This window comes from Myotis nattereri (assembly GCF_964212035.1).
Source record: "Myotis nattereri genome assembly, chromosome: 16".
NCBI classification, from domain to species: domain Eukaryota; kingdom Metazoa; phylum Chordata; class Mammalia; order Chiroptera; family Vespertilionidae; genus Myotis; species Myotis nattereri.
The window spans coordinates 49,256,752-49,324,728 of record NC_138091.1 but is presented as its reverse complement, the minus strand read 5'-3'; the positions used below and the strand labels follow the sequence as shown (position 1 = coordinate 49,324,728).

The window sequence follows — 67,977 nt, the reverse complement described above, 5'->3', positions numbered from 1 at the left end:
CATGCCCTTGACCAGAATCGAACCTGGGACCCTTGAGTCCGCAGGCCGACGCTCTATCCACTGAGCCAAACCGGTTAGGGCAGCAGGACGTTTTGACCACTTTGTTCTAGAAGCTCAAAGTCTAGACATGAAACCAAGGGTCCTTCTGACTTTGATTCAATTTAGCTTTAAAATCATACTTCTAGAAAGCTCTCTCTCTCTCTCTCTCTCTCTCTCTCTCTCTCTCTCTCTCTCTCTCTCTCTCGTCAGCAACCTTGGAGGCAGCAGAAGACAGGAGCTGGGATCTGACGAATGGTCGCAAGATCGGGACTTCTGGCAGGCTAAAAAAAACATCTTGACCGAAGTTACATTTCAGCTCCTGAGCCCTAAGGTAGAATGACTCTTGGGCTACTGTGGGGGTTAAAAAAACATTAATACTTTTCCTCCCACCTATGTCTGTATCTCAGGTAGGAAAACCGGAGCGTCAGTCTTTTGTTTCTTAGTAAACAGCTGAACATCAATACAGTGGGGCCTTGACTTACGAGTTTAATTCGTTCCGTGACGGAGCTCGTAACTCAGATTACTCATATGTCAAATCAAAAGTGAACGAGTGAGACACGTGATGCTGGGCTGATGTTGTGGCGTTCACTGTGACGTTCGCTGCGCCCACTAGCGGTGGGGTATCTGAAGCTGGCTTGTAACCCGAATTTTAGCTCTCAACTCAAAGCAAAAAATCAGCCAAGAGACGGCTCATATCTCGAAAAACTCGTTAGTCGGGACACTCGTAAGTCAAGGCCCCACTGTATCCCCAAAATGCTGCTTCAGGATGGCAACACTTTCGGTCCCTTCAGTTCCGCCTTTGAAACTTTAAACAAGTTTCCCCTTTCAGGAGCTAAATTGGTAGGTGGCTCCATATTTCATCGATCCAATAACTCAGTCCTTAGAATAAGTCAGTTCAGTTCAGTTGCTGAGTGTGAATTCAGGAGGCAGTGATGCAGCTGGTCTTCGAAGTGAGGTCTGTGGTCTGTGTCCTGTCAGCAAGCAAGGAGGTATTGAATAAGGGGCGTGTCTATTCAAACAAAAGAAAGAAACACACACAGATCAATCACCTGAAAACCAGTTTCTGAGCCTGTCAGACTCAGTGGAGAAGCTTTCTAAACACCTGGCTCAGAGCTTCTTTTTCTGGAATGAAGGCAGCAGCGACAGTTGGATAGCTTGTCCTGCTCCGCAGTTGGAATGTCGCTGACGATCTCACGGGTTCGCAGGTAGATTATCTGTGTGGCTTCGCGGAGTTAGTCACTGAGATGGTTGAACCATGAGCTATTGTGGTGATGTCTCTGAAGTTAACGTCATGTCTTCTCAGAAAAACCCCAAACAGTTTTAGCTCTCACTAATTCCAAGTCAAAGACTGGGAGGAAAAAAACACATTCGTTCAGAGGGTGGTAGCTACATATTTAAGAAAACTAGAAAGATTCAGGATCCAGTTTATAGGTGAAAAAATAAAACCTTAATGACAGTCGACTGAACTAGAATCTAACATCCACGACTGTAAATTATATTGAAACACAATTTCTCTCCCTAAAATCATCCTCAGTTTTATCGAAGATAGACAAAGGAAGACTAATTTATTGCATAAGTCTAGTTTCAATAAATTTGGCCTGATTATTTGCATAAACACAACAAGAAAAAAAACAACCCACAATTGATCATATAGGCTCTTTTTAAATCTGCTTTTCTGGAATTTCATACAGAATCTCCAGATTGAACTTTGGCCTCTCAAGGCTAAGAAGCCAAGCACATATTGGCCACCGATCTTAGCCTGCGACACCTAGAGATTTGGGTAAATTCCCAGGTTCCCTGTCTCCCAAATGTTTTGAGGCCCTTTCTTTGCCATCTCCCAGGAAAGCAACCTCTGCTACTCACCTGGAAAGACTGCTGTCAACCATGCAAGCTAGGTAGCAGGCTGTTTTTCCAAGAGGCTTTTATTGGCTTCCAAAGTTAACCTTAATTCTTTAAAGTTTCTGGTGACGTCTGAGTCTACACATCTCTGTCAAGCATGACATTCCAGTCAAAGTCTTGGTTAATGAAACCAGTTATCAGTTGTGTCCCATTATAAAAGAACAGGTTCTTATTGAATTTATGCAAACAAACATAGTGTCATGAAAACAATAATATTCATTTCCACATTCAGGAGGGAGAAAATAAAACTGTCTCAATGCTGCTTACAACGGGATAATTTACCTAATCGCTCTAAGAAAAACAATCTCCCTTGTATCTGGAAAACAAAAGATTTTTATTTATTTATTTTAAAATATATTTTTATTTATTTCAGAGAGAAGAAGGGAGAGGGAGAGAGAAACATCAATGATGAATCATTGATCAGCTGTCTCCTGCACACCCCTTACTGGGGATGGAGCCCGCAACCTGGGCATGTGCCCTGACTGGGAATCTAACCGCGACCTCCTGGTTCATGGGTCGACACTCAACCACTGAGCCACACCAGCCGGGTGAGTTTGGGGTTTTGAGCATTAGTTTCCTGTTCTCCTGGGTGGTGCCATTCATAATAATATTTCTCAGCTGCAATTCTCAGTATTTAGTGTTTGATTCTATTAGTGCTGGGTGGACGAACTCTTTCTGTTTGATAATAGAAGGTGCCTGGTACATAGAGAGCAATTCATCATTATTGGTTGAATGATAAAAAGGGCTTCTCCCATTTCTTCCTCTTTTCCAGCGAATAATCAGTAAACATTTACTAGCTCGGGATCGACCTTGGGGCTACATGCAGCACTGAAGCTCCACGTCTAGCTGGGGAGACAGAGCTGTGCCATGTGATGGGGTGACCCAGGGGCCTGTGTATATATTGGGGTAAAGTGGACCCAGCCTGAGTGGACCTCCCGGAGGAGGTGGTGCCCAAAGAGGAACTGGAGTTACTGGCATCCTTAGCGGGAGGAGACGGGTGAGGAAGGAGGTTGCTCCGTGCCTGAGGACGAGCCTGGTCCCTCCTGGAGGGCAGGGATGTCACCTCCTGGCCATGTGCCAGCCTTCAGTGCATAGTAGGTGTTCAGTGAAACTGCTGAGAGAGCTGGGGCCCTAGAGCCACACCTGATCCTAAAAAAGACAATGTCAGGTCCCGGATAGGAACCTCGCTAGAGTGAGGCCAGGAAGTGCTCTGTAGAGCTCACTGGGGATTCATGGATCAGAAAGATGAGTTTTAAAACAGAAAAAGTGCCACGTCCTAGAGTCTTTGTTCCCGAGGGGGGCTGTTTCCCTGGAGGATCCTGGTGGGAGGGAAGTTAGCTGGATGAAAAGGGAGCAGAGAACCCGGAAATCAGGGCAGGCACCAGGACATTTTTCTTCCTCTCTGCCCTGGGTCTGGCCCTCCCCATGCCCAGTTGGCATGAGCTGAGGCTTGGCACAGGGCTCCAAATGCGGCCCAAATAGCCCAGGGTCTGGGCAGAGGCAGAAAGAGCTCTCTCTCCCCCACCAAGTAGCCCGCCAGGCCCCTCCCCCTGAGCCTGATCCAGTAAACACTCAGTCCCTGGACGGGTGGGCAGTCCTGGTTTTCCCATGTGTGTGTGGAATGTGACACTTGGGGGGTAGCTGACCCTCTCCCTTCCCCACGGGCCTGGACAAGGGGCTGGTCCCTAAGACTCAGCACTTTCTCCCCTCACCCACCACTGGCCCAGGTTCCAGTCAGGCTAGTTTTTCCTCCTCTGGGGAGCGCCATGGGCCGTCCTGACCCAGCCGCCCTGCCTCACCTTTCCTGGCTTTCCACTTGTGGGAAGTGATGGAGAGGAGTGGCGACAGACCTGGGATGCTGGCCCTGGGTCGTCCTGATATCACCCACCTGGCTTGAGCAAGGCCTGGAGCTGCCCATAGCGTGGCCAGCATCTCTGGTCTCTGTCCTCAACTCTCCATCCGCATTACTGGGAGGAGTTCAGGCCCTCCCCCTCTAACATGGCCTATCTCAGCAGACCCTTAACTGGCCTCCCTCCCCCTGGCCATGCCTCCCTCCCTTCCACCAACCCACTCTCCACTTGGAACTCTGGCAATTTCTGAAATACAAAGGATTGACATGAATTTCCATTTCTTCAGCATCAAGTCCAACAACTCCTTGGCTGAAGTACAGCCCCCAACCCCCCCCACTCCCACCCCCTGCCTCCACCTCTTCCTTGGCCCCTCCCCTCCTCACATGCCCCCAAACTGAGTCACTGGATGTTCCCCAAAACTGATATCAGCAATCTACTCACTCATCCAGGCCCTCCTCTGCCCCCCACACACTTATTTATCTTTCAGTCTCTTAGTCAAGTGTCCTGCCCTCTATAGAACACCTTTCAGTGCTCCTGGGCAGAAGCAAGCGCTCTCTCCATTTGCTCTGTCAACATAAGAACCATCCAAACCTGTAAGAATTTTTTGTTTGTTTGTTTTTTTGTTAATCCTCACCCGAGGATCTTTTCCCATTGATTTTTAGGGAGAATGGAAGGAGGGGGAAAGACAGAGAGAAACATCCATGTGAGAGAAACACACATGGGGAGAAGCCTGCAACCAAGGTACATGCCCTTGACTGGAATCAAACCCAGGACCCTTTGGTCCACAGGCCAACGCTCTATCCATTGAGCCAAACCGGCTAGGGCCAAACCTGTAAGATTATTTTTATGAGTTTATTTGAGCCAAACTGACAACAATTGCTGGGAAGCAAAATCTCAATGGATTGAGGAAATTCTCTGGAAAATGGCAGTTTTGTTACTGGGGAACTTGGGTATTCTTTTCCCCACTGAGTCCTGGGTGTGGAGTTCTGACGATATCGCAAAAGAAAGAGTTGTCTGGAGAATGAGTGATTTTTTTTTATTTGTGTGGAATTACATCCCTGGGTTTCCAAAGTCCCATGTCCCTTAGTCCAGTCATAGAAGTGCAGCTGGGGGTTCAGGAGAGCTAGAAGCAAAGCAATGCCCAGCATTTCCCTTCCTTGTTGCATCGGGTCCAGTTCAACATCAGCTAGTTGCAGCCCATTGTCCATTGTGTGTGGGATCCCCATGGCTGTGGGCCACGGGGGTAAAGGCAGGGGAACCAAGAGAGCCAGGAGCAGGAACTCCTTTGTTTACGTTAGGGCAGTGGTCGGCAAACTGCGGCTCGAGAGCCACATGCGGCTCTTTGGCCCCTTGAGTGTGGCTCTTCCACAAAATACCACGTGCGGGCACACATGTACAGTGCGATTGAAACTTCATGGCCCATGCACAGAAGTCGGTATTTTGTGGAAGAGCCACACTCAAGGGGCCAAAGAGCCGCATGTGGCTTGCCAGCTGCAGTTTGTGGACCACTGGGTTAGGGGATTAAATATCCCAAATCCCCCCCCCCTCCCTCCCTGCAGGTGCCACACCCATTCTACAAAGGCTGGAAGCCCGAATCTGACACTCCTGGCTGTGGACTTCTGGCAAATCACTACCCCCTTGGAGCCTCTGTTTCCTCATCTGTAAAATGGGGATAAGGATACCCTTTCCACTGGGCTGCTGTGAGGACCCAATGGGATTTGAAAAGCCTTGGTAAAAGGTCCTACACTACAGCCAGCTGTTCTGATGGTTATGGTCTTGGGGTGGGGAGCTGGGACTCTAAGCTCCTCTGAAGTTTAGGGAACTCACAATCCCTTAATCTTTGGTGGGGCGGGGGAACCACTGGTTTTAGTCTGTTTCCTAATACAAAGTTCCTTTCCAGACGCCCCTATGAGGCCGGAAAAACAGACATTCTGGCTGGGGCTTAGTGTACATAGCAACTATCTGGCCCATCTCCTCTTCCCCCACCAGGAGCAGGCCTCTTCCTCAAGGCCAAATAAAGAGAGTGACTCATGTCAGACCAGACCCGGTGGCTACAGGCTACAACCTTTGTGAAGGACCGGCCACACCCTGCTTTCATGACTCTGTTCGCCTTTTCCCCATTGGGGACCTACCCACTTGCAGGCCTGCTTCACTAGTTTAAACAGCCTGAGGCTGGTCTTCCTAGTGGCTAGGGCTGCTCCTGGGGGCAGAGGGTGGGGTGATAGGTGTGTGCGTGTGGGGTAACCTGTCCCTGTTCCTGGGTACATTGGTGGACAGAAGACAGTTTATTGGGGACATGGTCTCAGTGTCTGGGGACAAGTCTTCATTTAGCCACAGGTGACCCAGATGATAATGTGCAGAGTGGGGGGCTGATATTTCATGGGGGAAACTTAGGCGTAGAGATATAGGGCGTGACTGGCCCAACTCCCTAACACTCTGTCAGTAGGTCATAGGGCCTCTGTCCTGAGCCTGGGGGACTGCTCTGACCGAAGGACAGAAGGAACCATGGGGACAGTTCTGTGGAGGGTGAGGCCCCTGGGGACAATAAATGGCTGAGGCGCTGGCAGTGCCTGGCAGGGTCTGGCAGGGGGCCTGGCCCTCCATAGTGATGAGAAAGGAGATGGAATGGTTGGGCTGGATGTAGAGCTGGGTTCGGGCTGTGAGTGGAGAGGAGGGGCTCCTTCCTCTATTAGCAAAACGTCACTTTGTGGGCATCCTTGCAGGGCCCTCTCATCCACCCACCCACTAGGATGAGATTGTGAGGGGCAAGGATTCCGCCTCTGACCCCGCCTGCAGATGCTCACACGGAGAGAGGGATTCCATCCTATTTTTTTCTTCTGGGTGGCAGTTGCTAAATGTCTCATGGGCAAGTTACTTGCCTTCCTGGGGCTCGGATTCCCATCATGGATCATTCATGGGGGTTGGAGGGTGGGAGGTTGTCCTGGTGGGGGGTGGGGTGAGGTGGAGTGGGCTGGGGTGAGTCCCTGAGTGAGGGGCCAGCCCCAGGTGTAAAGGTGCCCTTCACCGTCCAGCTGCAGAGCTGCTCCCAGCAGCTGTTCCCAGGAGCCCATTGTCACTTCCTGGCTGTGTATGGACACAGCAGGGTGGGGCAGCTTTGTCTCGGGAGGCAAGCAGGCAAGCGTGCCCCTCCCAGCACTCTCATCTGGGGGGCTGCAAGGGGGAGTCATGGTGTGGGTGGTCCCCAAGAGGTGGGCTCCCAGAGGCTGTCATTCTGAGCAGGTGCAGGAATGTGGAACATGTACTTTGGGGGTTAATTATGATCACAAGGAAGGGGCTCAGTTCCGGATTCTTGAGGGGGACTCTGAGCGAGTGATCCCTGGGGGAGGAAGGGAGCAGCATACACTCTCCCAGGGACCTAATTCCTGGGGTGATCTGATGAAGGAGGGTCAGAGTGTGCTCTGGAAAGGGGTGTCTAAGCATGTGGCGATGGGGGTGCAGATGGGAACAAGCGGGCGCCAGAGGGAGAGCCTGGTCTGGGGGCCCAGTGGGCTGGGCGGGGCGGCTCCCTCAGGGCTGGAGCCTCCGGCCCCTGGGAGGAGAGAGAGTTGGAGGCAGAGCCGCCAGGAGCTGGCCAATGGGGAGAGTGCCCATGTGTGCACTCAGCAGCCAGCAAATTCCTCGGCCTCAGATATCCCGCCCGGTCCCCACCCCCCTCCCCTCGAGCATAAAAAGCTCCAGGTGAGAGCCTGGTCACTCCTCCCTCCGACCACAGCTCCTCCGACCAGGGTCGCCGCCAGTCCTCTCTCGCTATGGCTTCCTACAGCTATCGCCAGTCCTCGGCCGCCTCTTCCTTCGGGGGCCCGGGCGGCGGCCTGATGCGCTTCGGGGTGGGGGGCGCCTACCGCGCGCCCAGCATCCACGGCGGCTCGGGCGGCCGCGGCGTGTCGGTGTCCTCCGCCCGCTTCGTGTCCGCGTCCTCCGCTGGGGGCTACGGCGGCGGCTACCTGGGCGCCGGGGCCGGCTCCGACGGGCTCCTGATGGGCAACGAGAAGGTGACCATGCAGAACCTCAACGACCGCCTGGCCTCCTACCTGGACAAGGTGCGCGCCCTGGAGGCGGCCAACGGCGACCTGGAGGTGAAGATCCGGGACTGGTACCTGAAGCAGGGGCCCGGGCCGGCGCGGGACTACAGCCACCACTTCAAGGCCATCGAGGAGCTGCGGGACAAGGTGGGCGCGCCGGGCGCTGGGGGTGCACCTGCCTGCGCGCCTCCAGCCCTGCGGGCGGGGCGGGGAGAGAGGCGGTGGCTGGGGCGGCGGGGCGGCGGGGCCACTTCTGGGCGGGGCGGGGCGGGAATGAGCCCGTTAGGACGTGGGAGGGCCGCAGGGTGGGCAGGAGAGAAGGGGGCAGGTGAGGGGGCTGGGGGAGACAATGGAGCAGGAAGTGGAGGCCAGATAGAGGGACCAGGGTGTGGAACTGGGCGGGGGGGGGGGTGTAAGTGGGTGGGGCATGTTGCAGGAGAGGCGGGTGGGGTGGGGAGGCCAGAGAAAAGGGGTCTGGAGGAATGGGGGGACATAGGACACCGCTGTGGGCAGCCCTGAGGTCCAGACCTGGAGCCCCCTTCGCCCTTGCAGCAGAAAAATGGAGTTTGGCCTGGGAGGGATCTGGTCCATCCCGGGCCAGCCCTGCCTGGAGCTGCTCCCTGTCCCCCGCCCCCCTACCCCCTCCCTGCGGTGGGGCCTCTGGTTTCCATTACGCTCAGGCCCCTCCCTCCAGGCCTGGGGAACCAACCTGGGACTTGAGAGGAGATCTGGGAGAAATGGGAGAGGCCGGCGGTGGCCCCTGCACAGGGTGAAGGAGGGGCAGATGCAGAGGCCTTGGGGTTCTTTGCTGTGGAGACCGCTGTCCAGGACCCGGTGGGCAGCAGTTCTCTGTCCGGGCTCTTACAAGGGCCCTGGGAGCCTGCAGGGTGGGGCTTGGGCTCCGCCCACAGGGAAGAGCTTGGAGCTCTGTCCTGAACACATGTAGGAGAAGCCAGTGAGGGGGCCCCCATTCTGGTCTCCCCACAGCACTGCCCAGTGTCCACCATGGGCATGGCTCTGGGTGCTGGGACATAGATCAGGCCACAGACACGGAGGGAGGGCTAGAGGTACACAGTGCACTTTTTAAGTTGTGACCTATGATAGGAAATACATTTTTGTTGTTTGTTCATTTTTACCGGAGGATATTTTTCTATTTATTTTTTTCTATTGATTTTTTTTTTTGAGAGAGTGGAAGGGAGGGAGATAGACACAGAGAGAGAAAAACGTTGATGTGAGAGAGACACATTGATTGGTGATCAAGCCTGCAGCCCAGGTACATGCCCTTGACTGGAATCAAACCCCGGACCTGAATCGAACCTGGGCCCAATGCTCTATCCACTGAGCCAAACCAGCTAGGGCTAGGAAATACGTTTTAAGATGAGTCCTCACGTTCTCTCATACACATGCACAGTGGAGAGAAGTTTCTGGAAGCCATCCTTACCCTACTGTGAGCAATCACTTCTGTTCACCCTGTTCTGTTCCATTTAAAAACGATGCAAATCACCGCACAGCACAATGACTAACGCGTCCTGACCTGGATGCACGCAGCTTAATGGTGTGACCATGCCCCTCAGGTCACGGGACCTGAGATTGGGGGTGACAAGGACTCCTGAACTTCACTTCCCACCCCCATGAAATAGGTACCCACTGACCTGACATGAAAGAGGTGTCAGGTGCCCGGCTCCTAATAGATGCTCAACAGACTTCCCTTCCTTGGGACAGAATGCCATGAGTGGGGGATACAGACAGGGGTAACCCCCCTACCCCCCCCCCCCCCACACACACACTTCCCTGCATCTGGTTTGCATATCATAGAGGCTGTCTTCCTTGACACCATGTGGAGTTTCCCTGGGCACAGGTCTCAGAGACACTCTCCCCAGGCTCTCCTGCCTGCCCTCCCCTGCTCATCACCACCCCCGCCCCCCGCCCCCTGGCTCTGCCTCCTGGGCAGGACTGATGCCAAGGCCCCCCAGAGAGCAGGCCCATGGGCAGATGAGGGGCTTGTCTCCAGGCGGCAGGGGCACACTCATTTGTTCCCCTTTCTCTGAAAAGAAAGTGGTGGACAGTGCCAGTGTGCTAAACTGCCAACCTTCTGCCTTCCAGATTCTTGGTGCCACCATAGAGAACTCCAAGGTTGTCCTGCAGATTGACAATGCCCGTCTGGCTGCGGATGACTTCCGAACCAAGTGAGCATCTCTGCCCTGCTGGGCTGCAGAAGCCGGGGTGGGGGGGTGGGTAAGAGGTTGGGGGTGGGGGTGGGGTAGGCAATCCCAGGCCCTTTTGGGGCTTAGTGTAGTGGGGGCACCTCTCATGGACCCCGGACCTTAAGAAGGTGAGGAAGTGAGTCTTCAGAGGCACAGAGGAAAGGCTGGTCTGACTGCAAGTACTTCCTCTGAAAGGTACGAGTCGGAGCTGAACCTGCGCATGAGCGTGGAGGCAGACATCAACGGCCTGCGCCGGGTGCTGGACGAGCTGACCTTGGCCAGAGCCGACCTGGAGATGCAGATCGAAGGCCTGAAGGAGGAGCTGGCCTACCTGAAGAAGAACCACGAGGAGGTGGGTTCCCAGTGGGGCCACCCCGGCTTCCCGGGGCTCCTCAGGACACCTGTTTCCTGTATGTTCTGACCACGGCCACACTGGCCGCACTCTCAGCATGGCCCTGGGTGTGGAGCATGGCTTCCAGGGTGCCAGCAGGGGATGGTGGCAACCCGCTCTCTCCCCCAAGGCCAGCTCCTAGGTCTGCACCCGAAAACCAGCCCCCTTCGGCCTGCGGGGTTGGGGAATGACCTGGCCCAGGCCCAGCAGGCTCTGGGCCCTGACATGCCCACCTCTGCTCTGTCTTCCCAGGAGATCAGTGCTCTGAGGGGCCAGGTGGGTGGCCAGGTCAGCGTGGAGGTGGATTCCGCTCCTGGCATTGACCTAGCCAAGATCCTGACTGACATGAGAAGCCAATATGAAGTCATGGCAGAGAAGAACCGGAAGGATGCTGAAGCCTGGTTCACCAGCAAGGTATGAAGGGGGAAGCAGATGCCCTTGGTGGGAGGGTAGGGGTAGGGGGTGGCAAGGAGAGAGGGCTTGATGCTCCGAGGTGAAGGTCTGCCTCCGGGCTGATTCCCTTCGCCACCTCTCTGATTGCAGACTGAGGAGCTGAACCGGGAGGTCGCTGGCCACACGGAGCAGCTGCAGGTTAGCAAGACGGAGGTCACTGACCTGCGCCGGACCCTCCAGGGGCTGGAGATCGAGCTGCAATCTCAGCTCAGCATGGTAGGTGCCCTCTTCTCTGTGGGATGCACACTCGTGCCCTTGCGGGCTTGGGCAGCCTGGACAGGGGTGCAGGCTCCACTGAGTCACCTTGTCTCTCCCTGCCCTCAGAAAGCCGCCCTGGAAGGCACACTGGCAGAAACAGAGGCGCGCTACGGGGCCCAGCTGGCACAGATCCAGGGGCTGATCAGCAGTATCGAAGCCCAGCTGAGTGACGTGCGCGCTGACACCGAGCGGCAGAACCTGGAGTACAGGCAGCTCATGGACCTCAAGACGCGGCTGGAGCAGGAGATCGCCACCTACCGCAGCCTGCTCGAGGGCCAGGATGCCTACTACAACAACCTGCTCACCACCAAGACTGCCTGAGCCCAGCAGCCTCCGGGGCTTCCTGCTTCCAGCTGAGGGATGGATGCGCTGGGTGGGGGGAGGGGAGGGGAGGGGAGGGACCCTTACCCCCTGGTTCTTCCTTTGACTTATCAATAAAATGTTATGGCTCAAGGGAGGAAGGGCATCGGGTTTGTTTCTTCAGCCCATGGAAATGGGCCAGGCCTGGGGCCTTGTTAGGTTTTATTTGGACCAGAGTCCACCCTGTCCCAGGAAAGGGAAGGGAGGGTGCTCACAAACTTTGACTGTTCGGGTCATTCTTGTTGGCAGAAGCCTTCATTAACCTGTTTCTTAAAACAAGCTTATGAAATAAGCATTTCTCCCATTTCACAGAAGGGTGAGCTAAGGCTCAGAGAGGTGAGATGGTTTGTCGTATATGTAACTGCTCCAACACATGGCAGAAGAGGGATTTTTTTTGCTTCCAGGTTAGTTTGCCTTCAGCTGTATTCCTCCAAGGGTTGGTGTTTGTGTGTATGAAATGAATGGTTACTGAACACCTCCTATGGGCCATTTAATCAAAACAACCCTAAAAGGTAGTAAGTATGAGTTGCATCTACAGAGCAGGAAACAGGCTCAGAGGTTAAGTACCTTGTCCAAGGCCGCACAGCAATTTTACGGGGCGGAGTCAAGACTAGAATCTTGGTGGCCTGATTCTCAACTCGGTGCTCAGCCGGCACCAGGTCTCCTAGGATCCACACCACTTGTGCCAGGTCTGCAGGACATTTCGGTCTGGCTCCTGGTGAAGCCTGGGACAGGGATCCCCTGGGGCAGTTCCTGCTGACACACTTTTCCACCTGACAGAGGAGACACTGGGGCTTTGGGGTGAGAGCCCGAGTAATGGGGGCAGGCATCCACTCAGCAAGGCTGGGGAGAGCCTGCTGGCGTGCGTCTGTGTGCAGGCGCTAACGCATTCAGCCGCTCCTGGGCAGCCCCACATAAGCCCCTTTCGCCCACCAGCCCATACCTGGGCCCAGAGCCTGGAATGGGACCCACATGTGACCCAGGCCTCCTACACAGACCCCCCAACCGGGCTGGCCTGGAGCCGGGCCAGCCGGAATGCAAGTCCCAACTTCCTGGTACAACTCTGCCCTTGGGTGGGTATGGTCCTGCCCCTGCGGTTTATAGCTTGGTTGCCAAGAACGGAGGCCAATTAAAGGTAAATAAGTCCCACTTGGCCTTGGTCGAGAGGTTCAGGCTGAGGGGATCTGTTCAGGTCCCATGGCTCTGACAGCTGGCTACCCTGTGAGGGAGCGGGGTGAGCGGGAACACTCTCCTCCATATCACTTCCCCTCCTTCCCCCAAAGTCTGTAGGGAAATGGAATGCTTGTTGCTGGGAGCCCAGCACTGTGCTAGGGAGGCCCGTGACCCTGTCATTCCCATGCCAATCCTGAAGGGGGCGCTCTTCCTGCCATTGTCCTGTGGGCCTTGGAGGTTTATTAGTTTGCTGCAAACCACATGGCTGACTCCGGAGCCCATCTCTTCCCTGCTGAGCCCTGGGCCAGGAGCCCTTTCTGCAGCTTCCCTAGCTGTGCTGCTCTGGCTTGCAGCACCCACAGCCCCCCTCTCCCACTTCACCTCTCAGGAGGCTTTGTAACTACAGCCCTGAGACCTGGCTGCACCCTCAGGCTGGGACTTCCCAGAGATACTTGTCCCCAGTTCATGAAAGCCTCTGTTGTCACAGCTGAAACCCTCCCCCATGCCCCAGAGGCCCCTGGAATGTGGCTGGGGGCGGGGTCTGGGTCCACACAGGTGGGGTAGGTGACTGGGTCACAGGTCTGGGTGCTGGGAATGAAGCAGTCCTTTGTGCATGTGAGTGGTGGAGAGAGGGCAAGGGCGGGGACACTTAGGCCTCGGTCTGAGAGCTGAACCTAGGGGCTGACATAAGTGGCTGCCAATGGGAAATGGGAGAGAGGGAGAGAGAGAAAGGGGGAGGGGATTTGGGGGGCACAGTCTTTCCTTCCCTGCCGGTCACCTGGCAACTGCAGTTTGCAAAGCACTTCCTGTCAAGCATATCGCTTCATCCCTGTGAGTCAGACTGGGCAGGAGTTCTTTCTACTTTCCAGATTGGTAGACTGAGGCTCAGAGAGGGGAGGCGGGACTCCCCAAAGCCACACGCCTAATAAATGAGAAAGGAAGAATTTCAAGGGGGTCCCTAGGCCCCAGGTCATGTGCTGTGTCCCTAGCATCTCCCGTTGGGGGGGTGGGGGGGAGCAGGCACCAAATGCTGACTGTGCCCTGTAGCTGGTGTCCGTGCCAAGGCCTAGCTTTTTTTTTTTTTTTTTTATTGTGATAAAATAAGGAACACACATCTTACCATCTTAACCATTTTTAACTGTACAGTTCAGTGGTATTAAATACATTCAAATTGTTGTGTAACCATAACCACCATCCATCCTCATAACTCTCTCCTCCTAACTCTTGTAAAACGGAAACTCTGTACCTATTAAACAATAACTCCCCATTCCCTCCTCCTCCCCACCCTGCCAACCACAATTCCACTTTCTGCCTTCATGATTTTATAAGCACCTCACAGAAGTGGAAAAACGGCCCAATTCTGAATCAGAGGCTTTTTTAAAAATATGTAATTTTATTGATTTCAGAGAGGAAGGGAGAGAGATGGAAACATCAGTGATGAGAACCATTGATTAGCTGCCTTCTGCATGCCCCACACTGGGGATTGAGCCCGCAACCCCGGCATGTGCCCCAACCGGGAATCAAACAGTGACCTCCTGGTTCATAAGTCAGGTCAACGTGCAACCACTGAGCCACACTGGGCAGACATCAGAGAGGTTTAATCGCACCCAGAGGAGGAATCCAGCGGAGCCCCTGGGCTGCACCACCCCATCCCAAGGAGGAAAGGCCAGCTCTAGGGACAGCCTGCCTGCGGTGGACAAAGCTCTGAAACTGGCATAGCCTCCTGGGCAGGCTACACCCCGGACTGCGCCAAACAGCCGATCCCCGCCTTGGCCAGCCATCCCCACCTGGTGCTCGTTTGCAGGCCCCAAGGCCCCTCCCGGACCTTGAGCTCACAGGAGCTACTGGGACTGAACCAGGGATTTGCATGGGCCTGAGAGTGGAGGGAAGGCTGTCCTGAGGGGCTGCTGAAGGGGAGTCTGTGTGCAGAAGAGGGGCTGGCTACGGTCCAGCCCTCCCTCGCCCCGGGGTGATGGTGCATAATTGTTCTGTATAATTGTTCCCGTGTTAATTGCTGGGGCCGTCATGTCTGCAGAGGCTTTAATGAGTGACGGCTGGTCTGACTCTTTGGAGGAAGACAATATTCCCCACCCACGAGACAATACCGTACTGTCTGGGCCCTGCCCTTGGAGGCCGGCTCACCGTGAGGCTGGGTGAGGAGAAGCCCCCCCACCCAGGCCTGTGGTACCCCTCCCACCATCCCAACTCAGAGGCAGGAGTCTGGGGTCAGTGGGAGGGACCCTCTTGTTCTGTCCTCTGAGTGGTGGGGTGGGTGGTGGGGGTGGGGGGAGGTCAGAGGCCATTTGAGTCCTGGCGCTGCCCCTTACTAGCTGTGCCGCCTTGCCCCAATCACTTTCCCTCTCTGAGCTTCCATTTCATTCCTTCTGAAACAGGACGAGGGATCATCTTCTGTGAGCTGAGGGTTAGGGGAGGTGTTGGGTTAGGGGAGGCGTTGGATGCAAAAGCTTGATGTTAACTGTGAAGTGTGCCGTGGAAATAAGGGTTGACTGTGATGACAGCAGCAATGAAACGGCCTGCATTGCCCACCAGGCACTGGCTATGGAAGGATGTGGAAGAGCGATGCTGCTCACAGGGCACGATCCGATGCCCGGGGACACAACTCCCTCCTGGCGAGGCTAGTCCCAGGCGACGGACACTCCCCCCCACTGTGTGGCCCCTCAGAAAATGGGGTGCTAGGAGGGGACAGGAGGGGCCTCCTGGATCTCAGGGCTTCCCCAAAAGTGGGAACTGAAAGTGCGCCTTTGCCACAAGGACACTGAGACGTAAAGGTTTCACACGCAGTCACTGATAGAGGCAGGATTTGAACCTTGGCCCAGGGGGCCCCCCAGCCCTGTCCACTGCACTGAGGTGCAGCCCTGGCAGGACCCGCTTCCCCCACCCCCTCCACCCTGACTCTCCAGTTCAGGCTTGCTTACTTCCCCAGCCCCTGTTCCTTCTCAGTCCGGGAGCCAGGGCCACGCCTCCCAGTGGCGCTGCCCACAGCGATCAGGTATCCACGGAAAGCCAGGCCCGAGCTGGTGGCAGAGAAGAGGGGTCCCTCTCTGGCCTCAGCATCCTGCTCTGGGAGGCGGTGCCTCTGCCTTCAGGGTCTCAGGCTGCCTGCCAGGCCTGCCTATCATCTCCCTCCCGGCAGCTCAGGCACACAGAGCCCCCTGGGCACGGTCCCCCCTCACCTGTGCGGCTTCGCGGGGCGCACGGAGGCAGTGGCGTGGCGTTCATCTGGCCCTGCTGTGCAGTGACATGCCTCCCCCGAAGCTAGGGGCTTCCTGAAACTCGCCCCAGTCTTATCTGCCGAGGTTTGCCCCAACGTGTCCCAGGAGTAAGCAAGGCTTCAGTGACATGTGCGCTTGGCAGGTGGCGGAGTATCAATCAGCCCCTTGTCAGCCCTGTGCCTGCTGGCTTTTGAGAGGGCGCCAGTGCCGTGGGCTGGGGCTCGGGAGGGTGGAGGGGAGACCATTTGCACCATCCAGGTACTGACAGATGCTGTCCTTGCTGATCACCTCAATTGGAACTCGACTCAAGACCCCACCCCCTGTCCTCAGCCGTCCCCAGGGGTCCTGCATCCCTGCATCCCTCCCTGAGCCTCTGCCCACCGACCCCCAGGGCCATGGCTCTCCCGCAGCCCTGCAGGCACTCACATGGGGTCTGGGAGCTGGACAGCACAGAACAGGGATGGGAACTGAGAGCAGGTGGCTGGCCACCTAGGGGCCAGGGTCCTGGGCTGGGGGCAGCTGAGAAGCCCAGCTGAGGCCAGGGCTGGCCTGAGCTGCTCTGTGTGTGATTCGACTTACTCCGCGTCCTCAACCTGGAGTGTGGAAATGAACCTGAACTCCAAGTGTTAAAACCATGGCCTGGGGCAACAACACCACTCGTTCTGAATCATCTCTTTTGTTGCATTAAAAAAAAAAAAGAAAAGAAAAACTCCACACCAGCCACATGGAGGTGTGCAGGCAGCTGTGTTTGTCAGGAATGCAGAAGGAGCTGGCTTGCCTTTGGGGGAGGAGACGTAAACCCACAACACCCTCCGAGGGGTGTATATAAGGAGCCCCAGGTCCGGGGGGTGACAGGCACAGCACGCTGGTCCCGGGGCAGCCTGTACCTCCTGCCGGCATCTCCTGCGCTTGCTGATCTCACGGGCAGCCGCCTGGCCATGAGCACCACGTTTCTGCAGACTTCTTCCTCCACCTTTGGAGGTGGCTCTCCCCGGGGGGGTGCCCTCCGGGGCGGGGGAAGTGGCTTTGGTGGGGGGAGTCTTTATGGGGGCGGTGGAAGCCGAAGTATCTCGGCTTCTTCTGCCAGGTTTGTCTCCTCGGGGTCTGGAGGGGGCTACGGGGGCGGCATGAGTTCTGGCTTCGGTGGAGGGGCTGGTGGTGGCTTTGGAGGTGGCTATGGTGGGGGTTTGGGCGGTGGCTTTGGTGACTTCGGGGGTGGCGATGGCGGCCTCCTCTCCGGCAACGAGAAGATCACCATGCAGAACCTCAACGACCGCCTGGCCTCCTACCTGGAGAAGGTGCGCGCCCTGGAGGAGGCCAACGCCGACCTGGAGGTCAAGATCCGAGACTGGTACCAGAAGCAGAGCCCGGCCAGCCCGGCGCGCGACTACAGCCACTACTTCAAGGCCATCGAGGAGCTGCGGGACAAGGTGAGTCCTAGGGGTCAGAGGGAGGGGGCGGGTGGCGGGTGCCCTGCCCGCACCTCTAGTATCCGTGCGCCTGCTGCCTCGATGGAATCCTCTCCTGCCGGGCAATGACTGCCAGTGGGTAACCTTGGCAAACTTGGAGCCCAGGGAATGCTTCCCAGGCCTGGACGCCGGCACCCATCTGCTCCCCTTGGCAGTGCTGGGCCGGTCCTGGGATCTGGTCAGGACCGCTGGGGGCCAAGGTGGACGCAGAGACAGAAGGCAACGGCTCTCCCTGAACCACGCACCCTGGAGAGCAGGTGTCCTCCGCTTCTTCTGCGAGAACGATGGATGTGCCTGCAGGAGCCTGAGGGCAGGGCTTCCTGCCACACCCTCTGAGGATGTCTTTGGTGCCAAAAGCACTGTTGGGGTTTAGAAGACCTGGCATTCTCTACGGGCTCTGCTGCCCACTCACTCACCCTGTTGCTCTCCTGGGCCGGTTTTCTCAGCTGTGAGATGCCCTCCTCAGCTGCCCTCCTCAGCTGCCCACCAGGCCCCTCCTACTGGCTTTGGGGATGGGAGGTCCTGTAGATCCCTGGCTGGGTCAGGCTGTGCAGGGGCCAGCGACTCCGAGCTGTCCAAGGGGAGGCGGGTGGACGATCCCTGAGAGAGCCGTTGTCAGAGCCCCACCCCCCCACCCCACCCACTCTATTCCCACAGGGGGTGCCAGGCAATCCTTGTTCCTTGGTCTTCCATGCCCCTGAGACAGGGGCAGATCAAGTAGTGGGCACCCGAGATAAGGGTGGACTCGGCCCCAGGGGCCCCACAGGCTTCTGTTGGTGGGTGGCAGAGGAGAGATCGTCCCCTGAGGTGGCGGGGAGGATGACCTGGGGAACAGGGTGGGGAGAGCAGCAGGGAAGAGAGGGATCCTCTTGGCACCAACTGTCTGTCTCCTACAGATCCTGGCGGCCACCATCGACAACTCCCGGGTCATCCTGGAGATTGACAACGCCAGGCTGGCTGCCGATGACTTCAGACTCAAGTGTGTTCCTGCCCCGCCCCTCCCCTTCCCCCCTTTCCTTGCCCGCCCCTCCCCCCTTCCCAACTTAAGCAGCCCAGACCCCTCGCTCTTCCTTAGCTTGGACTCCCTCTCTTTTCCCAGGTACGAAAACGAGCTGGCCCTGCGCCAGAGCGTGGAGGCCGACATCAATGGCCTGCGCCGGGTGCTGGATGAGCTGACGCTGGCCAAGGCCGACCTGGAGATGCAGATCGAGAGCCTGAACGAGGAGCTGGCCTACCTGAGGAAGAACCACGAGGAGGTGGGGTGGTGAGACCAGAGTGGGGCCGCTGGTGCCTCCTCATAGTTGTCTGAAGGGCTTGGTGGTTCAGAAATGCACCCCATAAACTCCAAAAGAGGGGTCCCCACAGAGAGGAAGGGGTACTGTTCTCTGGTGACCCAGACCCCTTTCCTCCCTCATCCATAGCCAGAGCAGGTGGCCCGTGGGAACTGCTGTCCGGATCTGCTTCATGAGCTCATGCAAGGGCCCTGCTGTTTTGAGATCCTCCCTTGGGAGCACTAGAGAGGAAGAGAGACCCTGAGAGGGGAGGGGCCCATGCGATCAGACCTCTTCCTGCGCCGTGGGAAGCAGGTGGGGTGGGTACGGGAGAGCCACGGTCACGCAGTGAGTTAGGGACCGAGAAGAATTGGCATAGGGGGCCCCAGACTCTCTGCTCTCCTGCCCTCTGTCACCACCCTGCAGGAGATGAAGGAGTTCGGCAACCAGGTGGCCGGCCAGGTCAACGTGGAGATGGACGCGGCCCCGGGCGTGGACCTGACCCGCGTGCTGGCCGAGATGAGGGAGCAGTACGAGGCCATGGCTGAGAAGAACCGCCGAGACGCCGAGGCCTGGTTCTTCAGCAAGGTGCGCCCGACCTCCCGGCCTCCCGGCCTGCCCAGCCCCCCAAGTCTCCCAGGAAGTCCATGGGGCTCACTTCTCTGTGTGTGACCTACAGACCGAGGAGCTGAACAAGGAGGTGGCCTCCAACACAGAGATGATCCAGACCAGCAAGACAGAGATCACAGACCTGAGACGCACCATGCAGGGGCTGGAGATCGAGCTGCAGTCCCAGCTCAGCATGGTATGGCTCCCGCCCCCCCACAACCCTAGTCCACCCTCCATGGCGGATAAAGCCTTGGTCTTCCCAACCCCCACACAGGGGCTCCCTGCGTTCATCCAACACCCCTCCCCGTGCCCCTGGTGCTTCCTTCTGGCCTGACGTGGCGCCTATTGGTCTGCTGCCCCCCCAGAAAGCCGGGCTGGAGAGCTCGCTGGCGGAGACGGAGTGCCGCTATGCCACCCAGCTGCAGCAGATCCAGGGGCTCGTCAGCAGCCTGGAGACCCAGCTGGGTGAGCTCCGCAGCGAGATGGAGGCTCAGAACCAGGAGTACAAGCTCCTGCTGGACATCAAGACGCGGCTGGAGCAGGAGATCACCACCTACCGGAACCTGCTGGAGGGCCAGGATGCCAGGCAGGCCGGGTGCAGAGGGAGGGAGGAGGAAGGAGCCAGTTGTGGCGGGGGTGGGGGTGGTGGATCGCCATCCAGGGGGTTGATAGTGCTGCAGTGAGCGAGGACGGGGCGAGAGGCAGGGCTCTGGGTTTTGCACGCTGGTCTTCGGCTGTTACCTTGTGCAGGTCACGTCACTTCTCTGGACCTGTGTGTCTTCTGCACATGGTAGCCATGGGGCTAAGGCTGGTTCCGTTCCATGCATGAAGCAGATGGGGTGCTATTGTAGACCAGCATCTGCCTGCACGTGGGTGGCATGGCGGGACCAGCTCTCAGCCTCTAGAGAAGTCAGGTGTGGGGGTGGTGGGTGTAGGGGGCTGGGGAGGACTGCCGAGCCTTGGCTTACATCTGCTTCCCCCTCTTTCAGGATGGCCGGTGTTGGCACCAGAGAAGGTAAGAAGGCTTCGCTCTTCCTGAGTGGGGAGGGGTGTGGCTGAACCCTCCATTCCTCTTGAATGAGGAAGGAGAAAGAGGCCGAGTATGCCAGTCGGGTGGGGACACGCCCAGGGGGACCCTCTAGCAGCCCCGGGGAACTGGGGTTGAAGATTTATCAAGAACCTCCCAGGCTGAGCAGGCTCTGTCTAGGGCAGCGGTTCTCAACCTGTGGGTCGCAACCCCTTTGGTGGTCGAACGACCCTTTCACAGGGGTCGCCATCCTGCATATCAGATATTTACATGACGATTCATCACAGTAGCAACATTACAGTTATGAAGTAGCAACGAAAATAATTTTATGGTTGGGTCACCACATGAGGAACTGTATTTAAAGGGCCAGAAGGTTGAGAACCACGGGTCTAGGGCCTCGTCCCCCCCCCCCCCCCCCCCACCGCCATGCACTTAGGCTGCGATGCCCAGGAGGACTCCCTGTTCACGTGCAGTTAAAACCCCCGACACCCGTGCTCACTGCCGGGCACCTGCCGCGGCCACCGCCCTTCTCTGCGATGAGTAATTCCACCCCAGCCCTCCTGGCAGCTCTTGAAGGAGGAGCCAGTGGCCACTCTCAGGGGTGCTGCCCAGTTCTCCCGGAACTCAGCCAAGGTCCCGCCCCCTGGGAGTGGAGGAGGGCGGGGAGGGCCCCCACTCTAAAGCTTGCTCCTTCTTTCTAGCCTCCCTGGGAGGGGGCGGCGGCGGAGGCAGCAGCAAACTCCACATCAACGTCGAGGAGTCAGTGGACGGGAAGGTGGTTTCTTCCCGCAAGAGAGAGATCTGAGTGCCCAGGGCAGGAGAGATGTCCCGCACACGCCCAGCCTCCAGGCTGACGGAGGGCTGCCCAGAGGGGCGGGACGAGCAAACTCGCTTCTGCCTTCAGCGGTGCCAGCAAGAGGGTCCTGGTCTGCTAGCCGGGAGGTCCGCTTGCTCTCCCCTCCCTCCACCCCCCAACTGCCAGCTCTCCCTCCTCATTGTGTAACAAGGCCATCCCTACGGTGTGGTGTTTGTCCAGGCAATAAAAATCGCTTTTCCTTTTTCAAATATCTCTTGGTAGTGTGTCCAGTTTTTCTTGTCGGGGCCTCTGAGGAAGCCCAGGACCCACACGCTGACATCTCCCCCCACTTTGGCCTCTTCCCTGCAGGGTGTAATTCATTCTTTGGGGTGCCCAGGGCCCTGGGACAAACCCACGCTGCCCGGGTGACTTGCTGTTCTGATGGGCTCCATTCGGTGATCATGGGAGCTGGAGACGGGGGTGGGTGGGTGAGGAGGCGCTTCCTCAAAGCGGTTTTGCGAACTTAGCACAGAACTTGGCAGAGCAACGAATGATTCTTTTTTATAGACATCATTTTTTATTTTTGTAGCTTACAAAAGGAATAAATATGCTTTATGTAAAACCATCGACTAACGACTTACCGCGTGACTGGCTGCATGGAGTGTACCGGGTCCCTGCTGTGTGGTCGGCGCTGTGCTGGGCACACCCACCCATGGGGTCTCCTGTAATACAATGGGGGGGGGGGCGGTCAGGATTGGCTACTCTCATCTTAGTGATGAGGAAGCTGGGGAGAGGCAGGACTGGCCAGTGGCCTCATGGTGGAATTTAAAGTAAGCAGCAGGGTTGGGGCTGAGCCCCACGTTTGTATGACTCCAAGACCATGGCTTCCTCTGGGCCTCAGGCCGCAGCCCTTCCCAGTTCACTGCCAGGACCCTCCTCCCCCACAGGTGCTGTTTGAACCTCCCTCCTTCCCAGCCAGGCACACCTGACCTCCGGGTGGCAGAGCCCTTCCCATCTCTGCCCCCTGAAGTCGCCAACTCCTCTGCACAAAACCCTTCAAGTGCCCAGAGAGAAAAACACCAGCTCCAGGAGGGCCTCCCTGATTTCCCCAAGCTTGCGTCCAAAGCAACACCAACCCCCATCGGCCTCCTCTGTCCAAACCCCGCTCTTGCTCCCCTGACCCCAGCGTCTCCACGCTCCGGCCCATTAGAGCCTCAGTAACCACGCACACCTGATTTATTGCCTCTGGTCTGGGGCTGGTTCCTCTGGGATTCTTAGCCCTGGAGAGAGGGCAGGGAATGAGGAAGTAGAGACCTCTGGGTGCTGTGGCTGGGCTGGGCCCGTGGGAAGAGGGAGAACTGGTTTCTTAGCCCTCTGGGAAGAGCAGGTTGGGGGAGGGGGTGCCTCTGTGAGAATCAAATCATTTTGGGGGAGAGCCAAGCCCTCTGAGAGGGGGCCCCTGGGTCTCGCTGCATAAAACTCCTTGCCCGCAGCTCCGGTTGGAGAAAAGCTGGCTCCCGAGCTTTCTGGGGGAGATTTAATCTAGAATGAGTCTCCTGAGTACACACTTTCCCTGGGGCTGGAGGAAGCAAACACAATTGATGAAGTGCCTGCGCTGTGCCAGGCATTCAACGAATGGCCTCTCACTCACTCTCCCAACAGCTTTGCAAAAGCGGGGTCCGCCTTCAGCGTCAGTTTTCAGGAGTGGAACCCGTGGCCCAGGGACGTTAGTAACGTAAGCAAAGTCACGGGCTGGGAGATAGGGAAACCGAGTCTGGGAATTGTCTCTGTTCCAGACCCCGGCTTTCCCCTGGCGTCACAAGGGCGACAGACGAAGGACACACCTTTCTTACCAGGAAGTACCCAGCGGACAGCCACTTCTTAAGCTCTCTGGGCAGCCTGGTGCAGCCTCCTACAGCCGCTATGGCCTGAAAGATGGTCTTCCCATTTAAGCTCGGTCTCTCGTGCTGTGGTTAAGCTTATGCTGAAGCCCAAGGCACCAGGGGCCAGGTCCCCGGCCTCCTGGGAATGGCCAGGAGCCTTCCTGAAACTCTCAGACCCAGCGGCCTAGCTGCCCCTGCCTCACCGCCTCCGGCCTCTGTGGAGAAGTCTTAGGCCCGAAGCAGTCGGCACAGGTGTTCTCAGCCTTTACTCTGTGAGAGCAATGACCTCTGCAAGCTGCAGACAGGCAGGTGGGGCCTTCTCTGGGGGCTGGGCCCTGAGCTGTGGGAGGGGGAGGGAGGCTGTCTCTCTCTCTCCCTGCAGCACCGGGCCCTGCTGGGCCTCAGACTTGCCAAGCCCTGGCCCCTGCCTGACCCTGGAGTGAGCTGCCCACGCCCAGGGGTAGCTCTGCCAGGCCGAGCCCTTAAATAGTCTCAGCAGAGATGGCCTGCCTCCTGCCTGCCCCTGGGCTGAGGTTGGGCTTGGCCTCCAGCCAATCTGAGCCTCAGGCACTGGGACTCCCTTTTCCCCCATGAGAGAGGGCGGCTTTGGGACGAGGGATTAGGGCCCTGGGCATGTCTTTTGCTGGGGCTGGGCTTCCTAGCGCAAGCGCGTGATGTGCCCACCACCCTCCCCCTGAGGACTTCGGCTGGTCCTTGTCCCTCTCCCGGCCTCAGTGGCCCGTCTTTAACTTGAGGAGCCTGGCTGCACACGATGGTTTGGAAGGTTTCTGTGAGCTGGGACTCAGAGGGGAACCGGACTGTGGGGCCTGAGACAGCGGGGCCATGTCTACTCTGGGCACTGCTGTGTCCTCAGGGCGTGAAAGAGATCCTGACCTAACGCATGCACTCGCTTCCCCTTTGCTTTCCTGCCTCAGACATGGCTCGCGGTGTCTGATAGCAGGGTGGCCGTGTGCCCACCTGGTGCTCACCTGGCCCTCCGTGGGCAGCTGGCGGTACAGGGGAATGAGAAGCTGGCAGCAGTTGCCAGGCCGGTGTGGCTCAGCAGTAGAGTATCGACCCAGGAACCAGGAGGCCATCAGTTCCATTCCCGGCAGGGCACATGCCCAAGTTGCGGGCTCAATCCCCAGTGGGGGTGTGTAGGAAGCAGCCAATCGATGATGTTTCTCTCTCATCCATGTTTCTCTTTCTCTAAAAATCAATTAAAATATTAAAATAAAATAAAATAAGCTATATAATAAAAAAGAAGAAAAGAAGCTGGCAACTTTCCCATGAGATTCAGAGCTGGGGTGACCCCACTGGAGACCACGCCTGCTTTCCATCCTTCTCACCCCAGACCAGCAGACAGCGTTGTGAGTGTCCTCGCAAGCCCCGAGCTTTGGCGCTCACACCAGAGACAGTTGTTAGACGGCTGACCCACCGGGCATCAGCTGCACCGGCTGGCTGTGCCACTGTGGGAAGCAGGACCGCCTGCCAGCTGGGCCTGGGGGATGGGATGGGGTCCTGAGCACGGAGAGGTCAACAGAGGATTCCCCTGTTTGGACAGGCTGGCACTAACACTGGCCCGAAAGGGGCTTACCAGGCAGTGGCTAAGGGCACAGACGCTGCAACCAGAGGTTTAAGTCTTGGCTCTGACACAATTGAGTTTGGGCCATTGAGTTTGGGCAATGCATTTAACCTCCATGGGCCTCAGGTTCCTCATCTGAAAAAAGGGTATGATAAAAATAGTCAAGTTGCCTTTTTTGGGGTCTGTGTTACATTTATTTATTTATTTATTTATTTATTTATTTATTTATTTTAATTTAAATTATTTATTACTTAAAGTATTACATAAGTCTCCTCCCCCCCCCCCCATTGACCTCTCCTTGGCCGCCCCCACACCCCATAGTCAAGTTGTTTTGAAGTCATGCATGTAGAGTGGTTAACACAGCATTCAAGAAATGTTAACTAGTGTTGTTTTATTATCTTTAAACACATACAGAATGTAACACTGGGAGATCATTCATTAGCAAGTCTCTATGATGACATCGGGTGGGGGTGAGCGAGCCAGGGTCCAAGTTTACATCTTGACTTCATGGTGACCTTGGCCAAGTGGCTTGGTCTCCCTGGACCTCAGTGGCCTCATCGATAAAACAGGGCCAATAAGCACCCTCTCTGGTTGTTGGACGGACTCAGCGGGTTAAGGGCAGCCTCCTGGGCAGGGGGTGCTCATGTACCAGCTTTCTCTCTCCTTCCCGGGAAGCGTCCTGGGGAGGGGACTGACTGTGGTGTGAACGCAAAGCAGAAAGCTTCAGACCAGCGAGCAATGCCTCGGCCCGCACTCGGTCCTGTGCTATTAGCACCGGACCTCCGCCCAGCTTCCCTGTGGGTCAGAGGCCAGCATTCCTGTGTCAAGGCCCCGAAAGTCCCTTCTGGGGAGGGGAGGGGCGGGGAGGGCTGTGCCCTGGCCCGGGAGGGGGGCATGTGTGTGCTGCTGGGCTTTGCGGGATCTGAGGTATTGTTCCTCTGAGAGGCGTTGGCCAGAACCTGCTCAGCAGCCCCGGGGAGATCATCACTCCGTGCCTGGCAGGTTCCATTAATCACCTTTTTGTCAGTTCTGATCCTCTCCTGAGAGAGCCAGAGCTCCTGGTTTGGGCTGAATCAAACCCTTTCAGAGGGAGAGCTGAGCCATCAGTTTGGGGCAGAAGGGCCGGGCCAGGTCAGGGGTCGGCGCATCTCGGGGTTCACAGGGCTTTGAGCACCTGCAGCACTCCCTGGCTCTCTCCCTGGTGCTGACACCCGCTGGGTAAAGCACAGGCCGCTTCCCTACCTGCAGCAAACAAAGGCGAGAAAGCCCTGACTCAGAGGCCTCTTTCCTGGTCTTGCTGAATCAGCCCGGATCACCTCACACCGGGGCCACCCTACCCCGGCCCTGGCCTGGTCCCATGCAGACCATCTGGCTGGTGCGGCCAGAAGGCTACTCCCGAGAGGTCGTTCACAGCCACCCTGGCCCCTTGGTGAGTGGGGCTGGGAGCCCGAGTCCCGGGCCCTCCATTCTCAAACCTGGAACCTTCTCCTGTCCCGGGCTCTGGGTGGTCACCTCAAGGCCCTTTCCTTCCAGCCTGGGTGGTGAGGGCCCCTCTGGCAGCTGAGTTTCAGCCACTTGTCAGAGAGACCTTGGCCCCAGGTCCTGGGCCACATCCTCCCATGTGGCCTCTTGGTCAGGCCCTCACTGTCTGAGGCAGGTGTCACGTGACTGGGGGGCTGGACACGGCCCTGCTCAGGTACTGCAAGGCCTTCTGTCTGGGCTTGGCGGTGCAGCCAGGGCAGCTGGTATAATGGAGTCATGAAACACACAGGCCAGGCTGATCCAGGGCTTCTGAACGCTGGATCAGCTGAGCAATGATTCTCTCTGATGATTGATGTTTCTCTCTCTCTCTCTCTCTCTCCCTCCCTTCCTCTCTGAAATCAATAAAAATACATTAAAATGCATTAAGCTGGACACATGATTTGTACATTTTATTTTATGATAATTATACCTAAGAAATGAGCCTTAGATCTCACAGAACCAGACGTGGGTCTCAGTCCTGACTCTGCCCTCCAGGCTCCGTTCCCTCTTGTGTGAAATGGAGACAATAGCAGGACCCACCTCACCCGCTGCTGCAAGGCTTGCACTTCCAGGCCACCAGTATAAAGTTCTTAGCCCGGTGCCTGCATGTGCCGAGGGATCTGAGAGTATGACCTATGGTAACGTACAGGGTCGCTTCCTCTTCCCGTGCCTCAGTTTCCCCAGCTGTGCTGGATGGTCCCTAAGGCTCCGTGCCACCGTAACTTTATCTGAGGGTCTCGGAGTCATCTTCTTCTCAGCCGGAACACTTCCAAGGTAGTTGACCCTACAGGACCAAGCAAAGGTTGCCCTCAGCGTCGCTGGGGGCGCGAGGGCAGGTGAAATGCTAAGAAGGAGGCAGCGCTTTCTGGTCAGAGGTTTTAGAAATAGAAAGAAGGGAGGCCGAGGGCTGCGGTGACCTCGCAAAGCACCTGGTCACTCGGCAGCCACCTCTCCCTTCACAGAGGCACCTGAGCAGCCTCTGCAGCTGGGTCCCCATTCCAATACGGGGTGGGGCCCCGGCCGCTGGGAGTGAGTGCCTGCAGCGGAGAGGTGAAACAGAATTCAGCTGTCAAAGGGCAGTCCTAAGCAGAACACCGTTCCCTCTGAATCATCCCTTTTGTCAAGGGTTTAAAAAAAAAAAGCCAGCACCCCCCTCCCCCCCGAGGCACAACCCACCCTGGAAAGTGGAGGCACCTGAGCTTGTGGGAAACAGAGACGCCCAGCTGGCACCAATCAGAGGGTGGGGATGGGAGGAGAGGCGATGGGGCCATTGTCCAACCTCTGCGGAGGGTGTATAAAAGGCCTCCACTGGGGGAAGAGCCACATCCTCCGCCCAGGCCAAGTCAAGCTCCTGCCCGCACCTGCTCTCCATCTTCTCTCATCATGAGCCTTCGCCTGCAGAACTCCTCCGCCAGCTATGGAGGCGCGTGCCAGCTGGGGGGAGGCCGCGGCATGTCCAGCGGCTGTTCCAGCCGATTTGTCTCTGGGGGATCCGCTGGGGGCTATGGCGGCGGCATGAGCTGTGGCTTCGGTGGAGGGGCTGGTAGTGGTTTCGGCGGTGGCTTCGGTGGTGGCTTTGGCGGTGGCTTTGGCGGTGGCTTTGGAGGTGGCTGTGGTGGGGGTTTTGGCGGTGGCTTTGGTGACTTTGGTGGTGGCGATGGCGGCCTCCTCTCCGGCAATGAGAAGATCACCATGCAGAACCTCAATGACCGCCTGGCCTCCTACCTGGACAAGGTGCGTGCCCTGGAAGAGGCCAACGCCGACCTGGAGGTCAAGATCCGAGACTGGCACCTGAAGCAGAGCCCGGCCAGCCCAGAGCGTGACTACAGCCACTACTACAAGACCATTGAGGAGCTGCGGGACAAGGTGAGCCCTTGAGTGTTGAGGAGGGTCCCTATGTGCAGGGCAGAGCTGAGAAGGCCAGGACACGCAGTACCCCGGGGGGACCAGAAGATGCAGGGTGGATGGAATTCTCACCCTTCCTGCCAGGGAACATTCTAGTCTTTTACTACCAAGTGTCTCCACTCCTGATGGGCTTTCTCATGCCATAACGCCCCAAATGCGCTTTCTCCCATTCTCCATTTTATTGTTGTTCTTACTCGTGTCAACGTTTTTATTGCTTTCCAAACAGTTATGTTATTAGTGACTCACCCTCTAGAGTCCTAACCCCCGGAGTTATTTGGACACCATGACAGTTTTAAAAGCCACGAGGGATGACTAAAGTCAATAGAGAAACGGATACAAGTTCACTCGCTGGGCTGGAAATACTAGTTCACTTTGTCGGGCCCCCTCTCAAGTGTTATTCTCAACCGGCTGCGGCCGGGTGGGGGAGATGGAGGCAGAGGCTTAGGCAGTGCTAAATCGAGCTTCCCTCCAAGCCTATCCATCATGGGTGATGCCAGCTTGTCAGAACAGACACCCACCTGCCCCTGCCCGGGCTGAGTCCCAGCTCTGTGGAGTGGATTTTCAGTGCTTCAGGATAGAAAAGTGTAGCCAAGGAGTCCAAATAGATGCATATATTTGTTTGGTTTTCCCTCTGCTCAGCCGGCAGACCAGCTCTGGCGCAGTGAGGAATTGTGTGCAGCCAGGTGGACTGCCTCCTGGCCTAAGGGAGTGGCTCTCAGGACAGTGGCCTAGAGAAGCTGCTAGTCTGAGGCCTTGGAGACCTGACTGTCCAAAGATGTACTCTTCTCAAAAGAGATCCGGCCGGCCCCTCATTTTACAGAGAAGCAACCCAGGTCCAGCTCCCATGCCCTCTCAGCCCTCCTCCCCCAGCTCCTGGGACCTCCCGTGGTTACCTTCTGTGTTTTGCAGATCCTGGCGGCCACCATCGACAACAACCGGGTCATCCTGGAGATCGACAACTCCCGGCTGGCTGCCGACGACTTCAGGCTCAAGTGAGTTTGTTGTTCCCATTCACCGTTCCCCACACTCTCTTGTTTTAGACAAACGCTCATGACATTGGAGCTTCCCAGGAGAAGTAGCAGAGTCCAGGGGGAGTGTCGAATGCCACCAATGTGTTATTTTTTTCAATTAAAAAAAAAATCCTTCAGGTATGAGAACGAGCTGACCCTGCGCCAGAGCGTGGAGGCCGACATCAACGGCCTGCGCCGGGTGCTGGACGAGCTGACCCTGGCCAAGACCGACCTGGAGATGCAGATCGAGAGCCTGAACGAGGAGCTGGTCTACATGAAGAAGAACCACGAGGAGGTGAGAGGGGGCAGGGGCCTGCCATGGTGCACCACCTCCCGTGAGGAAGGGGAGCCCAATACCGTGGCCAGACTCTGCGCTCCACTGTGGGACCTGGAAGGGCTTTCCAGAACATTCCAGTAGCATCCAGAACTAAGGAGAGGAAAGAGGAGGAGCCTCATAACCTCTCCCCTTCCCATCCCCACAGGAGATGAAGGAGTTCAGCAACCAGGTGGTAGGCCAGGTCAACGTGGAGATGGATGCCACCCCGGGCATTGACCTGACCCGCGTGCTGGCGGAGATGAGGGAGCAGTACGAGGCCATGGCTGAGAAGAACCGCCGAGACGCCGAGGAATGGTTCCACAGCAAGGTGCCCGGCCCTCTTCCCCTGAGGGGCCAGGGGGTGCCAAGCCTGCCATCCCGGCTTCTCCATCACCATCCCCCCGTTTGCGTTTCAGAGCGCGGAGCTGAACAAGGAGGTGTCTTCTAACACAGAGATGATTCAGACCAGCAAGACGGAGATCACGGAGCTCAGGAGGACGCTCCAGAGCCTGGAGATCGAGCTGCAGTCCCAGCTCAGCATGGTACACCTGCGGCCCCCTGCCCAGCGGCCCCCGCCTCCGGGCCTCCCCGGGGTCGGGCTCCCCTCACCCCCTCTCTCCTGCCTCACCAGAAAGCCGGGCTGGAGAGCACGGTGGCCGAGACGGAGTGCCGCTACGCCACGCAGCTGGTGCAGATGCAGGACCTGATCAGCAGCATGGAGGCCCAGCTGAGCGAGGTGCGCGCTGACACCGAGCGGCAGAACCTGGAGTACAGGCAGCTCATGGACATCAAGACGCGGCTGGAGCAGGAGATCGCCACCTACCGCAGCCTGCTCGAGGGCCAGGATGCCAAGTAGGTCCCCGCCAGCCTCGCTCTTGGGAAAGTGCCGGCGGGCTCTGGGCTGTGAGAGCAGGCAGCGTCTCAGGGATCAGGCCCTCATGTCCCAGGCAGGAGGGGGCCTGACGGAGCTTAAACAGCCTGGACGAAGACCCAGGACCAGAGCTGCCCTGTCCTCTGGAATCGGGCTGCAGCGTCCATGCCTCTGACACTCTCATTCAGGCCTCTGCATGGGGCCAGCAGGACTAGAGACCGTGGAGGGAACACCCCCCATTGGAAAAACATGAGCTTGGATTCAGGTCAGCCCAGCAAAGCTCTTACAATGGCGATGTAACTGCCTTCGGACCATCTGCAGAGCCCAGGCCATCCTGTGGGCTCAGGGCGGGGTGGGGGTGGGACTGAGTGAACCAGAGGGAGGACAAAACTTCTGGCAAATGCCCTGCATTTGGGGGCCAACGGTACCTTCTCCTGAGGCCTCAGACAGACAGACAGACAGACCAGGCAGGCATCTGCTGCTGCTGCCGCTGGGCTGAGGGCACAGTTAGGTGAAAAGGCCCCACTCAGCGCTCCAAACGATGGTCTGAGTCGTTGTGAGGAGGGTAGGTGCTGACCCAGTGGCCTTTCTGCTCACGGCTGCCTCTCCTCTCTTCCAGGATGACTGGCTTCCCCTCCTCCGGAGGTAAGGACATGCTGGGGGAGGTTCCTGCTCCCCGCTCTGGAAGGCCGCGGGGGGCAGCGCTGGACTTCCCCATGGGAAGGGGTGGGGCGGTGGGGAGCGTGGGCATTTGCTCACCTGTTTTCCTTTCATCACAGATGGCTCTGTCCCCCAGAGCCACCGGCTGTCTGGGAGAAAGCTGGCCCTGGGGACAACCATAGAGTCCCCGTTAACTAACCCCTCACTGACCAATGCGGGGGCTGGGGGCCCTCCTGGGGCCCTGCCCTGGCCCGAGGTGAGTTTCTCCAGCCTGAGCATCTCTCGCCTCCTTGTTTCCCAGGAACCACCGGCTCCGGCACTGCTCGCCGCCCTTCTGAGGTTACCACCCGTCGGCCTTAAATCTGCCCGGCATCCCCTCCCTCTGTCTTCAGCATCCAGAGGCGGAGAGAGCTGAAGGGGCCTGCAGGAGAGAGGGAGGGACCTCGGGAAGCTCGGTCACCCCGCTCCCAGGCCCCCCTCTCCCTGAGTGGGCGCTCCTTGCTCTTCCCTCTGGGTCGGCTTCCTTTTCCTCTTGATCTGGCTGCTCTGATTTCTCCGCTTCTCTGCTAAAAAAAAAAAAAAAAAGAATTCAATAAAGTTTCTTCCCTTTTTGCAAACGTATTTTTGATTCTGGCCTGGTTTTTGTCGGTGGCACCTGATTTGAGGCTATGGGTGAACAGGTCACCCGGACAAGCTCAGCCCAGGGAGCTACCAGTAGGCATGCCAACAGCACCCAGTGCATCAGGACACACAGGGGCGCAGGGCGGGGGTGGGGGGTGGTCACGGACAATGGCACTCTGCGAACACGGACACGGGGCAAACTGGAGACATGTGGGGGCACGCAAGTCAGCTCAACACCCTATAGGGTGTCCAGTATAAGGCAGCAGCGGGGTCCTGTTGAGTCAGTTAGTGGGGAGATGTGGATGAGAGGTGTGGAGGGTGCTGGGCAGGCTGGGAGCAGCCAGTGCAGGGCTGCTTTGGGGAGAAGGAGGCCCAGGACAATCACCCCAGCCCCAGCCTGCTGCCTCCCTGCCTGCTCCCTGCAGGCATGATGGGCATCCCGACCTGCAGTGCCCCCTCAGCCTGCCCCAAGGTCCTGCCGTTCCCAGCCTCTCAGTGAAGCAGCCACAGGCCTCCACGAGTGACCCGTGTGCTCTGCCTTTCTTCCCTGCTTCCCCTCTGCACCCTGCCCCCACCCCTCACCGCCTCTCGGGATGTCCCAGCTCGGACTTGCAGCCTCCTCTTGCTCAGCCCGCTCCTCACACAGGGACTGGTCTCCTGGACCCCAGCGCGGGCGCACTTCTCTTTGTCCTCTTGTCGGTGATTGTTTGTGAGTGAGAACACTCATGTTGTATGTTCATGCAAGAGATTCCAGACTAGAGGGGACAATAACACAGGGGAAAGGGATAATGTGCCCAGCACTCACTCTGTACAGAGAGCCTTTCATTCTTTATTTCATCTCTACAACAGTCCATGAGTTGGCACCGTTGTGCCCATTGTACAGATGTGAAGGCTGAGGCTCAGACTGGTTAAGTGGCCTGCCCAGCATAAGAGCCGGGGTCCATGTCCCAGTGTGCTTTCCAAGACCGTGACTGGTCCTTTGTCAGCGCCAAGCGTTCAGCTCTGGGAAGCTAGGGGGAGAAACCAGGCTCCCACCTAAGCCCAGTGCTTAGGGCACAAAGACATCAACCACAGAGCATTCTCGTGGCCTCATTCCCCGTGTCTCGGAGCGCCTCCGCAGGGCAGGTGTTGCACACAGGTGGCTGGTTGCTGTGCTGCCTGTGAGTCCTGGCTGCTCTGTCTCTCTCCTTCTCAGCAAAAGCCGCCTCCCTCTCCTCAAGGCTCCTCCCAGATGCATGAGGCCAGTGCACCCTGTACTGCATTCCCCATGGGGTTGCGTGTCCTGCCTGGGTCCTGCAGGGGGCAGGCTCACTCCAGAAAGCAGGTCAGTGCCTCTGAGGCCATCTGCCGGGACACAGAGTGAGGGACAGGGCTCTAGACCTGGTCCTCCCCTGGCCTGGTCCCAACATGGCCTCATGTTAGACAGCTGAGCACGGGGACGAGCAGGGCATGGCTGAGGACAGAGCAGCAGCCCTGGGACGCCGCTGGGTGCCTGTTATTTCTCTGTCTTGGGTGACAGCCTTGAGGGTCCACAGAAGACCTAGGGTGTGAGATAAGGGTGTGCAGGTCTTCCTGGCAAGGGGAATCTCAGCCTTCACATCTGTACAATGGGCACAATGGTGACAACTCATGGATTGTTGTAAAGATGAAATGAAATGAAAAATGAAAGGAGTCCTGTGCAGTGCTGGGCACATTATCCCTTTCCCCTCTGTCACTGTCCCCTCTAGTTTGGAATCCCTGGCATGAACATACAACATGATGTCCGCACTCACACACACCCGAGGGGAGTCTGGGGAAGAGAGGAAAGGGACCTCCCAGGAGGGCTATGGCCCATGGCACTGCACCTGCCTCCCTGCTGGGGCCTCTGCCCTCCCTGCCTGGGTCCGTGCATCCCCGGGGCTCCTGGGGACTTGATTCCTGGTGGGCGATGTTCCTGAGCTTTCGGCGCCTGGAGTGGGCAGGCTGTGCACATTACTTCCCTTGGAGCAGCTCCTCGGGGAGCTACAGAGTTTGGGGAGGAATCAGGTGTGTGGGTGATGGCTGGGTGGGTGCTGCTCTTGGGGGTGGAGGTTTGGGGAGTTGGCCGAGAGCTGGCATTCACTCTTCTGGACCATTTTTATAGACAGCCGTAATAACCCCATGGCTTCTTTCATCCCAGGATCTCAGACCAGGTTGAAAGTAGACTCCACAGTATAAACGGTGGTTAATTACAACCCAGAGCCCACAGTCCAGCTGGCAGACACCCCGTGAGATCCACTGCACACCAGGCCCTGTAAACACAGCTGGTGGAGCCCCACCAAATGGGGGAACCTGCGTTGTGGTTCAGTTAAGTGGTACCTGCGTCAAGGGGACGCGGAGACTGCGGTCCCAGCTTCTTTCCCCAGTGGGCCTGGCTGTGGGTCTTCCACAGACCACAGGTTCTCTAAGCACAGCAGGGAGAGCAGTGGCAGCACGGGGACTGTCCATAAAAGCTGGGTGGGGGGAGTAGGGACAGAGAGGACCTGAGCAGGAGGCCCTGACTTCCAGCTGGGAGCTGTCAGCCAACAGAGCTGCACAGGAAGAGCTGGCCTGCGTGCGAGAAGGCAGAGCCTGGCGTGAGAAAACCAGGAGGTATGGCTTAAGACTGGGGTCAGGGCGGCTCTCTAGGACTCCCCCATGGCAAGAGCAGTTTGGAGCAGAACCCTGAAATCCCAGGCAATTGCCAAAACCATATTCTGGGGAGGGGGTTACCTTTGTATTTTGGGGGAGAGGAGAGTTCCAGGGAAATTCTGGCCTGGCAAAGGGGCAGTTTGGAGGCCTAATCAGGGTAAGGCCCAGGCCCAGCGGGGACTCAGGACCATGCACAGAGCAACACGTGGGCAGCTGGGTGCCCGGGAGCCCCGCAGACCCTTGGGCCATGGGAGAAACCCCTGCTCAGGGCCCTGGCCAACTCATCAGCAGGCTCTGGGCTCTGTAGAGGGAGTGGAGAAAGACCTCCTAGGTCACCTAGCAGGTGTCCGCACTGTCCTGAGCTTGGTGAGGCCTGGCGACAGCAGGGGTGGGCAGAGATTTGGGGCACAGGCTCGGGGAGTGAGAAACGGAGCAGAGATGGACTTGCCAGGTCTTGCCGAGGAAGGTCTGAGTCACCCTGCTCCAGGCAGCTGCCATGGGGTGGACTGTCACTGAGGTGGCCAGGACGACAGTGAGGACAACGCCGCACGTCCGAGTCGTGCTCGCTGGGCCTGTGAGGGTAAAAACGCAGCCACTCCGAATAGGGTACAGAGAACAGGAAGATGATTTTCCAAAGGAAGTCAGATACACCGGTCCCCAAGACCACAGCCAGTCACGGGACAGGCCACAGGGGGTGGAGGGAAGAAATAGCTGTGTCGTGTTTGGCCCAGGTGCTCAGCCGGCGATGCTTTCTTACCGAGGACCGCCAGATAAAGTGCAGGCGCCCAGTGACATCGGAATGACAGGTGGACACTTTTCAGTATAAGTATGTCCCAAACATCGCCTGCATGCTCATTGGCGAAATCCGGCGACCCTATCCTTGGCCGGTCTGTGAACATCCCCGAGTCTTCCGCCGTCGAAACTGAGTAAGCGAGACCTTCCTCCAGTTCCCTGGACAAATTAAATGGGCGGCTTAAAATGTCTTCATTGAAGATTTTCTCCTCCCATAACGCTCCCTTCACCTTTGTGTGCCTGCCACGGCATGCCTGCACTAGACCTGACAGCTGGCAGTAGCTTTGGCCCAAGCTTTCGATGTGGTTATTTGGCACAGAATAGAGAGTAACCCTGCTTTCCTGGGAGGGGCCGGAATCACAGGTGCTTTGTCACTTGGACACATTCTTGGTTAAAAGGAAGAAGCAGTGTGTGTGTGTGTGTGTGTGTGTGTGTGTGGAAATGAGATTGGTGTGGGTCTCCCCATTTCTGGGTGACTGCTGGGTAGCGTCTAAAGAGGTTAAGACATGGGCCCTGACCGGAGAGCTTGGTTGGTTGGCACATCCTCCCGATATGCCTAGGTCACGGGTTCTGTCCCGAATCAGGGCACATACAATCAACCAATGGATGCATGAATGAGTAGAACAACCAGTCAACATCTCTCTCTCTCTCTCTCTCTCTCTCTCTCTCTCCCTCTTTCATTAAGAAAAATTAAAAATAAAGGGGTTAAGACACGGGGCCAGCATTCCTTAGATGCCTGTTACGGTGGGAAATTCTGCAGGATCTGTGTGTGTGGACGTCAAAGGTGGAGCAGGCAGCAGGTGACAACCAGGAGGATGAAGCCTAAGGCAGCAGGACATTGAGAGGCAGCCATGGGCTTCCTGAACGATCTTGGTCCCCTTGGTGCCCAGTGGCAGGGGACGTGGCTGCTCCATGGCCCACGGTCTGCTTCCTCCGATGGCTGTGGGGCACTCTGGTGTGGTGGTGGCTGGCACGCTCTGACCACAGCCCAGAGCAGCAGGGAAAGGGGACCCTGCTCAGAGAACCCATTTCCTCCGGGGCACACCGTGCCGGGCTGTGCCCGCTGCCATCTGCACTGAAGGGACTTCTCAGGGCTGGGCAGAAGGAGACTCAGGCTTGACTTCTTGGCTCTTTGCTCACGGAGAGCCCCGGCTTCCGGATGTAAACTCACTTATGAATGGAGACTTCTTTTTACCAAAGAAGGAGCCACGAGCTCCGTGGCTGACTTTGAAGTTGGTGGCCTTCCCCGATGGGCTTGGGAAAAGCCAGGCTGTTTTCTGTTCCTGTGGCAGCATCTCCTCTCTCCCCTGCCCCTGAAGCTGGGGCCATGTGGGCAGAGAACACGCCTGTCAGCTTTGTAGCCCTAAAACCAGCACTGCACCTGCAAGGCGGGGGTGGGGTGGAGATGGGGGTGGGAGGGGTGGCTTTTGGGAGCTTCTAGAGTAAAGGTCAGAGGCCAGACAGAGAGTCCTGGCTGATGGGGTCCCTTTAGCCCTGGACACAGCCCCAGCCACCACCTCTTTGAGCAGCTGTGTTTCCTGGCACAGCTGGGTCAGGCCTCCGAGTCAGTGTCCCATGAAACCAGGGGGAGCGGTTTGTGTACTGGAAACAGTATTTGGGGCTCAGACGGCAGGGGCTCTAAGAACAGTTTTGATCTCTTAAATCTGTGAAATGAATTCCTGTTTATCAAGCACATGTCAATAAATTCCCACAATCCTGTGGTTTTGTGATCTCCATTCACCTCTTGGGAAAGTGGAGGCTCAGCTGGGTTGAGTAGCTTGGCCTGAGGTCTTGCTGAGTCCAGGACCGGATTTGGATATAAAACCCGATGCATGGGCAGCCCTGGTTTACTAAACAGTGGACAGGCGGGTGTCCTCCAGGGCTGGCTGGCCAGGAGAGGGACGGTGGGCGGTCCCTGGTGCGGTCCTGGGGGGTGAGCGGCTCTGTGAGTCCGGGCTCTCTCCTCCGATACAGGTAGAGCATCTGTTCCATGAGGGCCTCCGCCTTCCCACGATGGTCTGGGATTCTGGATGCAGGGAACAGAGGAATTCTTCCCATGAAGCTCCCTCTGCACTTGCCTCTGAGAGGTGGCCTTGAAGTCTGCAACATGGAGAAAGGCAGGGGCCTGAGGGCGGCTGAGAGACCTTCTCTGGCCAGCTGGCCACCTGCTCCGGGAGGGGTGCGTGCCTCTGCTGGCCCGCCACGGCCCTCCTGCGCGGCTGAGAGTGGGGACGGCCAGGGTGGCAGACCCCCCGCTTACTCAGTTGCCCCGAGAGAGACCTGGAATCAGCGTCAGGTCTGGATTTCACAAGAAATGAGAGCAGCAGCGTCACCCAGAGACCCCAACAGAGAAGAGCCATGCTGGGGGCTCGGGAAGGGCTGCCCGCAGGACGAGCCCCGGGTCACAAATGAGGTAAATCGAGGCACGGATGTATTGAGGACTTGCCTGAGAGGCCCCACAGTGCCCACCGGACTCTGCACCAGTCGTCCTAGGAAACAAAGGCGGTGCTTATAGGAGTCTGGACAGAGCCCAGTCCCTGTCCCGATGGTCCAGTGGGTCTCAGCTGAAGGCGGTTTTGCCTCCCGAAGGGATATTGGCGACGTCTAGTGACATGTTTGGTTGTCACAGCTAGGGGAGGGACATGTCCGTAGATGCCAGGGATGCTGCTAACATTTCACAATGCACAGGGAGCCCCCACGACAGAGAACTCTGGAGTCCCAGATGTCAGCAGCGCTGAGGTTGAGAAAGCCCGAGACGCCCCGTCCTCGGCCCTGCGGGCAGAGCAGGGAAGATGGGCAGCTGGGAGGAACTGTGGCTGAGGCAGCCAGGGCTCTGAAGGCCGGCTGCCCGCTCTCAGTCCCGGAAGGAGCCCCCCAGGTGCAAAATGGGGCACCTCGACAGGAGGCCCACTGCACTGGGCGAGGTGCTGGGCACCACAGCCAGCCCTCCTGAGTAATGCCAGAGAGAAGCTTATAAAGCGTTTTAAGAGGCTGGTAAATTACAACCCCAGAAGCACATAAATGCGCCCATAAATGCCAGCCTTGCGCAGCAGGCCTGCGTGGGAAAGCCCGCGTGGGGAGGCAGGGACCACATTTACCTTTGCTCCCTAATCCCCAGGCTCTCCCCCCGGCTCGCTTACCTGCCTGGTGGCACTTCGTTCCTCTTACTCCTTCCCTGTCCAGAGAGTCTGCATCGACCATCTCTGTACCCAGTTCAGGGACTGGGGTGGGAGGAGTAGGGCGGGGGGGTCAGAGCCGGCCATCTTGGGGTCTTGAGTCTACCCTCCTAGGTGTAGAGAACTGGAGGCCACAAAGGGAACTACCCCCCCAAAGCAGCCCCATTTGCAGGCTCACTCCCATGATCCTTTGCTGGCCACAGCCATCAAAGACCACCAAAGACAGTTCTCTTAGCTTCACCAACATCTCCACGGCACCCGATGGTTTTCAAAACACGTTGACTTCTGACTTTTGATTCAGGCCAGGCTGGCGATCGCTCCTGTCACGATGAAGGCACTGAGGAGGCCAGAGAGGGGGTGACGTGCTCAGCAGATGATCAGCAGAGCCAGGATTTGAACCTGGGTCTCCTGCCCCTAAATTCCGGGTGGTGGCACTTGACCTTGGTTGTGTGGGGGACGAGGGCATGGGAATTGGGGTCTGAGAGCCTTGGTTTCAGATCCCGGCTCTTTCCTCACAGCCCATTTACCTTGAGCGGCTTTTTATTTATTTGTTTTCTAACCATTCTGAGCCTCAGTTTCCACATTGGCGAAATGGAGACACTACCAGCCACTTCCCAGGCCTGTGGTGAGGTGGAAATGGAGTGATTCTAGCCAGGCCCATAATAGATGCTCCATGAATTTTAGTTCTCTTTGCTCCTTTTCCACCATCCCGGTGGCCCAGGCCCAGGTCCGGGGTGAGGAGGTGTGGGGTCGTGGGTGATGGTGACAGATGGACAGACTAGGCTCCTCAGGGGAAGGCACGCAGACAGGGCAGGGACCAAATGCCATCCGTGAGGCCACTCCCGATTTATGGGATCTGGTGCAAAGTCTTTGAAGAGGCAATAAAATTCATATTCTGCTCCGAAGTGACAACAGCCGAGAGTCCGGACTTAGCCAACCAAATTGAACAATTTTATTTTATTTTTTACAAGGCAGGGAATGCTGGATGGGTAGCAAAAAGTCACGTTCTAATGCGATCAGCTTTCTGGACTAGGACTAGGCTTTCCCAAGAGTAACACGCCAACACCCTACAAAGAGGGTATATAACCGCCCCAGAGAGGCCGGGAGAACCCAGAACCCCAGCTTCCTGCTCAGTTCCACCGTCCTCTGCTAGCATCATGGCCACCCAGACCTGCTCCCCGATCTCTTCTGGGTCCATCAAGGTCCTCTGTGGCCCAGCGGGCGGGCTCTCTCGGGTGTCCCCCGTCCGCTCCATGGGCTCCTGCAGGGGTGCTGCGGGCTCGGCCTCCTCCGGCCGGCTGGGCCTCTCGAGCCTGGGAAGCTGCTTGCCCAGCTCCTGCCTGTCCTCCGGGTGCTACCCCTCTGGCTTTGCTGGGAGCGGGGTCTGGCTCTGCGAGGGCGCCTTCAATGGCAGCGAGAAGGAGACCATGCAGTTCCTGAACGACCGCCTGGCCAACTACCTGGAGAAGGTGCGGCAGCTGGAGCGGGAGAACGCGGAGCTGGAGACCAAGATCCGAGAGTGGTGCGAGTGTCAGATCCCGTACATCTGCCCCGACTACCAGTCCTACTTCAAGACCATTGAGGATCTGCAGCAGAAGGTAACGGGGGCCTGGCCCCTCTCCAGCCCAGCAGCCCCGCCCCTGGAGGGGGTCTGTCTCATACCAAGGGGCTACAGGTGGGACTGTAGCTCTAAGGGAAGCCTCCCATCAAGGCCAGCTTTTCTCTTTGGGGTCTTGGTTTCCTGGGGGGCCCAGATCTCTCCATTGCTTGTAACCTGTGGCCAGCCATTCCTCCCCTCCCTCGCTGTCTCAGCGATAGGAAGGGCAACACCATGTACCAAGCCCCTACTGGGCGCAGGCACTGTGCCTGGCATGTTCCTCTCTGTGGCTTATTGATTCCTCATCTGGGAGACATGGGCTTCCATTGAACAGATGTGGAAGTTGAAGTTGAACAGATGGAGTGCCCGGTCAGCACCTTGACCAAGATCACACAGCCTGCCAGTGCTGGGTGCAGAGGCTGACTCCAGCTCCGCCTGGCTCTCTCCACTCCCCCTGGTGTTTCCCACTGTGCCACCCTGGGGTCTGCCAATGCCAGGACTGACGGCCACTGACATCCCTCCTAGGACTGACGCTCCCTTCATACCTGGGCTCAGGGCTCAGGGCTCAGGGCTGGAGATGATGAAGGTGCTGGTGGCACTTAGAGGCCTGGCCTCTGGGAGCCGAGCTACCCACCCTGCTGGGCCTTCTCCAGCTCACGGGGTGCCCCTTGTTCCCCAGATCCTGCTGACCAAGGCCGAGAACACCAGGCTGCTCCTGCAAATTGACAACGCCAAGCTGGCTGCTGACGATTTCCGCACCAAGTAAGTGGGCCCGGTCCTGGGGTTTCTGTGCTGCTCCCCTGCCCTGGGGAGCCGGTGAGGTGGGGGCGAGGCCAGATGAGACTGTACGAGGAAAATGCAGCTTTGGCTCCGGATCCCTGCTGGGTCAGGGGAAAGGACTCTATGCTGCTGGCCCCAACTCAGCCACTGCAGCCAGACAGCAGGCAGGGGCCCTCCCTGTGCCTGGCTCCTCTGCCGCAGACTTGGCAGGGCTCTGTGTGTGCAGGTACGAGACGGAGCTGGGCCTGCGGCAGCTGGTGGAGTCGGACATGAATGGGCTGCGCAGGATCCTGGACGAGCTGACCCTGTGCAAGGCCGACCTGGAGGCCCAGGTGGAGTCCCTGAAGGAGGAGCTGCTCTGCCTCAAGAAGAACCACGAGGAGGTGAGGCTGGTACCACGAGAGCTCCCCATGTTTCCCGCCCAGCGGGGAGTCCCGGGTATAACAATTGTGGCAACCACTTCCCCAGGAACTCCAGCTGGCACTTGTTCATGGCTCACTGTGTGCCAGGAACTTTGCATTTCATTTCATCCTCACCACAATCCCAGGAGGGATATGCTATTATAAGCTCCATTCTACAGATGAGAACGCTGAGGCACAAAGAGGTTAAGTCACTTGCCTAAGGTCACCCAGATCCCACACTCCTGCCCATGACACTAAAGCTCCATTTGAGCTGTCATGCCTGCTAACAATCCTACTTGCTGGTACTTGCACCATCTCACCCTACTCTCCCAAGCCCTCTGAGGAGGTCGCTCCAAGTCCATGAGGAGACGGAGGCTCAGAGAGGTTCAGTATCCTGTTTCATGTCACACAGCTGGCCACCGATGGGGGGGGAGGTTGGAATGCAGCTCAGCTGAACCCCAACCCCTGCATCCAGCATCCTTTTCATCACCTTATGGCATCTTGTCGGCTCTCTGCAGGAAGTCAACACACTCCGTTGCCAACTCGGGGACCGACTGAATGTGGAGGTGGACGCCGCCCCCCCAGTGGATCTCAACAAGATCCTGGATGACATGAGATGCCAGTATGAGGCCCTGGTGGAGAATAACCGCAGAGACGTGGAGGCCTGGTTCAACACGCAGGTGGGTCTGGGGCAGCCCAGGATCACCAGCTCCTGGGCTGGGGTTACCCTTGACAGTGGCTTCCCTTGGTCTGACCGCACTGGGCCCTCTCGTTTCCCAGACCGAGGAGCTGAACCAGCAGGTGGTGTCCAGCTCAGAGCAGCTTCAGTGCTGCCAGACGGAGATCATCGAGCTGAGACGCACGGTCAACGCCCTGGAGATCGAGCTGCAGGCCCAGCACAGCATGGTGAGTGGCCCCTGCTGAGTGGCTGTCCATCCCTCGTGGCAGGCAGGCTCTTAGACGACCGGGGGCATGATCACAGTGGCACGCAGAGTCCCAGGGCCGTGGGTGTCTGGGTGGGATCCCTCCCATTGGCAGCTCTCCTCTTTGCCGCTGCAGCGGAACTCCCTGGAATGCACCCTGGAGGAGACCGAGGCCCGCTACAGCTCGCAGCTGGCCCAGATGCAGTGCCTGATCGGCAACGTGGAGGCCCAGTTGGCCGAGATCCGCTGTGACCTGGAGCGGCAGAACCAGGAGTACCAGCTCCTCCTGGACGTCAAGGCCCGGCTGGAGTCGGAGATCGCCACCTACCGCTGCCTGCTGGAGGGAGAGGACTGCAAGTGAGTGGCCAGGGTTCTGGGGGGGAGGGGAAGGTGCACCTAGACCCACCCCCAGGGCCTGGCTGGCAGCATCAGCCCTGGGGTGGCTAGTGCACAGATGAAGGGCGGGGGGGTCAGAGAGAGAGAGAGATTCCTTCTGGCCCCCGACTTGGGTCATCCATGGGGGGACAAGCCAGTCCAAGCTCTGTTTTGGCTGGGAGTCTCTAGTCTTCATCCCTGCAGCCCTCGCTCGGCACTGTCTGAGGCCGTTCATTGTTGTCACCCACGTGTTTCACTTGATCCCCTAAATCTGTTTAATACGGCGTCGGTGCCAAGTCCCCATGCCTGACCTGATATGATTTCATCTCCCCAGGCTCCCTCCCCACCCTTGTGCCACGGAATGCAAGCCTGCCGGTAGAGTTCCCTACGTCTCGGGCATGTCCTGTGCCCCGGCTCCCTAGGGCAGCACCTAGATTCGCACCATCGCCGAGGAGATCCGAGATGGGAGAGTCATTTCCTCCAGGAGCACAAGCAGGCCTGCCCGCTGTGCCCAGCCACCCAGCCCAGAGGGCGGGCCCTGGCCCACAGGAGGGAGGCCACCCCTGTGGCTCCCGGCTCTCAACAACCCCCCTTCCCTACAGGGGCTCCCCGCTCAGCAGGCTTTTTCTACCGAAATACTTCTTATATTGTGCTTCTCCATTTCACTGCTTTCATGCATGCAAAACTAGGTTTCCCTGGAAATGTACCCAATAAAGTGTGTTCTCTTGGCATAGCAAACGCGGCTCTGTCTACTCTGACGTGGTTAGTTCTGGGGGTGTTTGGTCAGGGGTTGCACTGAAGGTGTGGGATTTGGTGTCAGGTCTGTCTTCGCTGGTGCTGGGTGATAGGAAGTGACGGGGTGATTAAACATATCGAATAACAGGGATACCTCAGGCCCTGGTCCACGAGCCCAGGCACCGACCCAATCAGGATGGGCATGGCCACAACCCCCAGGCTTGTTGGCCCTGCCTGTGGGTACCCACCTGGGGAGACCTCAGAAGAGGCAAAGGCTCCCCGGCCAGTCCTCCTCAGTACTCCTGCCTGGATCTGGGGGTTCTCTCTCCCTTCCTGTTAGCTTCTCCCTTGCCTGGTGCCCTTTCCCCTGCTCACCCACCCTCAAACCTGGCACGGGGACAGTTTAGGAGAGGGGGTTCCAGGACCAACCAGAGAGAGGCAAATTCCAGGCTGCCAGGCTGGGCCAACCACCCCTGGGAGCGGAGTTGGAGTGACTTGGGGTATGAAGGTGGGGGGTGAACTCATGTCCACAACACTGGCTACAGAGCCGGAGTGAAAGGTGATGGGGACAGTGACGTGTGTGTGTGTGTGTCTGTGTGTGTCTGTGTGTGTGTGTCTCTCTGTGTGTGTCTGTGTGTGTGTCTGTGTGTGTGTCTGTGTGTGTGCCTGTGTGTGTCTCTGTGTGTGTCTGTGTGTGTGTCTGTGTGTGTGTCTCTGTGTGTGTCTCTGTGTGTGTGTGTGTGTGTGTGTGTGTGTGTGTGTGTGTGTGGCGGGGCGGGGGGCGAACTTCACAATGGGGCAGAGCTCAAAGTGCCCTGGATTCTGCTGGTTGAGCCGTGCCCATCTGAGCATCGAGCCTAACCATGCCAGGACCTGCTCCCCTCTGAGCTGAGGAGCATGGCCTGTGAGAAGTCAGAGGCCCTCATGCCTGCTTTGTCTCTGGCCTCATTCTTGAGTTAAGAACACGGGCCCAGAGAGAGCAGTGACTTGTCCCAGGACACACAGTGGTGAGAGGGACAGGCCATGGCTTAGCTATTCAGACTCTAGCTCTGGTACTCTTCCCAGCACACAGGTCAGGCTCTCACCTCTCTCTGTGTGTCTTTTTCTTTCTCTTCTTTTCTGCCTCTGAGCTCTTACTGGAGCCCAAGACCTCCATGGGGAAGACATGGGATGTCACCAGGAATTTGCTGCTCAACCAGGGGTGCAGCAAACACCTCTCGGATCTTAGGGAAGAGGTGCATGGGCAGGTTGGAGCATCTGCACTGAGCGTGGCTCTGTGTTTGGCAGTGGGCGCCCAGTCATGTCCTGTGACCTCTCTAGTGTTGGCTGGTTCATCTATGAAATGGGGCTGCAGGAGGCTCAGTGTGTGCAGCCCCCAGGAAGTGGTAGCTATGAGCATTAGTGTTAAATGAAGGGCCCCTGAGCTGAGTATGGAGAGTGGAAACCCCTGGCCCCCGAGGTGGGCCCGGAGTCTTTGCTTGGTTACACGGCAGGTCGCTGGTGGGATCTGCACTGTTGGTCAGCAGTACCCTTGGAGCTGGACAGTGAACCCTCAGGCCTTGGCCTCAGAGGACTTGCTCGGCCTTGGTCAGGAGGGTCCTTCCATGCAGTCCCACTCTCCTCCTGCCCTGCGCTCTCTGGGCTTCGAACTCCTGCTCTGGGGCCTGCGGGCTGTGCTTCCTGGCTCATGCCTGAGGCTCAGGAGATGAACGGTGGGCAGGGGGCACACAGAGCATGCCACCCCTGTTTGCTGGTACATGGGAACAGCCAGGGATTGGACTGGGCCTTCTGTTCCATCTACAGCTCAAGCTGCCTGGCTACTGTGTCGGAGCAGACAGACCACACAGGCTTGTGACCTGACAATCACACTGTCAACTCCTCCCAGCGTGCCGTGTGTCTCCTTTCATGCACTCTCTACAGTTTGCAGAGGGAATTCACAGCCTCGTGCCATGCACTCAGACAGCCCTGGGTGTCATGGGCACTTTATTTAGGTAGCCTTGTCTAGCTCTTTATTAACTTGTTTAGAGTCTGTGATGGTTAAGGAACCCATTCCTACTCTCACTCTCACATACACCTTCAACTGAGTTCCAGTTTAAATCACTAAGCTGTGCGCACACCAGAACTCAACTTTCCTACTGTGAACTGGACATGGACACGGCAGTGAACTGGCTTACGGTCCTGTCTCCCTTTGGGCAGAATGGCTTTGGCCCGGAGAACACTGTTCTCTGCCAAAGGGACTGGTTAGTCTGAGCAGGGCTGCTCACCTCCACAGAGATGCCTAATATTTTATCGCTAAGTCTCTCTCGGTCTCCTCATCTGTAAGAGTGAGGATGGTAAGACTGACTTTGGAAGTACTGTATCTTTCTCTCTCAGTTCTCAACCCACTTTTTCTCTCCTTCCTTCTTCCTTCCCTCCTTTTCTATGCTTCCTTCCTCTCAAAATCCTTTCTTTGCTTCCTTACTTAGCACAATTCACCATGGGCAAAGCATTCATTCATTCATTCATTCATTCATTCATTCATTCATTCATGTATATTGAGACACCTAGAAGCCCAGCACTGTGCTTGACACTATAGAGATCTCAAAACAAGTACCAGGTCACTCCTTGCCCCCAAGAATGTACAGTCTCCCTGAGAAGATAGGGCTGAAACACAAGACAATTTGAGGATATCATCGAATGGAGGGCCAACAGGTCAACCACTAGTCACTGCCATGAGTGTTTGGAGCTGGTAGAGTACAGCAGGGCAGGAGCAGGGGGCAGGCTCCTGAAACATTCCCAGCCTCAGTTTATCCACCTATTAAATGGGGATATTGGCGATGCCAATCTCATGGGGTTGTTGTGAGGAGTGAATGAGAAAATGCCTGGAGAGAGCTCCAGCACAGAGCCCGGCAGGTGCTCAGTGCTCAATGAATGATGGCCGATCCCACTGGCTTGTTATTACGAGGACTATGTGGGAGAGAGAAACTCCTTCCAGGTAGCACAGGTGTGGAGCCCTGCCTGGGAACCCATGTGACCCTCAGGCTGTATAAACAGCATGTGGCTTGCTGGCCTCCATGGCTGTAGCTTCTCTGGGCTCCTGGGTGTCTCCAGGAGGCTGCAGCTTAGCAGGGCTTGGGTGGAGCCCTGTACTCACCTGGGTGGGAAGCACAAACACCCAAGGAGGTGCAGCCAGGTTCTCAGCTCAGGTGTGTCCTTGCACTGGGGCATGGATTTCCAGGGAGGGAGAGGCTGAGGCAGCCAATGGCGGCCTGGGCTGGTGCTGGGTGGGTGCCGGTCACACCAGGCCCCCAGGGGTGGGAAGGGCATGGTGACTCATGGAAGCTCTGTATCTAAGGGCCCCAAGCACATGCACCTGGCCCGTGGGATGGTGGCCTGTGTGCTCAGAGACTGTCCGCACTCCCTAGTGACAGCTGTGTGGTATTGAGGTGTGACTTCAACAAGACTCCACAAGTGTGGGGATCAGCAATCAGCGGCTGCCCTTACTGTGCATGAACCATGAGCAGGTGCTGTTCTAGAAGCTTCACACGTATGTTATCCTCAGAGCAGCCCTAGGAAGCAGGGACTATCTTCCTCCCGGTTAACAGAGGAGGAAATAGAGAGAGAGGAAACAGCTGGCACATGGCAGGGCTGGGATTCGAATCCCCAGAGTTCACAGGTAACCACGATGCTGAGCTGCATCTCCTGGGACACCAGCGGCTGTTGGCCATCCTCTTGTGGAGTCCACCCTATTCTGTCCTTTCCTTTCTCCACAGAGCCCGGCCACAGGATTTTGGAGCTGCGGTGGAGGCTGGTGGTGCGGCGGAGAAGGCCAGGCCAGACTCAGGTTGGCATCTTGGTTCTGCCTGTCACTAGCGGGTGCCCCTAGCACGCTTTCATTGTCCTTGGGTCTTGGTTTCCTCAGCATTGAGGGGGGATAACAAGCTCGGCTCACAGGGCACCATGAGGACTCGGTGAGACCCCGCACGGGAAAGCACCGCGAGCCCTGCCGGGAAGGCTGCTGGTGCTCAGCCCACCGTCGTTCTCCTCATGGGATCCCGAGAAGAGTAATTAGGACCCAGATCGCAGGGCAGAACAACAGGCAAGTCCCATCGGCCTCCCTGACGAGGCCCCTCCCCAGCCACACCTGCCCTCTTGCTCAGCTCTCAGGCCCTCTTCCAGGTCCCCCTTGCTTGGCAGATGGATTTTCTGGGCAAATATTCCACCCTTGTCCAGCTTTCTGGGCATCCGTCCAGACAACTCCTGTTGCAGAGATGGAATTCCGAAGGCCAGGCGCTTTGAGCCTTCTGAGGAGCCTGTGAGCAAGACCACTCCACCTGGCTCAGCAACCAGAAGGGAAGGCTTCTCCATTTTCAACCAGGGCCTGGACGACACCTTCCTTACGTGGAGCAGGCGCCCAGTTAGCCGAGCTCTAGCCATTTTGGCTGGAGCTGAGGCTGCAGAGCCAGAACGGACTTCCTGGCAAGGGAGGGAGTAGGGATGTGTTCATCGAGGCTCTGCTGCGTCCAGGGTGACCAACCGAACCCTTTTGCCCAGGACTGAGGGGTTCCCAGGGATCGGAGACTTTCAGCACTAAACCCAGAACAATCCTGGGGCAACAGCAATAGTTGGTTACCGTAGACATATTTCCTGAGCTGTTCTAGAGCCTTCTGTATCTCCTTGGGCTTGAGGCCCGGCTTTCCGGCAACAACCAGACTTGCCCTTCCGACGCCCAGGAGCCAGCCCAGAGGCCTCTTTGACTCCGTTGGCTCATAAAAGAAGACAATGCTGGAGAAAGTCAAGACCGACTCCCACACCTCTGAACGAGGAGGCTGAGGCCTGGGCTCTGATGACAGGCCCCTTTGAAGAACTGACAGAGCCTGGGTCTTGCCAGCAGCATGGGGCGGTGGTGAGTCTCCACGTGTCCAACGGGCTCCTTGTTTACGAGGCCGAGGAATGTTCACAGGAAGCTAAAGAGCAGGTTAATGAGGGGTTCTGATAGAAAGTGGTATTAACTTTACGAGGAGAAGACACTTTGTAAAGGCCAACGCCCACGGGGGCCGAGATATAAACCCGGGGCGAGGAGCTGCGCCTGTGCATCGGGGGTGCCCAGCCTTGCAGCTCTGTCGCTTGTGCCCCGGTGCGGAGGCCATGGCTTCCAAATGCCTCAAGGCCAGCTTCTCCTCGGGGTCCCTCAAGGGCCTGGGAGGGGCCCACGGGGGCTCGCCCCGCGTGTCCACCGTCTACTCCAGCAGCTCCTGCAAGCTCCCCAGCCTCTCCCGTGGGGCCCGGAGTTTCTCCACCTGCTCGGTTGGGCTGGGCAGGAGCAGCTGCAGGGCTGCCAGCTGCCTCCCTGCTCTCTGCCTCCCCTCCGGAGGCTTTGCCACCAGCTACAGCGTGGGCGCGGGCTGGTTCGGGGAAGGCATCCTGACAGGCAGCGAGAAGGAGACCATGCAGTTCCTGAACGACCGCCTGGCCAGCTACCTGGAGAAGGTGCGGCAGCTGGAGCAGGAGAACGCCAGCCTGGAGAGCCGCATCCGCGAGTGGTGCGAGCAGCAGGTGCCCTATCTGTGCCCCGACTACCAGTCCCACTTCCGGACCATTGAGGAGCTCCAGAAGAAGGTGAGGGGTTTCGGGTGGCACTGGCAGCTCAGGAGGCTGGTGCCACCAGCACTGGACTGGAAGCCAGAACATCTGTGCTGGTGGCCCAGTTCCCCGGGGGCACTTCAGAGGTCACAGGGCCTGTTCACACTGTGGTCTCACTTGCTCCTCCCAGTAATCTTACGAGGGAGATATCACCAGCCCATTTAACAGATGAGAACGCTGAGGCTCAGGCTGGTTAAGTGACTTATTCTAAGTGGTCCCACTGGCAGTTAGTGGAGCCAGAGCTTGAACATGACTCTATGGACTAATTGATTGTATGACCTTTGATACTATAGCCCAACTCACCTCTTCCTCCTCCTCCTCCTCCTCCTCCTCTTCCTCCTCCTCCTCCTCCTCCTCCTCCTCCTCCTCCTTCTCCTCCTCCTCCTCCTCCTCCTCTTCCTTCTCCTCCTCCTCCTCCTCCTCCTCCTCCTCCTCCTCCTCCTCCTCCTCTTCCTCCTCCAAGGTAAGGGGATTGAATTTGATGTGTTGGTTCAGGGCAGGTTTCTTATAACTGATTCAGGAAAGGAAAAGCCTGTCAGAAGTTTCCTTCTCGCCCAGCCCACATTCCCTGAACATCAGCTGGCTTCTGAGAAGGGTCATTTATGACCAAGGAATCACAGAGTGTGCTGTTGGTAATAACCTTCCCGGAGAGCCCTGTAGTCTGGGCGATAGAAAGAGAAGAGGAAGCCATCATGCCCGGTCTTCCTGCAGCATTGCCACGCCTCCCCCTCTCTGTTCCAGGCTACAGGTCGCAGATGTACTGCATGGGCACGGGCCCTAGCGGTTTCCTGCCCTGATCCGTGCAGCATGCCCATAAGCCTCGTGGAGCCTCAGCTGCCAGGAGTCCAGGGATGGGTGCTGCCCTTTCTCCAATGGCAGCTCATGCCAGCTTTGGGGTGCTCCGGCCAGCAGAATGTCCTTTCTTTTACTGAAGTAACTTTCCCCCCACTTCTTGCCCTCCTCTAGACCCTGTGTACCAAGGCAGAGAATGCCCAGTTGGTGGTGCAGATCGACAATGCCAAGCTGGCCGCAGATGATTTCAGGACCAAGTGAGTGCCCTGCCTTCCCCTTGGTTGGGGCTGGTAATACTGGACATTGGTGACACCCAGACTCCGGGTTTTGGCTGCACTAAGTCACTGAGGCATTAAGGTGGACACACAGCACCAGGCCAGTCTGGGGTGAGATGTGACTTGGATATAAAACAGAAATGCAGCTTCAGGTGCCCTGTTACGTGCCTGCCAGGTATGAGATGGAGGTGTCCATGAGGCAGCTGGTGGAGTCAGACATGAATGGGCTGCGCAGGATCCTGGATGATCTGACCCTGTGCAAGGCCGACCTGGAGGCCCAGGTGGAGTCCCTGAAGGAGGAGCTGCTCTGCCTGAAGAAGAACCATGAGGAGGTAAGTATGGGGAGCAGTGAGCATGGGGAGCAGGTGAGCATAGGGGAGTAGGTGAGCATGGGGAGCAGGTGAGCATGGGGAGTAGGTGAGCATGGCAGTAGGTGAGCATGGGGAGCAGGTGAGCGTGGGGAGTAGGTGAGCATGGGAGTAGGTGAGCATGGGGAGCAGGTGAGCGTGGGGAGTAGGTGAGCATGGGAGTAGGTCAGCATGGGAGTAGGTCAGCATGGGGAGTAGGTCAGCATGGGGAGAAGGTGAGCATGGGGAGTAGGTAAGCATGGGGAACAGGTGAGCATGGGGAGCAGGTGAGCATGGGGAGTAGGTGAGCATGGGAGTAGGTGAGCATGGGGAGCAGTGGGCATGAGGGAGTAGGTGACCATGGGGAGTAGGTGACCATGGGGAGTAGGTGAGCATGGGGAGCAGGTGAGCATAGGGGAGTAGGTGAGGATGGGGAGTAGGTGAGCATGGGGAGCAGGTGAGCATGGGGAGCAGATAGCTGTGGTGGGGAGGACAATGGGGAAGCCAGTGGGAAAGTTAGTGCTGACCTTGGTCTATGCCATAGGAAGTAAACTCACTGCGCTGCCAGCTTGGTGACCGGCTCAACGTCGAGGTGGACGCTGCCCCGCCTGTGGACCTGAATCGCGTTCTGGATGAGATGAGGTGCCAGTACGAGACCTTGGTGGAGAATAACCGCCGGGATGCTGAAGACTGGTTCAACACCCAGGTACGTCCTGGAAACAGTCTGCCACAGAGATACACCATGGGTCACACAGGAGTGACCTGGGGGCTCCCCATCGAGAAACCTGAGTTTGAGTCCCAGCTCTGTTTTGACCTCCACATGCACCTTGGGCCGGTGGCTGTGGCCTAAGCGATCATGTCCTCTAAAATGAATAGTTTGGGCTGGGTGATCTGGAAGGTCCTTCTCAGCTCACGATTCTCATTGGCCTCTGTGGACCTCAGAAGCTGTGTCCCCAGTGATCCTGACCAGGTCCCATGTGTGTATGTTTCAGACCGAGGAGCTGAACCAGCAGGTGGTGTCCAGCTCAGAGCAGCTGCAGACCTTCCAGGCAGAGATCATCGAGCTGAGACGCACGGTCAACGCCCTGGAGATCGAGCTGCAGGCCCAGCAGAGCATGGTGAGTCCTGAGGCGGCTGGGGATCAAGCCTAGCTGCCCATGAGCTCCCCCAATTTCCATGCTCTGACCACATAGGCTAATGGTCAAGTTCTTGAGCATCAGAGATTTCCTGTGCAGAGAAGAGGGAACGAGAGCCCAGCCCCATTCACAGATGCCCCAGGGGTAAAAGAGGAGGCTGTGGCAACTGACATGTCCAGGCAGCGGCTCCTGTATGTGTGGAAGCAGATTCTTTCTGAGTAATTATCAGTTACTCAGAGATACCTTTTTGGTTTGGTTTTTTGTTTGTTTTTTGTCTTGTTAATCCTCACCTGAGGATACTTTCCCATTGATTTTTAGGGAGAGTGGAAGAGAGAGGGAAAGACAGAGAGAAACTTCAATGTGAGAGGAACACATTGATTGGTTGCCTCCTGCACGAGCCCCAACAAGGGCTCAGGCCAGGGAGGAGCCTGCAACCGAGGTACGTGCTCTTGACCGGAATCAAACCCGGGACCCTTTGGTCCACAGGCTGAAGCTCTATCCACTGAGCCAAACTGACAAGGGCCAGAGATACTATTTTTAGGTCATTTTAGACCAAGATGGCTAGAGGGGCTAATTGGCTCATCTTAAGGAAGATGTCTGGTTGTGGTTCATCCTGGCTCAAAGTGATTCTCTGAGCTTCTGTTCTTGGATTCTGAGGTCTCCGTGAGACCCAGATGGATTAGGTGCATCTTCCTTGCTCCTTCTCTGATCCTTAACCTTCCTCCTCCCTACACAACTCTGGTCCTCACAGAGAGATGCTCTGGAATCCACCCTGTCGGAGACGGAGGCCCGCTACAGCTCCCAGCTGGCCCAGATGCAGTGCCTGATCGGCAACGTGGAGTCCCAGCTGGCCGAGATCAGGGGTGACCTGGAGCGGCAGAACCAGGAGTACCAGGTGCTGCTGGACGTCCGGGCCCGGCTGGAGGGTGAGATCAACACGTACCGGGGCCTGCTGGAGAGTGAGGACTGCAAGTGAGTACCACTGCGCTCTCATCTTCTGAACGCAGTCCACACCATTCTGGGGAGACAGCATGTGCCTGGGAAAAGCCCAGCCAGGAGCCCTGGGTTTCCTTCTGGTCTTGTTACAAATTCATCACATGACCCGGGCAAATCTCTTTTCTCCCCTGGCCTCTGTTCCCCTTTTGGCAAAACAATGGGGCAGGACTAGGTGATTTTTAAGTTACTCTGAGTTATGGAAAACAGCAACTGGAAAAACATATTAATCTGATCTTTTTCTTTCTCCTAGGCTGCCCTGTAACCCGTGTGCCCCCGAACCCTCGGCCTCCAAGTCATGCCTCCCCTGTCTTCCCGTGGCCTCCTGTGGTCCTGGCGCAGCCCGCACGACCTGCAGCCCCCGCCCCATTTGTGTGCCCTGCCCGGGAGGCCGGTTCTGAGAATGCCTAGGCCCAGAAAGCCAAGGCCACTGTCTCCAGGGCTTGGAGTTGGCCTCTAGTTAGCCCTAACCCTAAAGTCCCAATCCCTTCTCATGCAGAGCCCAGGGCCGGTCCTGAGAGGCCTCACCGCAAATACATGCCATAAAGCTTCTTAAAGCCTGTCCCTAAGGCTGGCTGCTCCCGAAGGCCGCAACTCCTCGTCATTTCAATGGGTTCCAGGGTCTCTGTTCTCGGGCTGCCTCTTGGGTCAGCATTTCCTTCTGGGTGCTGCTCCGGTGGGTCCTGAAATGCAACAGAGGGATTCAGAACAATAAAGTGCATTTGCTCTGGCTCTCGATGCCTAAGTAGCACCATTCTGGATTGTTGGTTTGTGTCTCTGCTGTATGAAGAGGGGTGACTCTTGGGAAGATGAATGGGGGATGCCTGACCATGTACTAGTATGATGCTGGGGATGACAGGGTCCCTGTGCTCCTTTTTGGGGTGGGTAGAGGTCTACAGTGGGGCTTATTGTTCAGCTTCCCTGATGAAGACCTTTCTCCAAGAGTCCAGTGTGGTGGCAGATGTTACCAGACCCTCCCTGCTATTCAGTATACATGGTCACCCTGGGATCCCAGAGGAGGAGAATAAATCTGGGGCCAGTACAATGGGAAGCATTTCAGGACACTTCATTAGCTCATGTCTGTGGTCCTCCTAAGAGCAGCCGTATGAAGTCCCACACCAGGGTGCTTCTAGAGCGTGCTTCCATCAACCCCACTCTTCCATGGCAGCCTTTTCACACAGGCCTCCCCATTTAGCAACCCCCCTGAAAACCCACCCTCCATCCAAAGCACCAGATCCGAGAGTGAGCCAGCCACCGTGACTGCCACCCACAATTCAGAGATTCTAGTTCTTAAGAGGCTCTTCATGTACTTGTGTGCCCTTGACGTCTGATAAGGCCCACCGTGGGTACCAAAGCATTTCAGCAGGAAGAGTGGGAACTCCCAGCCTCTTGACCCAAAGGTGCTCACTTGGGCCCAGAATGTCCTCCCCCAACAGACCAGGCAGGCTCCAAGTTCCATCAATGCCAAGGGGAAGTGGAGAAGGATGAAGGCAAAGCTTTCTGAGATGGAAAGGAAGGCGGGTTGGCCCCTGATGGCCATGTGCTCTGTATAAGATGCCAAGAGCACATGCTGAGGAGCTTCAGTGATGGTAAGAGAGTTATAGCGACACTCAAGGTGGAAAACAGATGGGGGAAAATGCTGACTAAGGTAACGCTGAGGACCCCTCCTCCTCCCACACACACCTCTTAAGGGTGCCGAGTGTAGTTCACCCTGATTTGATTTTAGAATCCTCCCCTTTCCAATCCCCTGGAAAGGAGGGTCTCGGGCTTCATTTCTCCCAGCCCCCTCACTCCTGGCATTCTGCACCCCCTCAGCTTTGGGCTTCTTGGAACCCCTTGGCTGGTTTAGCTGAGGCTCAGTCACCCAGAGACGATGATGGTCTCAGGATCATTCAGTTCATTCAACAAACCCTGGCTGTGCACCTTCCTGGGCCAGGCAGTGTGTTAGGTGCCAGGGACAGGATTAAGCCTCATCGGAGGGAGGCCTTGGGATGGGACAGGAAGGAGCCCTCTCTCCATCTCTTTTCCTTCCTAATTCAGCGGTAGGAGGAGGCCTGCTACAGGGGGCTGTGGCGTTAGAATGATGAATGTGGGCTCCAAACACAAGCCAGACTAACCTGAGTTCAAATCCCGGCCCCGCCCACTGCCTGGGGGAGCTTTAGCAGGTGTAGGCCTCAGTGTCATCATCAGTGAAAGAGAACATGACAGTGACTGTGCCGGAAGGTCCCCAATGCTACGCTGAGCATTTGAAAACTGGCCAGTGATTACTGTGGGCTCTATTCTAGCTGGATGCCTGGGTTGCTCAGAATGTGGGCACCCACCTTTTTCCTGCCCATGGTTTCATTTCTGAGGTTTCCTTCCAAGCAGCAATGAATGCCAGGGCAAACCAGGCCAAAGTGGGTAAGTAGCTAGATGGCTTATTAGCTAATTCTGACTCGGAGCAAAGTCAGTGGGAGAATCCACAGTCAGCAAGCGGTACAGGCACCCTCCCTTGAGCACACAGTTGGGGTTAACTGTTTCACAGAAGCCACACTCTCCTCCTCCTCCTCCTCCCTCTTCCTCCTCTTCCCTCCTCCTGCTCCTCTTTATTCTTTGTGGTGCAAGCCTCTTCCAAACCTACCCTAACTCCCTCCAAGATGGAGCACACCAGATCCTGTGCAGAAGGCATTACGATCTACTTTATTAGCTTGTGCTCTTCAATTGGAAAGCTGTTTCCACTTGGCCAGAGGTCCTCGGCCTTAGCCAAGGCTGATGCCTTTGAAACACATGGATGCCTGGTCTGAAATCCTGAAATCCTGACTTCGTGGGTCTGGAACAGGCCTGGTGTTGGGGTTTGTTAAAGGTCTGCATGTGATTCCAGGGAGCAGCCAGGCTGAGAGCCCTGCTGGCAAGGCCCCTGGGAGTTCAGGGGGCTCAGGGTGCCTCTGACATCGACCTTAGTACTGTTTGATCCTCATGGTGTACTTCTAAAAAAAAAATAGATTTTTATTGATTTCAGAGAGGAAGGGAGAGAGGGAGAGAGAGATAGAAACATCCATGATGAGAGAGAATCATGGATCGGCTGCTCCTGCACACCCAACACTGGGAATTGAGTTTCCCGACTGGGAATAGAACTGTGACCTTCTGGTTCATAGGTTGACACTCAACCACTGAGCTACGTGGCTGGGCTAACCTAACCTTTTCAATTTGCATGAGGAAACTGAGGCCCAGAGAGGTAAAGTGACTTTCCCAAGGTCACACAGCAAGTTAGAAGGTTATAATCTCTCTCTTGACTTTTCTTAAGCAAAGAATTCTGGGAATAGGGCTGGGTGGGGTTTTCTCTTCCCTGCCTCTCCACCAATACTTGTAGAGATATGTGAAAAACAGGACAAGTGCTTATACCCCAATATTATGTTGAGAAGATGAAGGAATAGGATGTGGCTACATAACACATACCCATTAAACGTGACGTGTTTGAGCTGGCAGGCATTGCAGACAAGGACTGAAACCACGGGCCTCACCTGTTGCTTTCTTAAGGAATTCAAGGCTCCTAGACTGGAGATACCTGTCCCCATGTCCTGGCGCAGCTCGTCCCTGGGCTGCAAAGTGTCACTTCTCAAGGGAGCTGATGCCCCCTGCCTCCCCTCTCTGAGGCCCCGACAGGAGCCCTCCCTGTCCACCATTGCAGAAAGGGAAAGTAGGGCCAGTGCCAGCCTGGCCAGCCTCCGTCTCAGCAAACAAGACTCGAACTTGACTTGCATTGCTCACTGCTCCCTGTACGTGAAGCAGTGAGCAATGAAAGGGTGATCCAGAGCCGGTCAAGATAGAGCATCCGCCTCACGGAGGTGTCCAGGACATTGAAGGTTTTCTCCCCGAGTGGCATTCCCTCATCCTTCTCAACGGTGTCCAGCTGCAAGGCTGTCCCTGGCTCTTAAGGCTTTCTGAATTGAGTTTGTTCTCTTGCCCCAGATATTATTTCTTCCCGTGGGGAGGAAGCTGATCCGTGCTCCGAAGCCTCAGAGGTTCTCTTCCCGACCTGCCTGGGTTTCTACCGCTGCCGGTAACGACGCAGCTTCTGTCACCCACACACTTCCTCCTTCAGGGCCAGGCCTCTTCCCACAGGGAACGCTCTCATTAAGAGGAGCGCCCGCCGGCCCATACACTGTGCCTTTCTCAGGGCTGGAGCAGGCGGGGGCGCGGTGGGCCAGGCCCCGGGGGACACAGGGCCAGGCCACCGTGGTCTCCTGCAGAGGTCTCCTGGTGACCCCGCCCTGGTAATGAGGGCCCAGCATGGAGCCGATCCTTTGAAGATGTGTCCGGAAGCTCTCCCCTGGTGATCAATGACAGGAGTCTGGCTGTAGCCAAATGACAAGCTTGGTCTCTTTTATGAGGAAAGGAACTGCTTATTGGAAACCAAATTACAAATTAATTAGCAGCTTCCTCTGAGGCTGAGTGTACACATCAACACCGCTTTCTAGGGCGAGCCCCCTCACTCCAAGGGGATAAAAGGCCCCACAGAGATGGGGTCTGTAGGTGTTGGCGATCCAGGTAGCTGCAGCTGAGAGAAGGGGCCTCCCCCACATGGCATCCAACTGCTCACCTGCCTCCATCAAGAGCTGTCCCCGGGCCTCCTCTGTCTGCTCCAGCGGCATGAACTGCCGGCCCGAGCTGTGCCTGGGCTATGTCTGCCAACCCATGCCTTGCGTGCCTTCCGTCTGCATGCCCACCACCTACCGGCCGGCCGGCTGCCTCTCCAAGACCTACCTCTCCAGCTCCTGCCGACCCAGCAGCTGCTGGCCCACCACTGGCATCTCCGGCACCATGGGGACCTGCAGCTGGCTCTGTGAAGGGACCTTCAATGGCAGCGAGAAGGAGACCATGCAGTTTCTAAATGACCGGCTGGCCAACTACCTGGAGAAGGTACGGCAGCTGGAGCAGGAGAACGCCAACCTGGAGAGCAAGATCCAAGAGGCCTGCCAGTCTCCAGTGCCCACCATGTGTCCTGACTACCAGTCGTATTTCAGGACCATTGAGGAGCTGCAGCAGAAGGTGAGGGCGGGCGCTGAACAGTCTCACTGGGAAGGCAACTGGAACGGCAGGCATTCTAGATTGGAATCTCATCGTTTACCAAGCTATGTTCAGGGAAAAGAGGCTTCCCGAGGGCACAGAATGATCTCATAATTGGAGCATCCAGCCAGAGCCCTTAACGTGGAAAGGGGCCTGGGATATAGTCTCCATTGCATGACTTTGGGAGGTCCCTTCCCTTCCCTGGGCCTCAGCTTCCCCGTCTGTAGAATGGGGATAATAATGGTCCTTACCTAATGGGGCTGCCAAGAGGATTCCCTGAGTTGATGCAGATCAAGTGCTGAGCACAGTCCCTGGAAACGGGGTGGGTTTTCAGTAAATGTTAGTGCTGACGAAGGACCATTCTAACTGTCCCATGAATGACTTCAGACTTAATGAGAGTCTTTCCTTCCGTATTGCTCATTGTACCCAGAATAGGGTATTTGGGTTTGTGCAGACCCAGGTGCTTAAGAAATAAATCTCATGTCTTTAAGGACGAGCAGTTCACTAAAGTACGCCCTCCCCCCCAGAGTTCCAGGGAGGAGGGGCTTCTGTAGCGATGGCTGCTAGGCTGCTGAGCCCCCCAGCTACCATCTTCTCCTCGCTTGGGTTCTTATCCTGGACTGACCCCCTCTGTGTGCTTTGGCCTCCAGGTTCTGTGCACCAAGGCAGACAACGCCAGGATGGTGGTGCACATCGATAATGCCAAGCTGGCTGCCGACGACTTCAGGACCAAGTGAGTTTGGCTGGGGGATGGGCGCCCTCTCTCCCCGCACATGCTCGGGGGCAGCTTTCCATTCACTTCATGGAGAGTCAGAGAAGTGCCAGCAGTTCAAGGACTCCCCTGATTCCTGTCTCCACCCCCCACTGTTGATCCTGTCCTTGGGCAGGTACGAGACGGAGCTGGCCCTGCGGCAGCTGGTGGAGGCCGACACCAACGGTCTGCGCAGGATCCTGGACGAGCTGACCCTGTGCAAGGCCAACCTGGAGGCCCAGGTGGAGTCCCTGAAGGAGGAGCTGCTCTGCCTCAAGAAGAACCATGAGGAGGTGAGCCCGGAAGTCAGGCAGAAGCAGAACGTGGGAAATACGTGGGGTGTCGGGTCGGACTGACGTGGGTTGGAATTCCCAGGCCTGCCATGTATCGTTTCTATGACTTTGCCCAGTGCCTTTAACCTTTCTGAGCCTCCTTATCTATACACAGGAGCAACACTATCAGACAGGGTTGCTTTGAGAAGTCAGTGAGGTCTGGGGCTTGAAACACCTGTCCCTGGGTCGGTGCTCAGAAACGCTAGCCATCTTCTCTGCACTCCCTGGACTTGCGTGACTGCCAGGTGCTTTTCCACGGCGTTTGTTTTCCTCCTGAGAGCCAAGCTCCAGGGGCCGGTTGGTGCACTGGAACCCGGGGGTTGTGTTCTGGAACTCACACCTGCCCGTCTCTGCCAGGCTGGACTGCTGGGTGCTCCATGTCTTCTCAGGGGCAGTTGAACTGCCGTGGTTTCCTTCCTTCTGTCCCCATCCTTGTCTTCCTTCTTCTCTTCTGTTTGCATCTAATAGACTTAATCCACGAGCCCCAGGTCAGCCCTTTCCGGCTTTCCCTCCCCTCCTGCAGGTCCTGGCGGGAATGCTAAGCGCCCACCCGAGCTCTGATGTTTTCCCCTCCTTCCCTGGGTTGACTCTCAACCTCTTGACTTGGCACTTGAAAGAACAAGTGTCTCTGACTCCTGGCTGGGTTTCCTTAAGTGTAAAGTAACAAACCGCACGTATTTGCCAAGTGCCCTAAGGTACTGACTCATCGGGAACTGGGGCCTGAACCAGAAGCCACTAATGAGGCGCTATCGCACACGCTGGAGCCTCAGTGACAACTTTCTCTCCTTGGCAGCCAAGCCTGCGGAGGCGCCTGCTCTAACTTGGCCTTGAACCAAGTGAAGCCAGACTTTTGCTGCCCCGCTTCCCAGATGAACACGCGGGGAGGGTGGCCGGGTGAGCCCCGAATCCCACAACTTCACACGCGCCTGGGGCTCTTGCTCCTTTTCAGGAAGTCGGCACCCTCCGATGCCAGCTTGGGGACCGCCTTAACATTGAGGTGGACGCTGCGCCCCCCGTGGACCTGAACAGGATGCTGGAAGAGATGCGGTGTCAGTACGAGACGGTGGTGGAGGCCAACCGCAGGGACGTGGAGGAGTGGTTCAACACGCAGGTGGGCCTCTCGCCGGTGGGCGGCCTCCCCAGTGTCCCCGCGAAGGCACCCCCAGCCTCTCCTGTCTCCCCCCTTGCAGATGGAGGAGCTTAACCAGCAGGTGGCCACCAGCTCTGAGCAACTTCAGACCTACCAGTCGGACATCATTGATCTGAGACGAACAGTCAACACGCTGGAGATCGAGCTGCAGGCCCAGCACAGCCTGGTGAGCGCCCCTGCGGGGGGCACCTCTTCCACAGCTCTGGCTCCCAGCTGGCACCGAGCGTAGGTGCAGGCATCTGGAAGGAGGAGGAGGAGGAGGCCCAGATGCAGCTACCGGGGATGCTTGTCCAGCTGACCTTTCTTGGAGGGAGGTTTCTCCCAAGACCCAGCTCAGAGATAAAACGGGTGTCCCGGATCTGACATGAGTTAGGTGGCTGCGGTCAAAAATGACTCCTTGAGAACGCTTGTTCTCTGCTTAGCCTGCCCTTCCAAACCCGGGCTTCCCCACCTGCGAAGATTTAAAGAACCAAATGCCCAGGTTCCTCCCCAGAAGAATGAAATCAGAGTTTCTGGAGGTAGGGCCTGGCTGGGTGACTCTAACATGAAGCCAGGGTTAAAGACCACTGTTCCCAATGATGCCTTAGGGAAGGAGCCTGAAGGCAGACTAGGGTTGGAGAAGGAACAGGGATTTAGGATCACACGGATCTGTGTTCAAACCCTGGTCTCTCACTTACCAGCTGCTTAACCTTGAACAAGTCACTTGGCCTTTCTGGGCTTTAGTTTCCACAGTGACTTAGGTAAAGAGGGGTCATTCTCAACCCCAAAGAGAGACTTGGCTCTTTCTGGCTCTTCCCAAGTCAGGCCGTGGAAAATAGATCTGTTCCTCATACTTATTTCCTCTCCTTTCCTCAGAGGGACTCCCTGGAGAACATGCTGACGGAGACCGAGGCCCGCTACAGCTCCCAGCTGGCCCAGATACAGTGCCTGATCACCAACGTGGAGGCCCAGCTGGCCGAGATCCGCTGCGACCTGGAGCGGCAGAACCAGGAGTACCAGGTGCTGCTGGACGTCCGGGCCCGGCTGGAGTGTGAGATCAACACGTACCGGGGGCTGCTGGAGAGCGAGGACTGCAAGTACGCGGGCCCACTGAGGCTGTACCGGGAGATGCGTGGGAGGGTTGGGGAAGCCATAGGAAGCAACTGGATCTTCTCAGAAGGGAGAACCCTGGCGTAATTAAGAAGGGATTAGGAAGCTGATAGAATCTGAAGAAAGTCAGGCAGGCGTTCATGCCGCCCTCCCTAAACCTGGCCCGTTGAAGATCCTGTTCCATCCCAAGTCAACAAACTCCGTCCAAGGGCCCAGCGTGTGCCAGGCGCCAGGGGAAGACCCAGATGGATGATGATAAGGCATCTGCTCTCAAGTTGTTCCCATCTGTTTAGAGAGCCAGGCAGATGAGCAACTGGAGATCATACTGGGGCCGCGGGGGTGTGGGTGTGTGTGTGTGTGTGGGGGGGGAAGGATGGTTTCAGCACTGGGAGGGGAGTAAGTAGCTTCATATGATGATCTGGGTGGGAGGTGGACAGGAAAGGTCAGTTGGGGCCCATTCATGGAGAGCCATGAAGGCCATGCTGGAGAGGGAGGGGTTTATTTCATAGGCAATGGGGAGGCCTTGCTGTTTTTTGAGGAGGAGATGATAGAATCTGCTTAACTGCGGATCTCCCTCTAGTGAGAGGGTAAATAAGTACCTGGACCTCAGAGACAATATAAAATATTCTTACCCCCTGCACCTGGCACATAGTAGATGCTCAGAAAACATTTCTTTGACCAAGTCAGTGAGAGCTCACAGCTGCTCCTCAGGAAGATGCCACAGGTGGCAGGCAGAGGAAGGGCTGAGTAGAGGGAGGAGAGACCGGGCAGGGACACTGTTCAGGAGGCCCTCATGGTCTAGGACCTAGACTCTAGGTAATAAGCAACGGGGGGCAGGGGGGGGGTCTGAATCAGGTCAGTGAGGCATCAGCCCCCAGCCGCAGTGCAGGCAGAATCACAGGGCTTGGTGGTTGTCTGTGTGCGGGACACCGCTGTGCTGTGGACACCTGGGGGCTGATTACTGTTCTCGGTAGTTTCTGATTCTACATTCAGCCTTGCTTCTCTGTCATTTAGAATCTTGTCCTCCAAGACAAGAGTTGCAAAGTCAAATGTTTTCCTAGGGCCAGGCTGTTAGCGTACCTGAGTGACGTGGCTCATGTAGGACTGTGGACCACTAGGGAGCTAGGCCTTGTCCAGTGAGGGCGGCACCACCCCTCAGGGCATTTCTATCACAGGAGAGTGGCAGCATTGCTGGATCGTCTGATTGTTCAAGGGGAGTCTGGATTTCTTTTAAATGTGAAGTTCTCTTGAATTTTAAATATTTCAACAAATTAAAAGACAACACAGTGCCGGCATTTCCAGCTGGATGTGGTCCTGGGGCTGCCTGTCTTGTCTCTGGGGCTACTTGGTGTCCATCCAACATCCAATGTGTCGTTTCTGGTTTTGAGCCAACACCTGTCAGTCTCAGACCATCCTTTTCCCCTTTGCCGTATGTTTCTTCCATATTAATTGGTTAATTCATTTAGTCCAGTGGTCGGCAAACTCATTAGTCAACAGAGTCAAATATCAACAGTACAACGATTGAAATTTCTTTTGAGAGCCAAATTTTTTAAACTTAAACTATATAGGTAGGTACATTGTTATTAACTTAATTAGGGTACTCCTAAGGCTTAGGAAGAGCCACACTCAAGGGGCCAAAGAGCCACATGTGGTTCGCGAGCCACAGTTTGCTGACCACAAATTTAGTCAATTATTAAGAGTCTGCTTTAGGCCAGGTATGCAGGGGGTATGCATCCATGGCTGCTCACCTCACTGCTCATTGAGAGAGAGTTCATACTAGAATAATCACACCGCTCTGGAAGGAGGTACATGGTACCACAGGGGGATTTGACACAGAGAGATCCGGGGGGGGGGGGGCTTCAAGGAGGAGGTGACCATTGAGTTGAAGGAAGTTGCTCTTTGTCCTGAGTACAAATGGGAGCCTCTGAAGGTCTTAAGCAGGGGAGGGAGATGATTAGATTTGTGTTTGTGGAAGATCGCTCTGGCCATCAAGTTGACAGTAGCTACAAGGGGTAAGAGGGGTTGGGAGACCAGTTAGGAGGCCATTGGGGTCACAGAGATGAAGACAATGAAGGGTGGACCAGGGAAGTAAGCAGATAAGGTGAGCAGTGGGTAGATTGGGGAGGCACTGGGGGCAGAACCTGCTGCCCACTCCGGCTTCTTTAACCCCTTCATGTGCCTTTCTTCTGCAGGTTGCCCTGTAACCCGTGCTCCACTCCCTCGTGTCCCCCCTGTGTGCCCTCCCCCAGTGTGCCCCGCACCGTCTGTGTGCCCCACACTGTCTGTGTGCCTTGCGTGCCCTGCCCCCCGGGCCGCTACTGAAGCCCCTCAGTGCTGGTGGATGGATCCTGGAGGGACCAGAGCTGGACAGCTGGTGCCTCTGCAGGTGGAGCCTGACCTGGGTTCGGTGGCCACCAAGAGAGCGGGGCCAGCAAGGAAGACTGAGCAGTGCCAGGTGGGCCGTCTGTCCGCGAGGCGCTCTGATACTGCAGGGGGCGCCCTGGCCCTCATCTCTTAGTAACAGCCTCTCCACAGGCTAATTTGCTGATGTTTCTAGTTCTCTGCTGCCTCAAGAGCCTGTGTCCTTAGTCAACTGGCAAATAAAGCCGCATTCAGTGGCCCTGCAAACATCTTTCTCTATTTGTCATTTACGACGCTGTGTCCACCAGCCAGTACCGCTGCTCAGTGGGCATCAAGAGGAATGCGGCCAAAGTCTGTATTTGTTGTATGGCCCTGCTTCCACAGACGCTTGAGAGGCATTTGCCAAAAAGGCCCACATGCCCGAAACCAGTTAAAACCAGGCTACTGGTTCAGAGCCAAGTAATAAAAACATAAAAAGAGGAGGGAGATAATTATGCCAGAAACTTAGGCCAAACAACTGTAGATGAGAATATTCCTGTGATGATCCCACCCTAAGCTTCATGGCAGCTGGTACAAAGGGGTCATTCATTCATTCATTCATTCATTCATAATATCCTTACTGATTGCTTGGGAGGTGAAGGTTCTACATCATGGGCTGGTTAACCCAGGCGGTGGCCCCCCAGACACCTTGTTAACGCCCCATTAAATCCTTGCAACAATCTATGAAAAAGGCACCATTATTTTCTCCACTTTACAAATGAGGAAACTGAGGCTCAGAGAGATTAAGAATCTTGCTCAAGATCACACAGTGAGTAAGTGGTGGCCCAGGACCCAAACACAGTCCTGCAGGCTCCGGAGATGCTCAACCAATTCATATTCTCAAGAAGTCCTCACTATTTGCAAACGACAGCTGGGGGCCAGGGCATACCAAAAATGCAAGTGATGCCCACCATCCAGGCACTTCTAATTAGAGAAGGAGCTAGAACCAGTGTGTCAGGCCTCACTCATGCCTCAATAAGGGCCTAGTAATAAAATAATAATAACCATTTCTGCCACTTACTGAGCACTTGTGACGCACCTTATAGTGTATTGCGCACATTACATAATTAACTTATGCAGTTTTCATGACGGTGCCCATCTTAGAGATGGGAAACTGAGATGCAGGGAATGGTTTAGTCAGTTGCCCAAAGCTACATGCAAGGACAAAGATTTGGACCCAGGTCTAGCTGCTTCCACGGTAGCATTATTCTAACCACTCTGCCTCACTGCCAAATTCCAGAGTATACACACGACACAGACTGGGAGAAAGTCCCGGTTTGGGGAGAGCAGAGAAGGCCTCACGTAGCTCAAGCATGTCAAACTTGTGGTCTGCGGGCCTGTGTTAGCCTTTGAGTTTGACATGCTTGATGTAGCTGGTGGCATCTGAGATTGGCCTGGAAGGTTGAATAGGATGTCTACGGTACAAAAGAGAGGTATAGGTGTGGGTTCTGCAGGAAAGCAGAAGTCATGTCTGGGGAGGAGAGTTGGGGAGCGCGTGAGTGGCCCTCCTGGTGGGAGCAGTAGGTTCCTGTGACAAACTAGTGGAAATAAAGCTGAAATGGTAGGAAGGTCAGACCGTGGGGGGCCTTGGTTACCCCACAAAGAGCCTGGACTCCATCCTGAAGGCAGTGGGAGGGCTGCTGCAGGCCCTGAGCCCAGATGACATGGCTGGGGTGGGGGGTGGGGTATTGTAGAAAGTTTCACAAAGGAGTGTAACCAGGACAGCTGAGAGGCAGGGAGAGAGCTGATGAACAAGGTGGCAGAAGCTGAAGGGGTCTCACCTAAGGCAATGGCAGTGAGGAATGGAATAGTAAGGGATCGACTGGGGAAACTCAGTGAAGGGCCCTATTTGGCAACGGTAGATAAAGAGGAGAAAGCTGGGAGCAGGAATCTTGAACACCTTTTTGCACCTCACCCTCTGAATGCGTACTTCTTCCTTAATGAGCTGAGGTGATGTTTCTATTAAGAACCTGCCCTCTGGACCTGCCAAGAAATTATGAGAGATGGAGTGGCTCCTGACGCTGCCTGAGGCTGTTCAGACATGATTCCACATGCCTGGCAGACAGGGCCATGAGCCTGACGGGAGACACGCAAACACACTGCTCAGCCCGCTGTGGTTCCTGGTCGTGTGTGTGTGTGTGTGTGTGTGTGTGTGTGTGTGTGTGTGTGAGAGAGAGAGAGAGAGAGAGAGAGAGAGAGAGAGAGAGAGAGATATTGAGATTTAATGAGCTGGAACGCCATGGCAGGGGGGCTTCTAATAACTGAGCACAAACCAACATTCCTTACTTTCAGTCCCTGTGCAAAATTTGTCCAGAATGTGCTCAGCTTGATTAACATGACAGACTAAACAGAACCAACTCTTTGGCTCTAGAATCGTAGGCCCATTCTGTCCAATATGGTAACCATTACCTACACTGGGCTGTTTAATTTCTAATTAAATAAAACAGATCCAGAGACAGGGAAGCATGGAACAGACTGATGAATCTCAGAGGGAATGGGAGATGGGAAGAGATTAATCAAAGAGCTTATATGCACACTAGAGGCCTGGTGCACGAATTCGTGCATGGGTGGGGTCCCTTGGCCTGGCCAGCATCAGGGCCGATCAAGGCTGGCCAGGAGAGGGATCGTGGGAGGTTGGCCGGCAGCAGGAGGTTGGCTGTGGGAGCATACTGACCACCAGGGGGCAGCTCCTGCATTGACCGTCTGTCCCCCCACGGTGAGTGGGTGTCATAGCAACCAGTTGACTGGTCATAATGGTCACTTAGGCTTTTATATATATAGATATGCATAACCCATGGGCACAGACAATGGTGCGATAGGCCTGGGGGAGTGCGGGTGCAGGGTGTCAGTTGCGGGGGGGCATTTTAAATACTTTCAACAATAAAGATAAACTGAAAAGAAAAAAAACTTCAGTCACACTAGCCACATTTCAAGTACTCAAGGCCTTTGCATGGCTGGTGGTACGACACTGGTGTGTACAGATAGGGACTATTTCCATGACTGTAGAAAGTCTATTGCACGGGTCTGTCCTAAACTATCAGAATCAAAAGCAGCCCTACAGTTGGCCTGGCCCAGCCTCTCATTCACAGACGACAAGTCTACAGGCCCAGGTTGATGGAAAGATGTGCTCACAGACACACAGCCAACAGGTGGGAACTGGAGCCAAGTGTTCTGACGCCAGCCAGTGGGTCTCTCCGAGCTTGTTATGCTTCCTCCAAGCACCAAGGTTTGTTATTCTTTCAGGCTAATAAACATCTCCCCTTTCCCCTTCTTTCATGCCCCTAAGAACAGAGGCACTTTCTCTGAGATGCTGAAACTCTTTCCTGGGAATATAGTTTTCCTTTAAATAACAACTAGCAACCTCCAAACTCAGCATCCCCTCATCCTTCGTGCATCTGGCTCAGTAAGAGCACAGACCACAGGCTGTGACCAGAGTTGCCATGGGAACAATCACACTAGAGTTGTGACCCAGGCGTCTAGGCCCCTGGACCTCATGCAGACTTCTGCAGGCTCCTTCCCCACTCCCCACCCCCGCCCCCAGCACATACTATCCAGTCCAACCTAACCCTTGTTCCCACACCTGTGTGTCCTCCGACTTGCCAAGACCTGTCTGACCACCCAAATGCCCATTAAAGCTTTTTATGTGAAACCAAGCCCCATAGCCCAGGACCAGGAGTGCCACCCCCTGCTGGGCACAGATGGCCACCACCTTCAGTGTTTGGATGGTACTTCCAAGTTAGAGACCTCCTGAGCTGCCCTCCTGCCTAGCTCATCTCTCTTATTTGATGAATGAGGAAGACGGGGGCACAAACTTTGGGAAATACGTCCACCAGGACCTTCTGGAAACTGGACCCAGTGCTACCCACATGGGGGATTCTTAAAGGAACCGTGTTCTCATATCAAAGCATTTGGCTTTAATTAACCCTGGTTTATAGGAAGACTTAGGGCTATGGTAAAGCAATAAAACCTCTGATGCATTTGATGTTCGGGAGAAACTCCCACAGGTAGCAGGATCCTTTCCAGGTGGGAATGAAAAACAGAGAACTTGGGTTTCAAAGGTACAACTCTCCCTGAGGCCATTAAAGAGTCTGGGACTCAGGCCTGCCCCTCACTGTCGGGGAGAGAGGCCGCCTTCTGAAGCAGGAGTGAGGACCTGCCGGGCAGAGCTGCCTCCAGGAAGCCTGGCCAGAGGGCGATGGCTCTCAGAGAGAAAAGTCCAGGAGTTGGACACAGTGACTGGGGGACGGGTGAATTGTGGACTGAAATGCACTAAGTCAATCTCCCCCTACCATACTAGGGACACTTTCACAGCATGATCAAGAAATGGTATGCCCAGCCGGGCCTGCCCCGGCCGGTGTGGCTCAGTGGTTGAGCATCTATCTATGAACCAGGAGGCCATGGTTCAATTCCTGATCAGGGCACATGCCCGGGTGACAGGCTCTATCACCAGTAGGGGGCACGCAGGAAGCAACCGCCCAATGATTCTCTCTCATCATTGCTGTTTCCCTCTCCCTCTCCCTTCCTCTCTGAAATCAATAAAAACATATTTACAAAAAAGGATATGCTAGGAGATAACTGGGAAAATCATCATCAACAAAAAAACTATCTTTTGGGGTTTCATACATTGTAGCACACGAATACAATGATCTCAATTTTGCTAAACAGCAAGTTCCTTTGAAAGATAATTTGCTGACTTATCTTTTGAACCATTGGTTGAGACAGGTTTGTTTCTACATAGTCCTCTCCTGTAGCCAAGCACACAGATGAGCATCTTGCCATATGGAAACCATCAGTGCTGCTGGCTTCAGAAATCCTGGGCTGGTGTCCCAATTCCACTGCGAACACGCTGTGTGATTTGGGCAGATCCCCCAACCTTTCCTTCTCCCCTTTGGAAATGGGGGTAATTCTACCTCCTTCCCAGAGTCGTTGGGATGAATGCATCCGAAATGCCTAGCACGATGCCAATATGTTGTAAGCGCTCGATACCAGCTTGGTTGAGGAAGATCTGCTCTGCAACAAGTGCCCCTGTCTTCTTCGTGATCATGGTATCTCCCCTGCCAGGTAAGTATAACCCCTGTCTTCTGAGTTTCCCCAATGTCTATGGCAGCCGAGTCACTTTTCTGAGACATTTGAAGCTTAGGTTTCAAAAATAACAGCAGCAGCCGCAGC

The 67,977-nt window shown here is 56.3% G+C and overlaps 6 protein-coding genes across 6 annotated transcripts; all 6 read left to right on the top strand.

Annotated features, from left to right (window-relative positions):
- The first annotated feature begins 7,382 nt into the window (after positions 1 to 7,382).
- Positions 7,383 to 11,593, top strand: LOC308532398 (keratin, type I cytoskeletal 19). Its single transcript, XM_081109845.1, has 6 exons — positions 7,383 to 7,978; positions 9,935 to 10,017; positions 10,231 to 10,387; positions 10,679 to 10,840; positions 10,970 to 11,095; positions 11,204 to 11,593. The coding sequence occupies exons 1-6, from the start codon at positions 7,559 to 7,561 to the stop codon at positions 11,456 to 11,458; spliced, it is 1,203 nt and encodes a 400-aa protein (XP_080965971.1). The 5' UTR covers positions 7,383 to 7,558; the 3' UTR covers positions 11,459 to 11,593.
- Positions 11,594 to 16,766: 5,173 nt separating this feature from the next.
- KRT15 (keratin 15) lies at positions 16,767 to 21,346 on the top strand. Its single transcript, XM_081109831.1, has 8 exons — positions 16,767 to 17,333; positions 18,269 to 18,351; positions 18,472 to 18,628; positions 19,070 to 19,231; positions 19,323 to 19,448; positions 19,618 to 19,838; positions 20,242 to 20,267; positions 20,981 to 21,346. Exons 1-8 carry the CDS (start codon positions 16,842 to 16,844, stop codon positions 21,082 to 21,084), a joined length of 1,371 nt encoding a protein of 456 aa, XP_080965957.1. The 5' UTR covers positions 16,767 to 16,841; the 3' UTR covers positions 21,085 to 21,346.
- A 5,945-nt stretch (positions 21,347 to 27,291) lies between these two features.
- Positions 27,292 to 31,186, top strand: KRT13 (keratin 13; the record flags this gene model as incomplete). The annotated part of the gene is made up of 8 exons (XM_081109856.1): positions 27,292 to 27,930; positions 28,879 to 28,961; positions 29,118 to 29,274; positions 29,462 to 29,623; positions 29,712 to 29,837; positions 29,927 to 30,147; positions 30,786 to 30,811; positions 31,128 to 31,186. The coding sequence occupies exons 1-8, from the start codon at positions 27,448 to 27,450 to the stop codon at positions 31,184 to 31,186; spliced, it is 1,317 nt and encodes a 438-aa protein (XP_080965982.1). The 5' UTR covers positions 27,292 to 27,447.
- Positions 31,187 to 39,221: 8,035 nt separating this feature from the next.
- Positions 39,222 to 42,562, top strand: KRT36 (keratin 36; the record flags this gene model as incomplete). The annotated part of the gene is made up of 7 exons (XM_081109846.1): positions 39,222 to 39,662; positions 40,341 to 40,423; positions 40,668 to 40,824; positions 41,361 to 41,522; positions 41,623 to 41,748; positions 41,902 to 42,122; positions 42,475 to 42,562. The coding sequence occupies 7 exons, from the start codon at positions 39,222 to 39,224 to the stop codon at positions 42,560 to 42,562; spliced, it is 1,278 nt and encodes a 425-aa protein (XP_080965972.1).
- Positions 42,563 to 48,002: 5,440 nt separating this feature from the next.
- On the top strand, positions 48,003 to 52,441 carry KRT35 (keratin 35; the record flags this gene model as incomplete). The annotated part of the gene is made up of 7 exons (XM_081109840.1): positions 48,003 to 48,473; positions 49,464 to 49,546; positions 49,740 to 49,896; positions 50,456 to 50,617; positions 50,904 to 51,029; positions 51,799 to 52,019; positions 52,294 to 52,441. 7 exons carry the CDS (start codon positions 48,003 to 48,005, stop codon positions 52,439 to 52,441), a joined length of 1,368 nt encoding a protein of 455 aa, XP_080965966.1.
- A 4,159-nt stretch (positions 52,442 to 56,600) lies between these two features.
- Positions 56,601 to 62,730, top strand: KRT32 (keratin 32; the record flags this gene model as incomplete). Its single annotated transcript, XM_081109842.1, has 7 exons — positions 56,601 to 57,068; positions 57,737 to 57,819; positions 57,974 to 58,130; positions 59,119 to 59,280; positions 59,360 to 59,485; positions 60,175 to 60,395; positions 62,601 to 62,730. The coding sequence occupies 7 exons, from the start codon at positions 56,601 to 56,603 to the stop codon at positions 62,728 to 62,730; spliced, it is 1,347 nt and encodes a 448-aa protein (XP_080965968.1).
- Positions 62,731 to 67,977: the final 5,247 nt, after the last annotated feature.

Bases quoted from the DNA above. Each gene is read 5' to 3' on its own strand.
- KRT15 (XM_081109831.1), top strand. From the start codon at position 16,842: ATGAGCACCACGTTTCTGCAGACTTCTTCCTCCACCTTTGGAGGTGGC. The intron at 18,352-18,471 runs GTGTGTTCCTGC...CTCTTTTCCCAG, and splicing joins GCCGATGACTTCAGACTCAA to GTACGAAAACGAGCTGGCCC. The intron at 20,268-20,980 runs GTAAGAAGGCTT...CCTTCTTTCTAG, and splicing joins CGGTGTTGGCACCAGAGAAG to CCTCCCTGGGAGGGGGCGGC.
- LOC308532398 (XM_081109845.1), top strand. From the start codon at position 7,559: ATGGCTTCCTACAGCTATCGCCAGTCCTCGGCCGCCTCTTCCTTCGGG. The intron at 10,018-10,230 runs GTGAGCATCTCT...TTCCTCTGAAAG, and splicing joins GCGGATGACTTCCGAACCAA to GTACGAGTCGGAGCTGAACC. The intron at 11,096-11,203 runs GTAGGTGCCCTC...CCCTGCCCTCAG, and splicing joins TGCAATCTCAGCTCAGCATG to AAAGCCGCCCTGGAAGGCAC.